General features: G+C 44.7%; 2 protein-coding genes across 2 annotated transcripts; one reads left to right on the top strand and one right to left on the bottom strand.

Annotated features, from left to right (window-relative positions):
• Positions 1 to 43,104: 43,104 nt before the first annotated feature.
• Positions 43,105 to 48,002, top strand: LOC109780188 (cyclin-T1-3). Its single transcript, XM_020338767.4, has 7 exons — positions 43,105 to 43,421; positions 44,252 to 44,520; positions 45,284 to 45,365; positions 45,797 to 45,931; positions 46,190 to 46,365; positions 46,451 to 46,602; positions 47,215 to 48,002. Exons 2-7 carry the CDS (start codon positions 44,282 to 44,284, stop codon positions 47,871 to 47,873), a joined length of 1,443 nt encoding a protein of 480 aa, XP_020194356.1. The 5' UTR covers positions 43,105 to 43,421; positions 44,252 to 44,281; the 3' UTR covers positions 47,874 to 48,002.
• Positions 48,003 to 49,899: 1,897 nt separating this feature from the next.
• On the bottom strand, positions 49,900 to 53,159 carry LOC109780189 (pentatricopeptide repeat-containing protein At3g26782, mitochondrial). The gene has a single exon (XM_020338768.3). It carries the CDS (start codon positions 53,047 to 53,049, stop codon positions 51,040 to 51,042), a length of 2,010 nt encoding a protein of 669 aa, XP_020194357.1. The 5' UTR covers positions 53,050 to 53,159; the 3' UTR covers positions 49,900 to 51,039.
• Between the last annotated feature and the right edge of the window lie 18,930 nt (positions 53,160 to 72,089).

The raw sequence follows: 72,089 nt of genomic DNA, 5'->3' as shown, positions 1-72,089 counted from the left end.
ATAGACACAACAATTGATCGTTTTTTTGAAATTACTACGTTCCTCAACAGTGGCATCCGAGCCAGGTTTTATGTGTAGATGTTATATGCACAAGTAGAACACAAGTGAGTTGTGGGCGATACAAGTCATACTGCTTACCAGCATGTCATACTTTGGTTCGGCGGTATTGTTGGATGAAGCGGCCCGAACCGACATTACGCGTACGCTTACGCGAGACTGGTTCTTCCGACGTGCTTTGCACAGAGGTGGCTGGCGGGTGTCAGTTTCTCCAACTTTAGTTGAACCGAGTGTGGCTATGCCCGGTCCTTGCGAAGGTTAAAACAACACCAACTTGACAAACTATCGTTGTGGTTTTGATGCGTAGGTAAGAACGGTTCTTGCTAAGCCCGTAGCAGCCACCTAAAACTTGCAACAACAAAGTAGAGGACGTCTAACTTGTTTTTGCAGGGCATGTTGTGATGTGATATGGTCAAGGCATGATGCTAAATTTTATTGTATGAGATGATCATGTTTTGTAACCGAGTTATCGGCAACTGGCAGGAGCCATATGGTTGTCGCTTTATTGTATGCAATGCAATCGCCATGTAATTGTTTTACTTTATCACTAAGCGGTAGCGATAGTCGTAGAAGCAATAGTTGGCGAGACGACAACGATGCTACGATGGAGATCAAGGTGTCGCGCCGGTGATGATGGGGATTATGACGGTGCTTCGGAGATGGAGATCACAAGCACAAGATGATGATGGCCATATCATATCACTTATATTGATTGCATGTGATGTTTATCTTTTTATGCATCTTATCTTGCTTTGATTGACGGTAGCATTATAAGATGATCCCTCACTAAATTATCAAAGTATAAGTGTTCTCCCTGAGTATGCACTGTTGCGAAAGTTCTTCGTGCTGAGACACCACATGATGATCGGGTGTGATAGGCTCTACGTTCAAATACAACGGGTGCAAAATAGTTGCACACGTGGAATACTCAGGTTAAACTTGACGAGCCTAGCATATAACAGATATGGCCTCGGAACACGGAGACCGAAAGGTCGAGCATGAATCATATAGTAGATATGATCAACATAGTGATGTTCACCGTTGAAACTACTCCATCTCACGTGATGATCGGACATGGTTTAGTTGATATGGATCACGTGATCACTTAGAGGATTAGAGGGATGTCTATCCAAGTGGGAGTTCTTAAGTAATATGATTAATTGAACTTAAATTTATCATGAACTTAGTCCTGATAGTATTTTGCAAATTATGTTGTAGATCAATAGCTCGCGTAGTTGCTTCCCTGTGTTTATTTTTGATATTTTCCTAGAGAAAAATTATGTTGAAAGATGTTAGTAGCAAAGATGCGGATTGGATTCGTGATCTGAGGATTATCCTCATTGCTGCACAGAAGAATTATGTCGTTGATGCACCGCTAGGTGACAGACCTATTGCAGGAGCAGATGCAAACGTTATGAACGTTTGGCTAGCTCAATATGATGACTACTTGATAGTTTAGTGATAAGCTCTACGTTCACATACAACGGGTGCAAGCCAGTTTTGCACACGTGGAATACTCGGGTTAAACTTGACGAGACTAGCATATGCAGATCTGGCCTCGGAACACTGGAGACCAAAAGGTCGAGCGTGAATCATATAGTAGATATGATCAACATAGTGATGTTCACCATTGAAAACTACTCCATCTCACGTGATGATCGGACATGGTTTAGTTGATTTGGATCACGTGATCATTTAGATGACTAGAGGGATGTCTATCTAAGTGGGAGTTCTTAAGTAATATGATTAATTGAACTTTAATTTATCATGAACTTTGTCCTGATAGTATTTGCATAACTATGTTGTAGAGCAATAGCTCGCGATGTAGCTCCCCGTTTCTTTTTGATATGTTCCTAGAGAAAAACTATGTTGAAAGATGTTAGTAGCAATGATGCGGTCTTGGTCCATGATCTGAGGATTATCCTCATTGCTGCACAGAAGAATTATGTCCTTGATGCACTGCTAAGTGAAAGACCTATTGCAGGAGCAGATGCAGACGTTATGAACGTTTGACAAGCTCGGTATGATGACTACTTGATAGTTTAGTGCACCATGCTTAAGGGCTTAGAATCGGGACTTCAAAGACGTTTTGAACGTCATGGACCATATGAGATTTTCCAGGAGTTGAAGTTAATATTTCAAGCAAATACCCAAGTTGAGAGATATGAAGTCTCCAACAAGTTCTATAGCTAAAAGATGGAGGAGAATAGCTCAAGCAGTGAGCATGTGCTCAGATTGTCTGGGTACTACAATCGCTTGAATCAAGTGGGAGTTAATCTTCCAGATAAAATAGTGATTGACAGAATTCTCTAGTCACCGTCACCAAGTTAGTAGAACTTCGTGATGAACTATAGTATGTAAGGGATGACAAAAGTAATTCCCGAGCTCTTCGCGATGCTGAAATCGATGAAGGTAGAAATCAAGAAAGAGCATTAAGTGTTGATGGTTAACAAGACCACTAGTTTCAAGAAAAGGGCAAAGGGATAGAAGGGGAAATTCAAGAAGAACGGCAAGCAAGTTGCTACTCAAGTGAAGAAGCCCAAGTCTGTACCTAAGCCTGAGACTAAGTGCTTCTACTGCAAAGGGACTGGTCACTGGAAGTGGAACTGCCCCAAGTATTTGGCGGATAAGAAGGATGGCAAAGTGAACATAGGTATATTTGATATACAGATTATTGATGTGTATTTTACTAGTGTTCGTAGCAACCCCTCGGTATTTGATACTGGTTCAGTTGCTAAGAGTAGTAACTCGAAACGGGAGTTGCAGAATGAACAGAGACTAGTTAAGGGTAAAGTAACGATGTGTGTTGGAAGTGGTTCCAAGATTGATATGATCATCATCGCACGCTCCCTACACTTTCGGGATTAGTGTTGAACCTAAATAAGTGTTATTTGGTGTTTGCGTTGAGCATGAATATGATTAGATCATGTTTATTGCAATACGGTTATTCATTTAAGTTAGAGAATAATTGTTGTTCTGTTTACATGAATAAACCTTATATGGTTACACACCCAATGAAAATTGTTCGTTGGATCTCGATCATAGTGATACACATATTCATAATATTGAAGCCAAAAGATGCAAAATTAATAATGATAGTGCAACTTATTTGTGGCACTGCCGTTTAGGTTATATTGGTGTAAAGCGCATGAAGAAACTCCATGCTGATGGGCTTTTGGAATCACTTGATTATGAATCACTTGATACTTGCGAACCATGCCTTATGGGCAAAATGACTAAGACTCCGTTCTCCGGAACAATGGAGCGAGCAACTGACTTATTGGAAATAATACATGCTGATGTATGCGACCCGATGAGTGTTGAGGCTCGCGGCGGGTATCGTTATTTTCTGACCCTCACAGATGATTTGAGCATATATGGGTATATCTACTTGATGAAACATAAGTCTGAAACATTTGAAAAGTTCAAGGAATTTCAGAGTGAAGTGGAAAATCATCGTGACAAGAAAATAAGGTTTCTATGATCTGATCGCGGAGACAAATATTTGAGTTACGAGTTTGGTCTTCAATTAAAACAAAGTGGAATAGCTTCACAAATTCGTGCCACCTGGAACACCACAGCATAATGGTGTGTCCAAACGTCATAACCGTACTTTATTGGATATAGTGCAATCAATGATGTTTCTTACCGATTTACCACTATAGTTTTGGGGTTATGCATTAGAGACAGCTGCTTTCGCGTAAAAAAAAGGGCACCATCTAAATCCGTTTGAGACGACACCGTATGAACTGTGGTTTGGCAAGAAATCAAAGTTGTCTCTTCTTAAAGTTTGGGGTTGTGATGCTTATATGAAAAAGTTTCATTCTGATAAGCTCAAACCCAAATCGGAGAAATATGTCTTCATAGGATACCCAAAGGAGACTGTTGGGTACACCTTCTATCACAGATCCGAAGGCAAGACATTCGTTGCTGAGAATGGATCCTTTCTAGAGAAGGAGTTTCTCTCGAAAGAAGTGAGTGGGAGGAAAGTAGAACTTGATGAGGTAACTGTACCTGCTCCCTTATTGGAAAGTACTTCATCACAGAAATCTGTTCCTGTGACTACTACACCAATTAGTGAGGAAGCTAATGATGATGATCATGTAACTTTAGATCAAGTTACTACCGAACCTCGTAGGTAAACCAGAGTGAGATCCGCACCAGAGTGGTACGATAATCCTGTTCTGGAAGTTATGTTACTAGACCATGACAAACCTACGAACTATGAAGAAGAGATGGTGAGCCCAGATTCCGCAAAATGGCTTGAGGCCATGAAATCTGGGATGAGATCCATGTATGAGAACAAAGTGTGGACTTTGGTTGACTTTCCCGGTGATCGGCAAGCCATAGAAAATAAATGGATCTTCAAGAGGAAGATGGACGTTGATAGTAGTGTTACTATCTACAAAGCTAGAATTGCCGCAAAAAGGTTTTCGACAAGTTCAAGGTGTTGACTACGATGAGAGTTTCTCACTCGTATCTATGATTAAGTCTGTCCGAATCATGTTAGCAATTTCCGCATTTTATGAAATCTGGCAAATGGATAAACAAAACTGCATTCCTTAATGGATTTATTAAAGAAGAGTTGTATATGATGCAACCAGAAGGTTTTGTCAATCCTAAAGGTGCTAACAAAATATGCAAGCTCCAGCGATCCATCTATGGACTGGTGCAAGCATCTCGGAGTTGGAATATACGCTTTGATAAGTTGGTCAAAGGATATAGTTTTATACAGACTTGCGGTGAAGCCTGTATTTACAAGAAAGTGAGTGGGAGCACTATAACATTTCTGATAAGTATATGTGAATAACATATTGTTGATCAGAAATAATGTAGAATTATTCTGCAAAGCATAAAGGAGTGTTTGAAAGGAGTTTTTCAAAGAAAGACCTCGGTGAAGCTGCTTACATATTGAGCATCAAGATCTATAGAGATAGATCAAGATGCTTGATAAGTTTTTTCAATGAGTACATACCTTAACAAGATTTTGAAGTAGTTCAAAATGGAACAGTCAAAGAAAGAGTTCTTGCCTATGTTACAAGGTGTGAAATTGAGTAAGACTCAAAGCCCGACCACGGCAGAAGATAGAAAGAGAATGAAAGTCATTCCCTATGCCTCGGCCATAGGTTCTATAAAGTATGCCATGCTGTGTACCAGATCTATTGTATACCCTACACTGATTTTGGCAAGGGAGTACAATAGTGATCTAGGAGTAGATCACTGGACAGCGGTCAAAATTATCCTTTGTGGAATAAGGATATGTTTCTCGATTATGGAAGTGACAAAAGGTTCGTCGTAAAGGGTTACGTCGATGCAAGTTTTGACACTAATCTAGATGACTCTAAGTCTTGGTCTAGATACATATTGAAAGTGGGAGCAATTAGCTAGAGTAGCTCCGTGCAGAGCATTGTAGACATAGAAATTTGCAAAATACTTACGGATCTGAATGTGACAGACCCGTTGACTAAAATTATCTCACAAGCAAAACATGATCACACCTTAGTACTCTTTGGGTGTTAATCACATTGTGATGTGAACTAGATTATTGACTCTAGTAAACCCTTTGGGTGTTGGTCACATGACGATGTGAACTATGGGTGTTAATCACATGGTGATGTGAACTATTGATGTTAAATCACATGGCGATGTGAACTAGATTATTGACTCTAGTGCAAGTGGGAGACTGAAGGAAATATGCCCTAGAGGCAATAATAAAGTTATTATTTATTTCCTTATATCATGATAAATGTTTATTATTCATGCTAGAATTGTATTAACCGGAAACCTGATACATGTGTGAATACATAGACAAACAGAGTGTCACTAGTATGCCTCTACTTGACTAGCTCATTGATCAAAGATGGTTATGTTTCCTAGCCATTGACATGAGTTGTCATTTGACTAACGGGATCACATCATTAGGAGAATGATGTGATTGACTTGACCCAGTCCGTTAGCTTAGCACTTGATCGTTTAGTATTCTGCTATTGCTTTCTTCATGACTTATACATGTTCCTATGACTATGAGATTATGCAACTCCCGTTTACCGGAGGAACACTTTGGGTGCTACCAAACATCACAACGTAACTGGGTGATTATAAAGGTGCTCTATAGGTGTCTCCGAAGGTACTTGTTGGGTTAGCGTATTTCGAGATTAGGATTTGTCACTCCGATTGTCGGAGAGGTATCTCTGGGCCCACTCGGTAATGCACATCACTATAAGCCTTGCAAGCATTGTAACTAATGAGTTAATTGCGGGATGATGTATTACGGAATGAGTAAAGAGACTTGCCAGTAACGAGATTGAACTAGGTATTGAGATACCGACGATCGAATCTCGGGCAAGTAACATACCGATGACAAAGGGAACAACGTATGTTGTTATGCGGTTTGACCGATACAGATCTTTGTAGAATATGTGGGAGCCAATATGAGCATCCAGGTTCCGCTATTGGTTATTGACCGGAGACGTGTCTCGGTCATGTCTACATAGTTCTCGAACCCGTAGGGTCCACACGCTTAAAGTTCGATGACGGTTATATTATGAGTTTATGTATTTTGATGTACCGAAGGTTGTACGGAGTCCTGAATGTGATCACGGACATGACGAGGAGTCTCGAAATGGCCGAGACGTAAAGATCGATATATTGGACGACTATGTTCGGACACCGGAATAGTTTCGGGGAGTTTCGGGCATATACCGGAGTACCGGGGAGTTACCGGAACCCCCCGGGGAGACTAATGGGCCTATTGGGCCCTAGTGGAGAAGAGGAGGGGCGGCCAAGGGCAGCCACGCGCCCCCTTCCCCCCAGTCCGAATTGGACAAGGAGGGGGGCGGTGCCCCCCTTTCCTTTCCCCCTCTCTCTCCTTCCATCTCCTCTCCTACTCCCACTTGGAAGGGGGAGTCCTCCCGGTGGGAGTAGGACACCTCATGGGGCGCACCTAGGGTGGCCGGGCCCCTCCCCCTCCTCCACTCCTTTATATACGGGGAGGGAGGCACCCCTTGGAGACACAACAATTGATCTCTTGGATCTCTTAGCCATGTGCTGTGCCCCCCTCCACCATAATCCACCTTGATAATATCGTAGCGGTGCTTAGGTGAAGCCCTGCGTCGGTAGAACATCATCATCATCACCACGCCGTCGTGCTGACGGAACTCTCCCTCAAAGCTCGGCTGGATCGGAGTTCGAGGGACGTCATCGAGTTGAACGTGTGCAGAACTCGGAGGTGCCGTGCGTTTGGTACTTGATCGGTCGGATCGTGAAGACGTACGACTACATCAACCGCGTTGTGCTAACGCTTCCGCTTTTGGTCTACGAGGGTACGTGGACACACTCTCCCCTCTCGTTGCTATGCATCACCATGATCTTGCGTGTGCGTAGGATTTTTTTTGAAATTACTACGTTCCTCAACAGTGGCATCCGAGCCAGGTTTTATGTGTAGATGTTATATGCACAAGTAGAACACAAGTGAGTTGTGGGCGATACAAGTCATACTGCTTACCAGCATGTCATACTTTGGTTCGGCGGTATTGTTGGATGAAGCGGCCCGGACCGGCATTACGCGTATGCTTACGCGAGACTAGTTCTACCGACGTGCTTTGCACATAGGTGGCTGGCGGGTGTCAGTTTCTCCAACTTTGGTTGAACCGAGTGTGGCTACGCCCGGTCCTTGAGAAGGTTAAAACAACACTAACTTGACGAACTATCGTTGTGGTTTTGATGCGTAGGTAAGAACGGTTCTTGCTCAGCCCGTAGCAGCCACGTAAAACTTGCAACAACAAAGTAGAGGACGTCTAACTTGTTTTTGCAGGGCATGTTGTGATGTGATATGGTCAAGGCATGATGCTAAATTTTATTGTATGAGATGATCATGTTTTGTAACCGAGTTATCGGCAACTGGCAGGAGCCATATGGTTGTCGCTTTATTGTATGCAATGAATCGCCCTGTAATGCTTTACTTTATCACTAAGCGGTAGCGATAGTCGTAGAAGCATAAGTTGGCGAGACGACAACGATGCTACGATGGAGATCAAGGTGTCGCGCCGGTGACGATGGTGATCATGACGGTGCTTCGGAGATGGAGATCACAAGCACAAGAAGATGATGGCCATATCATATCACTTATATTGATTGCATGTGATGTTTATCTTTTATGCATCTTATCTTGCTTTGATTGACGGTAGCATTATAAGATGATCTCTCACTAAATTTCAAGGTATAAGTGTTCTCCCTGAGTATGCACCGTTGTGAAAGTTCTTCGTGCTGAGACACCACGTGATGATCGGGTGTGATAGGCTCTACGTTCAAATACAACGGGTGCAAAAAAATTGCACACGTGGAATACTCAGGTTAAACTTGACGAGCCTAGCATATGCAGATATGGCCTCGGAACACTGAGACCGAAAGGTCGAGCGTGAATCACATAGTAGATATGATCAACATAGTGATGTTCACCTTTAAAGTACTCCATCTCACGTGATGATCGGACATGGTTTAGTTGATTTGGATCACGTGATCACTTAGAGGATTAGAGGGATGTCTATCTAAGTGGGAGTTCTTAAGTAATATGATTAATTGAACTTAAATTTATCATGAACTTAGTACGTGATAGTATTTTGCTTGTCTATGTTGATTGTAGATAGATGGCCCGTGTTGTTGTTCCGTTGAATTTTAATGCGCTCCTTGAGAAAGCAAAGTTGAAAGATGATGGTAGCAATTACACGGACTGGATCCGTAACTTGAGGATTATCCTCATTGCTGCACAGAAGAATTACGTCCTGGAAGCACCGCTAGGTGCCAGACCTGCTGCAGGAGCAACACCAGCTGTTATGAACGTCTGGCAGAGCAAAGCTGATGACTACTCAATAGTTTAGTGTGCCATGCTTTACGGCTTAGAGGCGAGACTTCAATGACGTTTTGAACGTCATGGAGCATATGAGATGTTCCAGGAGTTGAAGTTAATATTTCAAGCAAATGCCCGGATTGAGAGATATGAAGTATCCAATAAGTTCTACAGCTGCAAGATGGAGGAGAATAGTTCTGTCAGTGAGCATATAGTCAGAATGTCTGGGTATAACAATCACTTGATTCAACTGGGAGTTAATCTTCCGGATGATTGCGTCATTGACAGAATTCTTCAATCACTGCCACCAAGCTACAAGAGCTTCGTGATGAACTATAACATGCAAGGGATGGATAAGACGATTCCCGAGCTCTTCGCAATGCTAAAGGCTGCGGAGGTAGAAATCAAAAAGGAGCATCAAGTGTTGATGTTCAACAAGACCACTAGTTTCAAGAAAAAGGGCAAAGGGAAGAAGAAGGGGAACTTCAAGAAGAACAACATACAAGTTGCTGCTCAGGAGAAGAAACCCAAGTCTGGACCTAAGCCTGAGACTGAGTGCTTCTACTGCAAATGGACTGGTCACTGGAAGCGGAACTGCCCCAAGTATTTGAATGAAATATGCCCTAGAGGCAATAATAAAGTTGTTATTTATTTCCTTATATCATGATAAATGTTTATTATTCATGCTAGAATTGTATTAACCGGAAACCTGATACATGTGTGAATACATAGACAAACAGAGTGTCACTAGTATGCCTCTACTTGACTAGCTCGTTGATCAAAGATGGTTATGTTTCCTAGCCATTGACATGAGTTGTGATTTGATTAACGGGATCACATCATTAGGAGAATGATGTGATTGACTTGACCCATTCCGTTAGCTTAGCACTTGATCGTTTAGTATGTTGCTATTGCTTTCTTCATGACTTATACATGTTCCTATGACTATGAGATTATGCAACTCCCGTTTACCAGAGGAACACTTTGTGTGCTACCAAACGTCACAACGTAACTGGGTGATTATAAAGGTGCTCTACAGGTGTCTCCGAAGGTACTTGTTGGGTTGGCGTATTTCAAGATTAGGATTTGTCACTCCGATTGTCGGAGAGGTATCTCTGGGCCCACTCGGTAATGCACATCACTATAAGACTTGCCAGCATTGTAACTAATGAGTTTGTTGCGAGATGATGTATTACAGAACGAGTAAAGAGACTTGCCGGTAACGAGATTGAACTAGGTATTGAGATACCAACGATCGAATCTCGGGCAAGTAACATACCGATGACAAAGGGAACAACGTATGTTGTTATGTGGTTTGACCGATAAAGATCTTCGTACAATATGTGGGAGCCAATATGAGCATCCAGGTTCCGCTATTGGTTATTGACCGGAGACGTGTCTCGGTCATGTCTACATAGTTCTCGAACCCGTAGGGTCCACACACTTAAAGTTCGATGACGGTTATATTATGAGTTTATGTATTTTGATGTACCAAAGGTTGTTCGGAGTCCCGGATGTGATCACGGACATGACAAGGAGTCTCGAAATGGTCGAGACGTAAAGATCGATATATTGGACGACTATGTTTGGACACCGGAATAGTTTCGGGGAGTTTCGGGCATATACCGGAGTACCGGGGGGTTACCGAAACCCCCGGGGAGACTAATGGGCCTATTGGGCCCTAGTGGAGAAGAGGAGGGGCGGCCAAGGGCAGCCGCGCGCCCCCTTCCCCCCCAGTCCGAATTGGACAAGGAGGGGGGCGGCGCCCCCCTTTCCTTTCCCCCCCTCTCTCCTTCCATCTCCTCTCCTACTCCCACTTGGAAGGGGGGAGTCCTACTCCCGGTGGAATACCCCATTGTCACCACGGGTATCCCACGCAAGACATACATCAAGTGTTCTCAAATCCTTAACTCATTCCGATAAGATAACTTTGAAGGGAAAAATCAATCCATTACAAGAGAGTAGAGGGGGAGAAACATCATAAGATTCAACTATAATAGCAAAGCTCGCGGTACATCAAGATCGTGCCAAATCAAGAACACGCGAGAGAGAGATCAAACACATAGCTACTGGTACATACCCTCAGCCCCGAGGGTGAACTACAACCTCCTGGTGGCTACAGAGGCTTGCGACGGCGGAACTCCCGGTCTAGGTTTCTTTCTGGGGGTTTCTGTATTTATAGGAATTTTTGGCGTCGGTCTCACGTTAGGGGGGTCTTCGAGTCATCCACGAGATAGGGGGGTGCGCCCAGGGGGGTAGGGCGCGCCCTCCACCCTCATGGATGGCTCGGGACTCTTCTGGCCCAACTCTTTTACTCCGGGGGCTTCTTTTGGTCCATAAAAAATCATCAAAAATTGGCACGTCAATTGGACTCCATTTGGTATTCCTTTTCTGTAAACTCAAAAACAAGGAAAAAACAGAAACTGGCACTGGACTCTAGGTTAATAGGTTAGTCCCAAAAATCATATAAAACAGCATATAAATGCATATAAAACATCCAAGATGGATAATATAATAGCATGGAACAATCAAAAATTATAGATACGTTGGAGACGTATCAAGCATCCCCAAGCTTAATTCCTGCTCGTCCTCGAGTAGGTAAATGATAAAAACAAAAAATTTGATGTGGAATGCTACCTAACATATTTATCAATGTAATCTTCTTTGTTGTGGCAAGAATATTCAGATCCATAAGGTTCAAAACAAAAGTTTAATATTGACATAAAAACAATAATACTTCAAGCATACTAACAAAGCAATCATGTCTTCTCAAAATAGCATGGCCAAAGCAAGCTATCCCTACAAAATCATATAGTCTGGCTATGCTCTATCTTCATCACACAAAATATTTAAATCATGCACAACCCCGATGACAAGCCAAGCAATTGTTTCGTACTTTTGATGTTCTCAAACTTTTTCAACTTTCACGCAATACATGAGCAAGAGTCATGGATATATCACTATAGGTGGAATAGAATGGTGGTTGTGGAGAAGATAAAAAGTAGAAGATAGTCTCACATCAACTAGGCGTATTAACGGGTTATGGAGATGCCCATCAATAGATATCAATGTCAGTGAGTAGGGATTGCCATGCAACGGATGCACTAGAGCTATAAGTATATGAAAGCTCACAAAGAAACTAAGTGGGTGTGCATCCAACTCGCTTGCTCACGAAGACCTAGGGAATTTTGAGGAAGCCACTCATTGAAATATACAAGCCAAGTTCTATAATGAAAGATTCCCACTAGTATATGAAAGTGACAACATAGGAGACTCTGTATCATGAAGATCATGGTGCTACATTGAAGCACAAGTGTGGTAAAAAGATAGTAGCATTGCCCCTTCTCTCTTTTTCTCTAATTTTTTTGGGCCTTCTCTTTTTTTATGGCCTCTTTTTTTATTTTTCGTCCGGAGTCTCATCCCGACTAGTGGGGGAATCATAGTCTCCATTATCCTTTCCTCACTGAGACAATGCTCTTATAATGAAGATCATCACACTTTTATTTACTTACAACTCAAGAATTACAACTCAATACTTAGAACAAAATATGACTCTATATGAATGCCTCCGGCGGTGTACCGGGATGTGCAATGAATCAAGAGTGACATGTATGAAAGAATTATGAAGGTGGCTTTGCCACAAATATGATGTCAACTACATGATCATGCAAAGAAATATGACAATGACGAAGCGTGTCATAATAAACGGAACGGTGGAAAGTTGCATGGCAATATATCTCGGAATGGCTATGGAAATGCCATAATAGGTAGGTATGGTGGCTGTTTTGAGGAAGGTATATGGTGGGTGTATGGTACCGGCGAAAGTTGCGCGGCACAAGAGAGGCTAGCAATGGTGGAAGGGTGAGAGTGTGTATAATCCATGGACTCAACATTAGTCATAAAGAACTCACATACTTATTGCAAAAATCTATTAGTTATCGAAATGAAGTACTATGCGCATGCTCCTAGGGGGATAGATTGGTAGGAAAAGACCATCGCTCATCCCCGACCGCCACTCATCAGGAAGACAATCGAAAAATAAATCATGCTCTGACTTCATCACATAACGGTTCACCATACATGCATGCTACGGGAATCACAAACTTTAACACAAGTATCTCTCAAATTCACAACTACTCAACTAGCATGACTCTAATATGACCATCTTCGTATCTCAAAACAATCATAAGGAATCAAACTTCTCATAGTATTCAATGCACTTTATATGAAAGTTTTTATTATATCCCTCTTGGATACCCATCATATTAGGACTAGTTTTATAACCCAAGCAAATTACCATGTTGTTTAAGACTCTCAAAATAATATAATTGAAGCACTAGAGCAAATGACAAACTACTCCAAAAGATATAAGTGAAGATCAATGAGTAGTCGAATAATTATGTAACTATGTGAAGACTCTCTAACATTTAAGAATTTAAGATCTTGGGATTTTATTTAAACAGCAAGCAAAACAAAATAAAATAAAATGACGCTCCAAGCAAAACACATATCATGTGGTGAATAAAAATATAGCTCCAAGTAAGGTTACCGATGAACGAAGACGAAAGAGGGGATGCATCCGGGGCATCCCCAAGCTTAGGCTCTTGGTTGTCCTTGAATATTACCTTGGGGTGCCTTGGGCATCCCCAAGCTTAGGCTCTTGCCACTCCTTATTCCATAGTCCATCGAATCTTTACCCAAAACATGAAAACTTCACAACACAAAACTTAACAGAAAAATCATAAGCTCCGTTAGTATAAGGAAATAAATCACCACTTAGGTACTGTTGTGAACTCATTCTAAATTCATATTGGTGTAATATCTACTGTATTCTAACTTCTATATGGTTCATACCCTCCGATACTACTCATAGATTCATCAAAATAAGCAAACAACACATAGAAAACAGAATCTGTCAAAAACAGAACAGTCTGTAGTAATCTGTAACTCTCGAATACTTCTGTAACTCCAAAAATCCATACAAATTAGGAAAACCTGAGCAATTTGTGTACCAATTCATAGCAAAAAGAATCAGATCAAAAGCACGTTTTTGTGAATTATTAAAACTAATTTACTGAGCACAGAAGTTTCTGATTTTCAGCAGGATCAACACAACTATCACCGTAAGCTATCCTAAAGGTCTTACTTCGCACTTTATTGAAACAAAAGCTATAAAACATGATTACTACAGTAGCTTAATCATGTGAACACACAAAAACAGTAAGGGTGAATATTGGGTTGTCTCCCAACAAGCGCTTTTCTTTAATGCCTTTTTAGCTAGGCATGATGATTTCAATGATGCTCGTATAAAAGATAAGAATTGAAACATAGTGGGAGCGTCATGAAGAATATGACTAGCACATTTAAGTCTAACCCGCTTCCTATGCATAGGGATTTTGTGAGCAAACAACTTATGGGAACAATAATCAACTAGCATAGGAAGGCAAAACAAGCATAACTTCAAGATTTTCAACACATAGAGAGGAAACTTGATATTATTGCAATTCCTACAAGCATATATTCCTCCCTCATAATAATTTTTAGTAGCATCATGGATGAATTCAACAATATAACTTTCACATAAAGCATTCTTTTCATGATCTACAAGCATAGAAATTTTATTACTCTCCACATAAGCAAATTTCTTCTCATGAATAGTAGTGGGAGCAAACTCAGCAAAATAACTATCATGTGAGGCATAATGCAATTGAAAATTAAAATCAAGATGACAAGTTTCATGGTTATCATTTTATAGCATACATGTCATCACAATAATCATCATAGATAGCAACTTTGTTCTCATAATCAATTGGAACCTCTTCCGAAATAGTGGAATCATCACTAAATAAAGTCATGACCTCTCCAAATCCACTTTCATAATTATCACAAATAGGAGGCATGCTATCATCATAATATATTTTCTCATCAAAACTTGGGGGACTAAAAATATCATCTTCATCAAACATAGCATCCCCAAGCTTGTGGCTTTGCATATCATTAGCATCATGGATATTCAAGGAATACATACTAATAACATTGCAATCATGCTCATCATTCAAAGATTTAGTGCCAAGCATTTTAATGCATTCTTCTTCTAGCACTTGGGCACAATTTTCCTTTCCATGATTTTCATGAAAGACATTAGAAAGATGAAGCATATGAGGCAACCTCAATTCCATTTTTTGTAGTTATCTTTTATAGACTAAACTAGTGATAAAACAAGAAACAAAAAGATTCGATTGCAAGATCTAAAGATATACCTTCAAGCACTAACCTCCCCGGCAACGGCGCCAGAAAAGAGATTGATGTCTACTACACAACCTTCTTCTTGTAGACGTTGTTGGGCCTCCAAGTGCAGAGGTTTGTAGGACAGTAGCAAATTTCCTTCAAGTGGATGACCTAAGGTTTATCAATCCGTGGGAGGCGTAGGATGGAGATGGTCTGTCTCAAGCAACCCTGCAACCAAATAACAAAGAGTCTCTTGTGTCCCCAACACACCCAATATAATGGTAAATTGTATAGGTGCACTAGTTCGGCGAAGAGATGGTGATACAAGTGCAATATGGATGGTAGATATAGGTTTTTGTAATATGAAAATATAAAAACATCAAGGTAGCAAGCGATAAAAATGAGCAGAAACGGTATTGCAATGCTTCAAAACAAGGCCTAGGGTTCATACTTTCACTAGTGCAAGTTCTCTCAAAAATGATAACATAATTAGATCATATAACAATCCCTCAACATGCAACAAAGAGTCACTCCAAAGTCACTAATAGCGGAGAAGAAACGAAGAGATTATTGTAGGGTACGAAACCACCTCAAAGTTATTCTTTCCGATCAATCCATTGGGCTATTCATATAAGTGTCACAAACAGCTCTAGAGTTCGTAGTAAAATAACACCTTAAGACACATATCAACCAAAACCCTAATGTCACCTAGATACTCCAATGTCACCTCAAGTATCCGTGAGTATGATTATACGATATGCATCACACAATCTCAGATTCATCTATTCAACCAACACAAAGAACTTCAAAGAGTGCCCCAAAGTTTCTACCAGAGAGTCAAGACGAAAACGTGTGCCAACCCCTATGCATAGATTCCCAAGGTCACGGAACCCGCAAGTTGATCACCAAAACATACATCAAGTGAATCAATAGAATACCCCATTGTCACGACGGGTATCCCACGCAAGACATACATCAAGTGTTCTCAAATCCTTAACTCAATCCGATAAGATAACTTCGAAGGGAAAACTCAATCCATTACAAGAGATTAGAGGGGGAGAAACATCATAAGATCCAACTATAATAGCAAAGCTCGTGGTACATCAAGATCGTGCCGAATCAAGAACACGAGAGAGAGAGAGAGAGAGAGAGATCAAACACATAGCTACTGGTAGATACCGTCAGCCCCGAGGGTGAACTACTCCCTCCTCATCATGGAGAGCGCCGGGATGATGAAGATGGCCACCGGTGATGGTTCCCCTCCTCTGGCAGGGTGCCGGAATAGGGTCCCGATTGGTTTTTGGTGGCTACAGAGCCTTGCGGTGGTGGAACTCCCGATCTAGGTTTCTTTTTGGGGGTTTCTGTATTTATAGGAATTTTTGGCGTCGGTCTCACGTCAGGGGGGGTCTCCGAGTCATCCACGAGATAGGGGAGCGCGCCCTCCACCCTCGTGGATGGCTCGGGACTCTTCTAGCCCAACTCTTTTACTCCGGGGGCTTCTTTTGGTCCATAGAAAATCATCAAAAATTGGCATGTCAATTGGACTCCGTTTGGTATTCCTTTTCTATAAAACTCAAAAACAAGGAAAAAACAGAAATTGACACTGGGCTATAGGTTAATAGGTTAGTCCCAAAATCATATAAAACAGCATATAAATGCATATAAAACATCCAAGATGGATATATAATAGCACGGAACAATCAAAAATTATAGATACGTTGGAGACATATCAAGCTCCATGGAGGCCTTTATTCTTGAAAAATTCAAATTCAAACTTTTATGGTTCAAAAAATTCTGAAAAAAATATGCGTGTATGTAAGGATGTAACCCACATGTGTGTAAAAACTCATGATGAAATACCTTGAGTTGCAACCTATACAAAAAAGATAAATTCACGGCATGGGAAGATGAATAGTATCATGTCTTAAATAGCCTCAGATTTGTCTTTTTTGCACAGCCCTTATTTCAATGTATTTTGAACTGAAAATTTACACGCATGTGTGTTATACCTTCATGTATATCTATATTTTTCTTTACAATTTTTTGAAATGTAAAAATATGTATTTCAATGAAATTTCAATTTTGAATTTGGAGGCCTCACCGGAGGCTGAGCTCCAAAAGGGATTTCCGGAAACTATGTTCAAATACGACTCCAATGATATAATCTTTGGCGACATGCATTCGTATTTTATTAGTTAAATCCTACTTATAAACCAGGATGGGGGTATAGTAGGTAACTAAATCGCAAAATTTTTTATTAACCGTATGTATACGTGTCCTTTCGTCCTCCTCTCGTATGTCTTGTCACCCCGCTGCCGCAGACGGCTTATAACGCAAGCTTGCGCAGCACGCGGGGGCGTTCTTTTGGCCAAATGGCAGCGCCAATGAATCGTCGGTGAGCCTATTCCCGCGCAACCTCGCAGGTTCCCACGCAAGCTTCCCGCCCGACTCGGTGAAATCCCCCAAAATCCCTGAAAGATCGTGGATGTCGCCTAGAGGGGGGGTGAATAGGCGCTTTAAAATAATTACGGTTTAGGCTTGAACAAATGCGGAATAAACCTAGCGCTTAATTTGTCAAGCACAAAACCTACAACAACTAGGCTCACCTATGTGCACCAACAACTTATGCTAAGCAAGATAAACTACTAGGTGATAGCAAGATATATGACAAGAAGCAATATGGCTATCACAAAGTAAAGTGCATAAGTAAAGAGCTCGGATAAGAGATAACCGAGGCACGCGGAGACGACGATGTATCCCGAAGTTCACACCCTTGCGGATGCTAATCTCCGTTTGGAGCGGTGTGGAGGCACAATGCTCCCCAAGAAGCCACTAGGGCCACCGTAATCTCCTCACGCCCTTGCACAATGCAAGATGCCGTGATTCCACTAAGGGACCCTTGAGGGCGGTCACCGAACCCGTACAAATGGCAACCCTTGGGGGCGGTCACCGAACCCGTACACTTTGGCAACCCTTGGGGGCGGTCACCGGTACCCGTCAAATTGCTCGGGGCGATCTCCACAACCTAATTGGAGACCCCGACGCTTGCCCGGAGCTTTACACCACAATGATTGAGCTCCGAACACCACCAACCGTCTAGGGCGCCCAAGCACCCAAGAGGAACAAGCTTAAGGGCACCAAGCACCCTAGAGTAATAAGCTTCTCAACTTGTAACTTCCACGTATCACCGTGGAGAACTCAAACCGATGCACCAAATGCAATGGCAAGGGCACACGGAGTGCCCAAGTCCTTCTCTCTCAAATCCCACCGAAGCAACTAATGCTAGGGAAGAAAAAGAGAGGAAGAACAAGAAGGAGAACACCAAGAACTCCAAGATCTAGATCCAAGGGGTTCCCCTCACATAGAGGAGAAAGTGATTGGTGGTAATGTGGATCTAGATCTCCTCTCTCTTTTCCCTCAAAAACTAGCAAGAATCCATGGAGGGATTGAGAGTTAGCAAGCTCGAAGAAGGTCAACAATGGGGGAAGAACACGAGCTCAAAGGATAAGGTTCATCGGGGAAGAAGACCTCCTTATATAGTGGGGGGAACAATCCAACCGTTACCCCCACTTCAGCCCCGCAGAGAGCGGTACTACCGCTTGGCCAGCGGTACTACCGCTTCCCCTATAAGCGGTACTACCGCTCCCCCTCGCGGTACTGCCGCTGGGCCCAGAGCGGTACTACCGCGGTGGCAGGGCAGTACTACCGCAAACGAGCGGTACTACGGCCCCCACTGCCGCGGCTAGTACCGTAGAACCCGACACGAAAAAAGACCCCTCGAATCGAGGCGGTACTAGTACGAGACCGCAGCGGTACTATGGCTGGGGGCTACCAGCGGTACTACCGCTCTGGAGCGGTACTACCGCTTGTAGCACCCAAGCGGTACTACCGCTCCGGCCCGCGGTACTACCGCTAGGAAACCAAAACTGCCATAACTTCTGCAAATGAGCTCCGAATTGAGCAAACTCAAGCTTGTTGGATAGAGGAAGACGAGTAGCATCAAAACAGCGACTTGGTTATAGTGAGAAGAGGCAGGGGAGGTATGCCAACAAATAGAGGAGTGAAACCTCCAACCGAGAAGAACCGGCATAACCTCCAACATCGAAAACATCATAGAAGGTGCGAGTGAACTCCGTTTTCGATGAACTCGAGCTTGTCATCAAGATGACCATAAGCTCCAAAACTCACGAAGAGAAGAACCAAACAAGAACCAATAAAGATGATGCAAGGATGCAATGGTTTGAGCTCTCTACGAATGATACGATCAAGCTACTCATCGAGAGCCCCCCTTGATAGTACGGCAATCGATCCTATAACCCGGTCTCCCAACTACCAGCATGAGACCGGTAAAATAGAAAACCTATCAAGGGCAAACCTTTGCCTTGCACATGGTCCACTTGAGCTATATGATGACGATCTTGACTCCCGCAAGTTGGACCACCTTTCTTGGTTGCGTTGGCTCGATGAAGACTAGTTGATTGCTCCCCCATGCTCCACTATGGGTGAGCCATTCTTCCGCACATCTTCACAAGTCCATTGTCACCACAATGGACGGCAAGCTTCAAGCATTTGATCTCTTCATGATGCTTCACTTGAACTTGCACACCGCAACATCTTCACAAGTCCATTGTCACCACAATGGAAGGCAAGCTTCAAGCATTTGATCTCTTCATGATGCTTCACTTGAACTTGCACACCACAACATCTTCACAAGTCCATTGTCACCACAATGGACGGCAAGCTTCAAGCATTTGATCTCTTCATGATGCTTCACTTGAACTTGCACACCGCAACCTAACCCCACAAAGAACTCTCACAAAGATCATGGGTTAGTACACAAAGCGTAATTGACAATGCTTACCACACCATGGGATCGCTTGATCCCTCTCGGTACATCTTCTACGCTTTGTGAGTTGATCAAGTTGATTCACTCTTGACTTAGTCTTGATCAACCATGAATCTTTTCAACTCTCTTCATTTGGATGATGTCTTGAAGATATACATGAATGATCACACAATCTTCTTCTCCAAGACATGCTTGCAATAAGCTCAACTCTCACATGACCAATCTTTGGATAATTCCTTAATAACACCTTGGTCACCACATAAACTCCTTGAAACCAACACATGAACTTCAAGAAATGCCTATGGACAAATCCTTCAAATATAACTCAAGGCAACCATTAGTCCATAGAGATTGTCATCAATTACCAAAACCAAACATGGGGGCACCGCATGTTCTTTCAATCCCAATGCTTACCGGCCTGCTATAAAAACCCTCACGGCCGGTGAGTCCTGCGTCGCATTTTCCCCTCCCTCCATGTAGCTTATCTCGTCTGCTTCTATCACAATCGCCAATGGCACCGGTCCGTCGTCGTCGCTCAGCCACTCTGCCGCCATCAGAGGACAGCTCCAGCTGGGAGGCTACACCGCGGCGGCGGCGTAGTCCCCGGCGTAGTGTAGTGCGCGTGGCGTCCCTGTTGGGTGTGCGCAGAACACCCACCACGCGCTCCGCCGCCGTTGCCCGTCGGCAGCTGTTGCCGGCTACCGTTGCCGCCACATAACCGTTGAAAGCCAGGGCCATCTCCCGCTCCGCCGCCGCGGCCCGAAGGCGGGAAGTGGCTGCCACCTCACTGCCGGCCACCGTGGCCATCACCCGCTCCGCCACCGCGGCCCGAAGGCGGGAGGTGGTGGCCGTGGCCGCCACCCCATCATCGGCCGCCATGGCCGCCAGCCCACCGTCGACCGCCGGGATTATCACCCGCTCCGCCTCCGTGGCCCGAAGGCGGGAGGTGGAGGTGGAGGCCCGCACGTGCGTCAGCGACCTTGCACGCTACATTGAGTTCCTGCGGGAGGAGGAGCACCTCGTCGAGCATGCAAAGAGCCTTACCGCAGTCGTGGCCCGCAGCACACCCCAACGCAGAGGCGAGGAATCAGGAGATCTACGAGCAGTCCAGCTGCTTCACGAGGGATCGTCTGGAGCGGCAGTGGGCGTTCGAGCTGGCGAGCGTCGCTGAACGTGCAGTAGCGGCAGCACCGCATTGCATTTGTCCAGCTCGTCGGTAGGCTCCTCCTCCTCCTCTGGCTCTTACTGAGCGCTCTCGGCAGTGGAGAGGCTGCCGGAAGTAGCACAAAGCCCCTTCGTGGTAGTAGTAGTATTTAGGGGCTATTTTGTTCATTTCATCTGACTATAGATGTGTGGTCGAATTATATAACGTACTTAAAATTAGCTAGTATATATAGTTGAACTAGCTATTTCAGTATGTGGTTGGCAACAATTGGGGAGAAGTTTGGCCGGTTCAGCTGTCGAGTTGAACTGTTTGTATAAATTAAGAACAACTGCTTAATCTATGCTTAATTACTGGATTTTAGTTGCAAAAATTAGATGGTGCTAGTGATTTCTAGCTGCATATTTTGACAAATCGCAGTGTTACAAGGATTGACAAATGGCAACGTTACTAGATCAACAAATGTAAATCTTTCCAGTTTGACAAATGGCAACATACCCAATATGACAGATGCAAATCTTACCAAATTGTTTGTACATGGTTGCACACGGGTCATCCAAAACAACCGTTTGCGTTGAAGGGATGCACAAATCATGCGTTGCTCTCACGTTGCATACGGGTGTTCTATCTAAAACGTTTGCGATCAAGAGCTGCAGAAATCCTGCTCGGCACATTTTCTCTTGGCTTCCTGGGGAAGCTGTCGGTTTTGCATACGGGTGTTCTAACTAAAACGTTTGCGATGAGTGTTTTATATTTAAAAACCGAATTAAACTGTGGCTTGGGCGCCATTAATGGAGAGGATGCGAGCAAGACGAGCGGCCATGGAAGTCAAAGGGCTTGCTTCCCAGTGAGCCTGCGCAGCGTACAACTCGCATGCTTCCCGGTGAGCCTGTGCACTCGAGGACAGCTTGCACGCCTCTCGGTCAGCCTGCGCACCAGACGACACTCGCACGCCTCCCGTTCAGTCAAGGTCAAGCAGCTATCCGCACGGCACCTCCTACAGCCATTAAAACCAAGACATGTGGCGTCACGTGAATGGTTAACAGAACACACACGGTTTGAATTATACAAACGTTTGAGATATTAAAGTGGCAGCTATTTTTTCAAAATGCCATTATTGGCTGTCATTATTCGAGTGCGCCTTCTCTCAAAATGGACACGAAAAATACCACAGCATGTCGGGTGCCATTCCATGATAGAATGCCAAGTTTCATGAATTTCAGACGAGTTTTGGATTTACTAGAATTTAAGAATAAAGTATCTCAACGTTTTGCCGGCAATCAACAGTGCCCTGGTGTTTGAAATTCATTCCCATTTCTTGCATGAGACCTAAGCATGCACCCAAGGACACAGATTTGATTTTTCAACCAATTTATATGCACTGGAGCATGTGCATGTAGTTCAAATTTGAATTATGCACATAAATGCATTGAAAACTCAGTTAATGCATAAAAATGTCCAAACGAACCCCGAAAAATCAAAAAAATTAACACAACACTCCTATTGTTCTATGTTGACACGAGAAAAAATTTGAAAGCAATAAGAGGCAATGGATATCGTTTCATCCCCAAAGGTGGCACGTTCCCTACGGAAACCATCATGCTTGTTGTGAGAAGCTCTGGTTTGTGAGAAGCTGTTGGAAATATGCCCTAGAGGCAATAATAAATGGTTATTATTATATTTCTTTGTTCATGGTAATTGTCTATTGTTCATGCTATAATTGTGTTATCCGGAAATCGTAATACATGTGTGAATACATAGACCACAACGTGTCCCTAGTAAGCCTCTAGTTGACTAGCTCGTTGATCAACAGATAGTCATGGTTTCCTGACTATGGACATTGGATGTCATTGATAACGGGATCACATCATTAGGAGAATGATGTGATGGACAAGACCCAATCCTAAACATAGCTCAAAGATTGTGTAGTTCGTTTGCCAGAGCTTTTCCAATGTCAAGTATCTTCTCCTTAGACCATGAGATCGTGCAACTCCCGGATACCGTAGGAGTACTTTGGGTGTGCCAAACGTCACAACGTAAATGGGTGACTATAAAGGTACACTGCGGGTATCTCCGAAAGTGTCTGTTGGGTTGGCACGGATCGAGACTGGGATTTGTCACTCCGTATGACGGAGAGGTATCTCTGGGCCCACTCGGTAATGCATCATCATAATGAGCTCAATGTGACTAAGGCGTTAGTCACGGGATCATGCATTGCGGTACGAGTAAAGAGACTTGCCGGTAACGAGATTGAACAAGGTATTGGGATACCGACGATCCAATCTCGGGCAAGTAACATACCGATTGACAAAGGGAATTGTATACGGGATTGATTGAATCCTCGACATCGTGGTTCATCTGATGAGATCATCGTGGAACATGTGGGAGCCAACATGGGTATCCAGATCCTGCTGTTGGTTATTGACCGGAGAGGCGTCTCGGTCATGTCTGCATGTCTCCCGAACCCGTAGGGTCTACACACTTAAGGTTCGGTGACACTAGGGTTGTAGAGATATGAGTATGCGGAAACCCGAAAGTTGTTCGGAGTCCCGGATGAGATCCCGGACGTCACGAGGAGTTCCGGAATGGTCCGGAGGTGAAGAATTATATATAGGAAGTCAAGTTTCGGCCACCGGGAAAGTTTCGGGGGTCACCGGTATTGTACCGGGACCACCGGAAGGGTCCCGGGGGTCCACCGGGTGGGGCCACCTATCCCGGAGGGCCCCATGGGCTGAAGTGGGAAGGGAACCAGCCCTTAGTGGGCTGGGGCGCCCCCCATGGGCCTCCCCCCTGCGCCTAGGGTTGGAAACCCTAGGGTGGGGGGGCGCCCCACTTGCCTTGGGGGGCAAGTCTCCCCCCTGGCCGCCGCCCCCCCATGTAGATGGGTTCCTGGCCGGCGCCCCCCCTCCCAGGGGGCCTATATAAAGGGGGGAGGGCAGTAGTATTACAGCCTTGGGCGCCTCCCTCCTCCCCTGCTACACCTCTCCCTCTCGCAGAAGCTCGGCGAAGCCCTGCCGAGATCCCGCTACATCCACCACCACGCCGTCGTGCTGCTGGATCTCCATCAACCTCTCCTTCCCCCTTGCTGGATCAAGAAGGAGGAGACGTCGCTGCACCGTACGTGTGTTGAACGCGGAGGTGCCGTCCGTTCGGCACTCGGTCATCGGTGATTTGGATCACGGCGAGTACGACTCCATCAACCACGTTCATTGGAACGCTTCCGCTCGCGATCTACAAGGGTATGTAGATGCACTCCTTTCCCCTCGTTGCTAGTATACTCCATAGATGGATCTTGGTGAGCGTAGGAAAATTTTAAAATTCTGCTACGATCCCCATCAGTGGCATCATGAGCGAGGCCTATGCGTAGTTACTATGCACGAGTAGAACACAAAGCAGTTGTGGGCGTTGATGTTGCCAATTCTTCTTGCCGTTACTAGTCTTATCTTGTTTCGGCGGTATTGTGGGATGAAGCGGCCCGGACCGACCTTACACGTACGCTTACGTGAGACAGGTTCCACCGACTGACATGCACTAGTTGCATAAGGTGGCTAGCGGGTGTCTGTCTCTCCTACTTTAGTCAGAACGGATTCGATGAAAAGGGTCCTTATGAAGGGTAAATAGAAATTGGCAAATCACGTTGTGGTTTTACGTAGGTGAGAAAGTTCTTGCTAGAAACCTATACAAGCCACGTAAAAACTTGCAACAACAATTAGAGGACGTCTAACTTGTTTTTGCAGCATGTGCTATGTGATGTGATATGGCCAGAAGATGTGATGAATGATATATGTGATGTATGAGATTGATCATATTCTTGTAATAGGAATCACGACTTGCATGTCGATGAGTATGACAACCGGCAGGAGCCATAGGAGTTGTCTTTATTATTTTGTATGACCTGCGTGTCATTGAATAACGCCATGTAAATTACTTTACTTTATTGCTAAACGCGTTAGCCATAGAAGTAGAAGTAATCGTTGGCGTGACAACTTCATGAAGACACAATGATGGAGATCATGGTGTCATGCCGGTGACGAAGATGATCATGGTGCCCCGAAGATGGAGATCAAAGGAGCAAATGATATTGTCCATATCATGTCACTATTTGATTGCATGTGATGTTAATCATGTTTTGCATCTTATTTGCTTAGAACGATGGTAGTAAGTAAGAAGATCCCTTATAATAATTTCAATAAAGTGTTCCCCCTAACTGTGCACCGTTGCGAAGGTTCGTTGTTTCGAAGCACCACGTGATGATCGGGTGTGATAGATTCTAACGTTCGCATACAACGGGTGTTGACGAGCCTAGCATGTACAGACATGGCCTCGGAACACACGCAATACACTTAGGTTGACTTGACGAGCCTAGCATGTACAGACATGGCCTCAGAACACGGAGGACCGAAAGGTCGAGCATGATTCGTATAGAAGATACGATCAACATGGAGATGTTCACCGATCTTGACTAGTCCGTCTCACGTGATGATCGGACACGGCCTAGTTAACTCGGATCATGTTTCACTTAGATGACTAGAGGGATGTCTATCTGAGTGGGAGTTCATTGAGTAATTTGATTAGATGAACTTAATTATCATGAACTTAGTCTAAAATCTTTACACTATGTCTTGTAGATCAAATGTCCCACGTTGTCCTCAACTTCAACGCGTTCCTAGAGAAAACCAAGCTGAAAGATGATGGCAGTAACTATACGGACTAGGTCCGGAACCTGAGGATCATCCTCATAGCTGCCAAGAAAGATTATGTCTTAGAAGCACCGCTAGGTGAAGCACCAATCCCAGAGAACCAAGACGTTATGAACGCTTGGCAGCAGCGTGCTGATGATTACTCCCTCGTTCAGTGCGGCATGCTTTACAGCTTAGAACCGGGTCTTCAAAAGCGTTTTGAGAAACATGGAGCATATGAGATATTCGAGGAGCTGAAAATGGTTTTCCAAGCTCATGCCCGGGTCGAGAGATATGAAGTCTCCGACAAGTTCTTCAGCTGTAAAATGGAGGGAAATAGTTCTGTTAGTGAGCACATACTCAGAATGTCCGGGTTGCATAACCGCTTGTCTCAACTGGGAGTCAATCTCCCGGATGACGCAGTCATTGACAGAATCCTCCAGTCGCTTCCACCGAGCTACAAGAGCTTTGTGATGAACTTCAATATGCAAGGGATGGAAAAGACCATTCCTGAGGTATATTCAATGCTGAAATCGGCGGAGGTGGAGATCAGAAAAGAACATCAAGTGTTGATGGTGAATAAAACCACTAAGTTCAAGAAGGGCAAGGGTAAGAAGAACTTCAAGAAGGACGGCAAGGGAGTTGCCGTGCCCGGTAAGCCAGTTGCCGGGAAGAAGTCGAAGAATGGACCCAAGCCTGAGACTGAGTGCTTTTATTGCAAGGGAAGTGGTCACTGGAAGCGGAACTGCCCCAAATACTTAGCGGACAAGAAGGCCGGCAACACCAAAGGTATATGTGATATACATGTAATTGATGTGTACCTTACCAGTACTCGTAGTAGCTCCTGGGTATTTGATACCGGTGCGGTTGCTCATATTTGTAACTCAAAACAGGAACTGCGGAATAAACGGAGACTGGCAAAGGACGAGGTGACGATGCACGTCGGGAATGGTTCCAAGGTCGATGTGATCGCCGTCGGCACGCTACCTCTGCATCTACCTACGGGATTAGTTTTAAACCTCAATAATTGTTATTTAGTGCCAGCTTTGAGCATGAACATTGTATCTGGATCTCGTTTAATTCGAGATGGCTACCCATTTAAATCTGAGAATAATGGTTGTTCTATTTATATGAGAGATATGTTTTATGGTCATGCCCCGCTGGTCAATGGTTTATTCTTGATGAATCTCGAACGTGATGTTACACATATTCATAGTGTGAATACCAAAAGATGTAAAGTTGATAATGATAGTCCCACATACTTGTGGCACTGCCGCCTTGGTCACATTGGTGTCAAGCGCATGAAGAAGCTCCATGCAGATGGACTTTTGGAGTCTCTTGATTACGAATCATTTGACACGTGCGAACCATGCCTCATGGGTAAGATGACCAAGACTCCGTTCTCCGGAACAATGGAGCGAGCAACCAACTTATTGGAAATCATACATACCGATGTGTGCGGTCCAATGAGTGTTGAGGCTCGCAGAGGATATCGTTATGTTCTCACTCTCACTGATGACTTAAGTAGATATGGGTATGTCTACCTAATGAAACACAAGTATGAAACCTTTGAAAAGTTCAAGGAATTTTAGAGTGAGGTTGAGAATCAACGTGACAGAAAATAAAGTTCTTACGATCAGATCGTGGTGGAGAATATTTAAGTCACGAATTTGGTGCGCACTTAAGGAAATGTGGAATCGTTTCACAACTCACGCCGCCTGGAACACTCAGCGAAACGGTGTGTCCGAACGTCGTAATCGCACTCTATTGGATATGGTGTGATCTATGATGTCTCTTACCGATTTACCGCTCTCATTTTGGGGCTATGCTTTAGAGACTGCCGCATTCACTTTAAATAGGGCTCCGTCGAAATCCGTTGAGATGACACCGTATGAATTATGGTTTGGGAAGAAACCTAAGCTATCGTTTCTAAAAGTTTGGGGATGCGATGCTTATGTCAAGAAACTTCAACCTGAAAAGCTCGAACCCAAGTCGGAAAAATGCGTCTTCATAGGATACCCTAAGGAAACTATTGGGTATACCTTCTACCTCAAATCCGAAGGCAAGATCTTCGTTGCCAAGAACGGGTCCTTTCTGGAGAAAGAGTTTCTCTCGAAAGAATTGAGTGGGAGGAAAGTGGAACTTGATGAGGTGATAGTCACCCCTTCCGAACAGGAAAGTAGCGCAGCGCGGGAAGATGTTCCTGTGGTGCCTACACCGACTGGGGAGGAAGTTAATGATGATGATCATGAAGCTTCGGATCAAGTTACTACTGAACTTCGTAGGTCCACAAGGACACGTTCCGCACCAGAGTGGTACGGCAACCCTGTCCTAGAAATCATGTTGTTAGACAACGGTGAACCTTCAAACTATGAAGAAGCGATGGCGGGCCCGGATTCTGACAAATGGCTAGAAGCCATGAAATCCGAGATAGGATCCATGTATGAAAACGAAGTATGGACTTTGACTGACTTGCCCGATGATCGGCGAACCATAGAAAACAAATGGATCTTTAAGAAGAAGAAGACAGACGCGGATGGTGACCATCTATAAGGCTCGACTTGTCGCTAAGGGTTATCGCCAAGTTCAAGGGGTTGACTACGATGAGACTTTCTCACCCGTAGCGAAGCTGAAGTCCGTCCGAATCATGTTAGCAATTGCCGCATACTATGATTATGAGATATGGCAGATGGACGTCAAAACGGCATTCCTTAAGGAAGAATTGTATATGATGCAGCCGAAAGGTTTTGTCGATCCTAAGAATGCTAACAAAGTATGCAAGCTCCAGCGCTCAATCTATGGGCTGGTGCAAGCATCTCGGAGTTGGAACATTCGCTTTGATGAGATGATGAAAGCGTTTGGGTTTACACAGACTTATGGTGAAGCCTGTGTTTACAAGAAAGTGAGTGGGAGCTCTGTAGCATTTCTCATATTATATGTGGATGACATACTATTGATGGGAAATGATATAGAATTCTTGGAAAGTATAAAGGCCTATTTGAATAAGTGTTTTTCAATGAAGGACCTTGGAGAAGCTGCTTATATATTAGGCATCAAGATCTATAGAGATAGATCAAGACGCCTCATTGGTCTTTCACAGAGTACATACCTTGACAAGATATTGAAGAAGTTCAATATGGATCAGTCCAAGAAGGGGTTCTTGCCTGTATTGCAAGGTGTGCAATTGAGCACGGCTCAATGCCCGACCACGGCAGAAGATAGAGAAAAGATGAGTGTCATCCCCTATGCCTCGGCCATAGGGTCTATTATGTATGCCATGCTGTGTACCAGACCTGATGTAAACCTTGCCGTAAGTTTGGTAGGAAGGTACCAAAGTAATCCCGGCATGGAACACTGGACAGCGGTCAAGAATATCCTGAAGTACCTGAAGAGGACTAAGGATATGTTTCTCGTTTATGGAGGTGACGAAGAGCTCGTCGTAAAGGGTTACGTCGACGCAAGCTTCGACACAGATCTGGATGACTCGAAGTCACAAACTGGATACGTGTATATTTTGAATGGAGGAGCAGTAAGCTGGTGCAGTTGCAAGCAAAGCGTCATGGCGGGATCTACATGTGAAGCGGAGTACATGGCAGCCTCGGAGGCAGCAGAGGAAGCAGTCTGGATAAAGGAGTTCATTACCGACCTAGGGGTGATTCCCAATGCGTCGGGCCCGATGACTCTCTTCTGTGACAACACTGGAGCTATTGCCCTTGCGAAGGAGCCCAGATTTCACAGGAAGACCAGGCATATCAAGCGTCGCTTCAACTCCATTCGTGAAAGTGTTCAAAATGGAGACATAGATATTTGTAAAGTACATACGGACCTGAATGTAGCAGATCCGTTGACTAAACCTCTCTCTAGAGCAAAACATGATCAACACCAGGACGCAATGGGTGTTCGATTCATCACAATGTAACTAGATTATTGACTCTAGTGCAAGTGGGAGACTGTTGGAAATATGCCCTAGAGGCAATAATAAATGGTTATTATTATATTTCTTTGTTCATGGTAATTGTCTATTGTTCATGCTATAATTGTGTTATCCGGAAATCGTAATACATGTGTAAATACATAGACCACAACGTGTCCCTAGTAAGCCTCTAGTTGACTAGCTCGTTGATCAACAGATAGTCATGGTTTCCTGACTATGGACATTGGATGTCATTGATAACGGGATCACATCATTAGGAGAATGATGTGATGGACAAGACCCAATCCTAAGCATAGCTCAAAGATTGTGTAGTTCGTTTGCCAGAGCTTTTCCAATGTCAAGTATCTTCTCCTTAGACCATGAGATCGTGCAACTCCCGGATACCGTAGGAGTACTTTGGGTGTGCCAAACGTCACAACGTAAATGGGTGACTATAAAGGTACACTGCGGGTATCTCCGAAAGTGTCTGTTGGGTTGGCACGGATCGAGACTGGGATTTGTCACTCCGTATGACGGAGAGGTATCTCTGGGCCCACTCGGTAATGCATCATCATAATGAGCTCAATGTGACTAAGGCGTTAGTCACGGGATCATGCATTGCGGTACGAGTAAAGAGACTTGCCGGTAACGAGATTGAACAAGGTATTGGGATACCGACGATCCAATCTCGGGCAAGTAACATACCGATTGACAAAGGGAATTGTATACGGGATTGATTGAATCCTCGACATCGTGGTTCATCCGATGAGATCATCGTGGAACATGTGGGAGCCAACATGGGTATCCAGATCCCGCTGTTGGTTATTGACCGGAGAGGCGTCTCGGTCATGTCTGCATGTCTCCCGAACCCGTAGGGTCTACACACTTAAGGTTCGGTGACACTAGGGTTGTAGAGATATGAGTATGCGGAAACCCGAAAGTTGTTCGGAGTCCCGGATGAGATCCCGGACGTCACGAGGAGTTCCGGAATGGTCCGGAGGTGAAGAATTATAGGAAGTCAAGTTTCGGCCACCGGGAAAGTTTCGGGGGTCACCGGTATTGTACCGGGACCACCGGAAGGGTCCCGGGGGTCCACCGGGTGGGGCCACCTATCCCGGAGGGCCCCATGGGCTGAAGTGGGAAGGGAACCAGCCCTTAGTGGGCTGGGGCGCCCCCCATGGGCCTCCCCCTGCGCCTAGGGTTGGAAACCCTAGGGTGGGGGGGCGCCCCACTTGCCTTGGGGGGCAAGTCTCCCCCCTGGCCGCCGCCCCCCCATGTAGATGGGTTCCTGGCCGGCGCCCCCCCTCCCAGGGGGCCTATATAAAGGGGGGAGGGCAGTAGTATTACAGCCTTGGGCGCCTCCCTCCTCCCCTGCTACACCTCTCCCTCTCGCAGAAGCTCGGCGAAGCCCTGCCGAGATCCCGCTACATCCACCACCACGCCGTCGTGCTGCTGGATCTCCATCAACCTCTCCTTCCCCCTTGCTGGATCAAGAAGGAGGAGACGTCGCTGCACCGTACGTGTGTTGAACGCGGAGGTGCCGTACGTTCGGCACTCGGTCATCGGTGATTTGGATCACGGCGAGTACGACTCCATCAACCACGTTCATTGGAACGCTTCCGCTCGCGATCTACAAGGGTATGTAGATGCACTCCTTTCCCCTCGTTGCTAGTATACTCCATAGATGGATCTTGGTGAGCATAGGAAAATTTTAAACTTCTGCTACGATCCCCATCAGAAGCATATACCCAAACCTGCCCCAAATGGGACAAAAAATTTACCACGGCATGTTGATGCCGCTCCATGATAGCATACCAAGTTTCATGAATTTCAGACGAGTTTTGGATTTACTAGAATTTTAAAAAAAAGTATCTCAACGTTTTGCCGGCAATCAACAGTGCCCTGGTGTTTGAAATTCATTCACATTTCTTGCATGGGACCTAAGCATGCCCCGAAGGACACAGATTTGATTTTTCAACCAATTTATATGCACTGGAGCTTGTGCATGTAGTTCAAATTTGAATTATGCACATGAAATGCCTAGAAAACCCAGTTAATGTATAAAAATGTCAAAACGAACCCCGAAAAATTCCAAAATTGAACACAACACTCCTGTTGTTCTATGTTGACACTCGAATTTTTTTGAAAGCAATAAGAGGCAACAGATATCATTTCGTCCCCAAAGGTGGCACGTTCCCTACCGAAATCATCACACGTGTTGTGAGAAGCTCTAGTTTGTGAGAAGCTTATACCCAAACCTGCCCCTAATGGGACAAACAAATTACCACGGCATGTTGATGTCGCTCCATGATAGCATGCCAAGTTTCATGAATTTCATACGAGTTTTGGATTTACTAGAATTTAAAAACCAGGTATCTCAATGTTTGCGGCCGAGTGACGGTGGCAGGATGTTCCAAATTCATTCCCATTTCTTGCATGGGACCTAAGCATGCAGCCAAGGACACATATTTGATTTTTCAACTAGTTTATATGCACTGGAGCGTGTGCATGTAGTTCAAATTTGAATTATGCGCATAAAATGCCTGGGAAACCCAGTTAATTTATAAAAATGTCCAAACGAACCCCGAAAAAATCCAAAATTGAACACAACACTCCTGTTGTTCTATGTTGACACTCAAAAAAAATTGAAAGCAATAAGAGGCAATGGATATCGTTTCGTCCCCAAAGGTGGCACGTTCCCTACCGAAACCATCACGCTTGTTGTGAGAAGCTCTGGTTTGTGATTAGCTTATACCCAAACCTGCCCCTAATGGGACAATTTTTTTACCATGGCATGTTGATGTCGCTCCATGATAGCATGCCAAGTTTCATGAATTTCAGACGAGTTTTGGATTTACTAGAATTTAAAAACCAGGTATCTAAATGTTTGCGGCCGAGTGACGGTGGCAGGGTGTTTGAAATTCATTCCCATTTCTTGCATGGGACCTAAGCATGCAACCAAGGACACATATTTGATTTTTCAACCAGTTTATATGCACCGGAGCATGTGCATGTAGTTCAAATTTGAATTATGCGCATAAAATGCCTGGGAAACCCAGTTAATGTATAAAAATGTCCAAATGAACCCCAAAAAATTCCAAAATTGAACACAACACTCTTGTTGTTTTATGTTGACACTCGAATTTTTTTGAAAGCAATAACAGGCAACAGATATCGTTTCATCCCCAAAGGTGGCACGTTCCCTACCGAAACCGTCACGCTTGTTGTGAGAACCTCTGGTTTGTGAGAAGCTTATACCCAAACCTGCCCTAATGGGACAAAAAATTTACCACGGCATGTTGATGCCGCTCCATGATAGCATGTCAAGTTTCATGAATTTTAGACGAGTTTTGGATTTACTAGAATTTAAAAACCAGGTATCTCAATGTTTGCGGCCGAGTGACAGTGGCAGGGTGTTTGAAATTCATTCCCATTTCTTGCATGGGACCTAAGCATGCAACCAAGGACACATATTTGATTTTTCAGCCAGTTTATATGCACTGGAGCATGTGCATGTAGTTCAAATTTGAATTATCTGCATAAAATGCCTGGGAAACCCAGTTAATGTATAAAAATGTCCAAACGAACCCCGAAAAATTCCAAAATTGAACACAACACTCCTGTTGTTCTATGTTGACACTCGATTTTTTTTGAAAGCAATAAGAGGCAACGAATATCGTTTTGTCCCCAAAGGTGGCACGTTCCCTACCGAAACCATCACGCTTGTTGTGAGAAGCTCTGGTTTGTGAGAAGCTTATACCCAAACCTGCCCCAAATGGGACAAATTTTTTACCACGGCATGTTAATGCCGCTCCATGATAGCATGCCAAGTTTCATGAATTTCAAACGTGTTTTGGATTTACTAGAATTTAAAAACCAGGTATCTCAATGTTTGCGGCCGAGTGACGGTGGCAGGGTGTGTGACATTCATTCCCATTTCTTGCATGAGACCTAAGCATGCAACCAAGGACACATATTTGATTTTTCAACCCGTTTATATGCACTCGAGCATGTGCATGTAGTTGAAATTAGAATCATGCACCTGAAATTCCTACAAAACCAAGTTAATGTATAAAAACGTCCAAACGAACCCTGAATAATTCCAATTTTTTTGACGACACACCTATAGTTGCATGTTCACTATCGATAAAAGTTCTAACAATTCAAACACCATCCTTTGTAGCTGTGACCCCATTACGTAATTCAAATCAAGATGATAAATCAAGTAGATCGCACACAGTTTATTATCACCAACCGTGTGAGACGCAACACAAAATATCTTGGAGCACCGTCGGTGTATAGTACGCCCATGGCTTACGAGAGAAGGTGCATCGGCTACAGTCCACAGCCGGCGTGTCAAGCACACTAGCTCACTCCCCAAATATCATTTCACTGTTTATTTGTCGCCGGTGAAAGATGGGGATGTGGACCCACGTCGTGAGGGCAACTTCGGTGGCCCACTCCGGCGAGAGCGCGGCCGCAGCCACCAGGCGCATGCTAACAAGCTTCGTGAGGGCGACCGCAGTCTGCGTCCGGGCAGCCAAGGCAGCCCAAACGGCCGCTGTTGCTTCTCAGGCGGCGGCAGCAACATCTGCCTCGGGGATAGCAACTGGCGAGAGCGGCACAACAGTTGTCCGTTCTGCAGCGGCGGACTTAGCCCTGCTGGAGGCCGCCCACTACCATGTCGAGGCCGCCACGCCCAACTCATGGCGGTCACCACACAAATCGAATGAAACTTCTCCGACAACGGTCGACAACCCATGGCCGAAGAGTTGGCAATCGCCGAGAGAGTTCGAGCAGCCGTCCGTTCCTGCACAGCATACCTTGCCATGACGGAGCCCACCAGAGCCTAGATCGCGGCCGCCCACGCCCAGCTCGTGGCAGCCTATGCCAAAGAGATGGCGGACGCGGATGGCGAGATGCTTGCCGAGTATGGTGCGATGGATGCCATGGAGCCCTTTCCCCGGGAGACCGTCAGGCGCGAGCTGGACATGAAGGCGGCGGCGGAGATCGACGAGCACCAGCCGTAGTAGTACTCTTTGTTTTGTTTAATTAAGAGAGCCGGTCTTTAATTTGTTAGAGTAATTTTTAGGTCAGCTAGCTCTGTTTAATTGCTGAACTTGCTCGATTAAGAAGTTAGTCTCCTTTGTGTACCCAAATTATGCAATGACGTGGATGACCACTGTAACCAGGGAAATTCGAACCAATATTTTTGACATTCAAACTCAACACACACGGGTTAAGCTATCCGAATCATTTGTGATGTTCACATATCGTACACAATTCTGAATAAGGGACCGTGTCTGATGACACTTTGCGCGCCAGTTTTTTCGCTGAAGCGATTCCAAATTTTCGGCTTCCGCGGAAATATCTACCTCCCCGCCCCCTCCCCCTTATCAAAAGCCACATTTCCCCTGTTTCCGCCTTCCTTTCCAAGTTGAAACCTTCACTCCTTGCTTGCAGCACCGCCTCCTTGCTGGCGGCCCTCCTTCATGCTGCTCGGCCTCGCCTATCCAGGCAGGTAATCCACACCCGACCCCCATCCTCCTCCTCCTTCCACATCCCACATGCCCCGACTGCCGGCGCGAGCGCGACACCTTCCACCCAAATCACCGACCCTTCCACCAAATAAGCGCCACCCTAAGCCATGGTGCACGCAGTATAGCCAGGATCTCAAGGTGCATTTGACAGCGAAGAAGCAAATCGCGGCCGCACGCGCGGATGAGGTCACGATGGCTGCCATTCGTGCCGACCCCCAGATCTTGGAGGAGCACCTCGCCGTCGAGGCCACCGTTGACGCCTCGCGCGCCGACGCCGCGACGTGGTTGGCTGCTTTGAACGACAGTTCGTGGCGTTTTCTCGAGGCCATTGTTTGCTAGCTACTGCCTTTCCTTAACAAATTATAGTGAATTGTGCTATCTACTTTTACCATGAAATCTTCTGCTATAGTGTATATGTTCTATATGTCGTGCAATGTGGTGTTCAGTTAACTACTTGGTTCAATTCTGCAAATGTGATGTTCAATTCTTCAGTGTGCAATATTTCCAAATTGTAAAGCATGCTTGGTTTGGTTAACTGTCTGATCTTCTATTACGAGTATGTTATATTGTGCAATGTGGTGCTCAGTTAGCATTTGGTTCATTTGTTGTGGTGTTTAGTTAACTGCTTGGTTCAATTCTGCAATGGATGTTCAATTGTTGTGGCTGCATTCTGTTATCGTATACCACGTGAGGAATAAATCGAATTTGGTTGTACTAAATACATGAGAAACAAATACAATTGCTATATTTCCAAGTTGTTAAGCATGCTTGGTTTGGTTAACTGTTTGATCTTCTATTAGGAGTATGTTATATTGTGCAATGTGGTGCTCAGTTAATGTTTGGTTCATTTGTTGTGGTGTTTAGCTAACTGCTTGGTTCAATTCTACACTATGATGTCCAATTGTCGTGGGTAAAATTTTGTATTGTTGTGCATGTGAGGAATAAATCGAATTTGGCTGCACTTAATACATGAGAAACATATACAAGTGCTATATTTCCTAGTTCTTAATCATGCTTGGTTTGGATAAATGGGTTTTCCATGTGGCTTGAATTAATTTGATGAATCTGCAATGTGCTTATTTTTTATCAATATATTTTACTGATAGCATGCGAACCCTTACTTAACCTGATGACTAACAACCTTATATGTGTTGCAGGGAAACAATGGGAAGCACTGAGGTTTACAATCGAGGTTAGCACGTGCATGGTCCGTTGCCTAATAGCACATTATTCTGCAATTACAGGAACCATTCTAATATTTAGGTTTTTAACAATTTGGTCTTGCACATGTAGGTCCTGCTGTCAGAGGTTTTGACCCACTGTTCGACCCTTTTTGCATATGGGGAAATGAGTTGTCCATGAATATCAGTCCAGTCAAGAAACTCAGAATGATTGTTAGGATAAAGAAATTAGCGACAAAAAACAACAAGATCTTTGTCTGCACAATGAAGAAGACATCAGTTCACTAAAGGATGGTACTAACTATTATACCTTGCCTTTTTAATTCCTTTGCCCCATTTCCAATATAGAGAAGATATTTATGCACATCCTTGTTTTCAGGCCTTTCCAAAGCAGTTCACTAATGATTACCTCTCAAACCACCTGTATGGTCAGGAGGCGAGGAAGGTATTCATACAACACCCACGGTTCAATATTGAAGTGTTCCCGAAGAGGACGAAGGATGGATGATCAATCATCCACAGGCACTGGCCTAAAGTTATAAAGACCTTCAACATCAATGAAGGCTCAATATTCGCATTCTGCTTCAGTAGTTTTCCAGATGAGATACATCTATCTATGTACCGTCTATGATGCTAATTTCGAAAGGTTATAGATGTTGCATGTGAAACTTGGTCCTAGTGTAGTTGTGTAATGGGGTAGCTGAGTGCTGAAGCTATATGATGTTTTACTCTGATGTATTTCAATTATGAAAATGAAATATATTGTGTGCTTAATATGAAATGTCAATTAGATTAATAAATGGATTATGAATAATTGGATAATTAGCATGCTAATTGGGGTTTTCTATTGCAAACGGTTATTGAGAAAACACCATGTGCGACGCATTCAATAACGCACACAGTTTCTAGGAATAAACCGTGTTAGATTAATGAACAATCACACACGACATCCTCTTGAAAACTGTTTGTGTTAGGCCACCTGGCGCAAATGTTTACCACATAAAAACTGCGTGTGATGGACAGCCCTTGACACACAGTTTCTTCTAGGCATCATGTGTGATGAATTCAATAACACAAATGATAAAATTGTTAATACCGTGTGCAATGGAAACGCTATCACAAATTATTTAACCGGGAAAATTGTGTGTGATGTACTTGCGAACAGAAACGTTTTCCTTGGAGCGACTGTGTGGGATGTATATACGAACGGAAACGTTTAGCGCTGGCTGACTGTGTGGGATGTACTTACGACCGGAAATGATTTCGCATGTATAATTGTATTTTTTGAGCACTACTGTACGTATTTCTGTATTTGAGTGCTCGCCGGTCGCACATGACCTCATTTTGCCGAGCGTGTGTGCCAGGAGGGCATATCCCCGACAGTTTCTGGATCGTGTGGGAAGGACCCCCTATCGCCCACACTCACTTGGAGACGGTTCCAAAGGCCGTCGCGGAAAGGGGTTAAAAACCGTTTGTTTAGCAGCTCGCTGTACTAGTGTTGGTTTGAGTTGTATATTTTATTTTGTTGCTGTCCTATGGTGCCCTCTATGTCGCGCAAACGTGATGGATCCCCGCTGTAGGGTGTTGCAATACGTTCATGATTTGCTTATGGTGGGTGGCTAGAGTGACAGAAGCTTACGCCCGAGCAGGTGGGTTGTTGCGCATGGGAGTAAAGATAACTTGACAGTTAATGATATGGTCGGGTTTTACCTTAATGATCTCTGGTAGTTGCGGATGTTTGTTAGAGTTCCAATCATAAGTGCATATGATCCAAGTACGAAAAGTATGTTAGCTCATGCCTCTCATATAAAATTGCAATAATGATTACCGGTATAGTAACCGACTGTCTAGGGACAAATCTTTCTCTTGTGTTACAAAAAGCTATTTACTTTTATTATCTTGCAATTTACTCGTAGTTTTATTCTCGCAAAGTACTTCTAGTTTTATTCTTGTTCTAGGTAAAGCAAATGTTAAGTGTGCGTAGAGTTGTATCGGTGGTCGATAGAACTTGAGGGAATATTTATTCTACCTTTAGCTCCTCGTTGGGTTCGACACTCTTATTTATCGAAAAAGGCTACAAACGATCCCCTATACTTGTGGGTTATCAAGACCTTTTTCTGGCGCCGTTGCAGGGGAGCAATAGCGTGGGGTGAATATTCTCGTGTGTGCTTGTTTGCTTTATCACTAAGTAGCTTTTATTTTCTGTTCTAAATTGTTCCCTATCTTTAGTTATAGATATGGAACACGAAATACCAAAAAAAAAAGTTGTACTTGCTACTCATGGAGATGGGGAACCTCCTAAAACTCTCGATGCTCGTTATGTGGAAAACATTAAACACTACTTTGATAATCTTGAGAAAACCCCGTTCAACTTTATAATGGGAGACACGTTGGATCAACATGAATAATTTGGGGATTATCACTTGACACAGAAAGGGAAACTCTTATGGGATCAAATTGATTATTTGCAATGGTATGCTTGGAATTTATGCTTGAGATATGATTGTACTTGTTGCTCTAGGATGAAGGATAAACACCTTCCCTTTTCATGAGAATTTAATGATAATGAAACCTTGGATTCTTATGCTAATGGTAGATATGATTACTATGTTGTGGAACAAATAGAAGAATTTGTTTCTTTTAAGGGTGCTTATGAAATTGAATCTCTGTTTGAAAAGTATGAAGATTATGATGATACTGTTTATAGACCTGAAATTTTTTCTATACTTCAATATTGCTATGAGAATTATAAGTACAATTCCGATATTGATGTATTTATTGAGAAAGTCTCTGCTTTCCAAAAAGAGATTAATATTTTGCAGGAATCTATGGAAGAAGAAATTGATGAAACTGTGAGCTCATTGGATGAAAAAGATGATGAGGAGAGCGAAGAACAAAAGGAGGAAGAGCGGATTGATCACCCGTGCCCACCTTCTAATGAGAGTAACTCTTCAACTCATACATTGTTTAATTTTCCTTCGTGCTTACCGAAGGATGAATGCTATGATAATTGCTATGATCCTATTGAGTCATTTGAAATATCCCTTTTTGATGAACTTGATGCTTGCTATGCTTGTTTCCAAGTTGCCAATATGAATTATGCTTATGGAGATGAATTTGCTATAGTTCCTTATGTTAATAATGAAATTGTTGCTATTGCACCCACACATGATAGTCCTACTTATTTTTGAATTCTCCCAACTACACTATATCGGAGAAGTTTGCTCTTATTAAGGACTATATTGATGGGTTGCCTTTGGCTATTACACATGATGATTTTGATGAATATAATATGCATGTACTTGCTGCTCCTACTTGCAATTATTATGAGAGAGGAACTACATCTCCACCTCTCTATGTTTTCAACACGATAAAATTGCAAGAAACTGTTTATGCTATGCATTGGCCTTTACTTAATGTGCATGAATTGTTCTTTTATGACATGCCGATGCATAGGAAGTATGGTCAATGTTCAGATTACTACAGACTGTACTGTTTTTGACAGATTCTATTTTTGATGCATTGTTTTACTTTTTTTAATGGAAATATGGATTGTATCGATGGTATAAGCCATGAAGAAGTTAGAATACAGTAGCTATAATGCAAAAACAAAATATGAATGGGTTTGCAGCAGTACTTAAAGTAGTGATTTGCATTACTAACGGATCTCACGAATTTTCTGTTAAATTTTGTGTGGATGAAGTGTTCGAAGATCGAGGAAGTCTCGATATGAGGAGAAGTAGGAGAGGCAAGAGTTCAAGCTTGGGGATGCCCAAGGCACCCCAAGTAAATATTCAAGGAGACTCAAGCGTCTAAGCTTGGGGATGCCCCGAAAGGCATCATATCTTTCTTCGGCAAGTATCAATATGTTTCGGTTTTCGTTTTGTTCACATGATATGTGTAAATCTTGGAGCGTCGTGTGCTTTTTATTTTTCTTTTAATAATGCACCATGCTGGTATGAGATAGTCCTTGGTTGATTTATAGAATGCTCTTTGCACTTCCCTTATGTCTTTTGAGTATGGCTTTATAGAATGCTTCACGTGCTTCACTTATATCATTTGAAGTTTGGATTGCCTGTTTCTCTTCAGATGAAAAACCGTTATTTGTAGAATGCTCTTTCGCTTCACTTATATTTTTTAGAGCATGGTATTTTGTAGAATGAATTAAACTCTCTTGCTTCACTTATATATATATATATAGATAGTCAACGGGAATTGGTCATTCACATGGTTAGTCATAAAAGTGTTGTTGCGTATGTGAGTAAAGAGGACTTGATACTTAATGCTATGGTTGGGTTTTATCTTAATGATCTCTGGTAGTTGCGGATGCTTGCTAGAGTTCCAATCATATGTGCATATGATCCAAGTACGGAAAGTATGTTAGCTCGTGCCTCTCCCTCATATAAAATTGCAATAATGAATACCTGTTTAGTTATCGACTGCCTAGGGACAAATATTTCTCTTGTGTTACAAAAAGTTATTTTTTATTATCTTGCAATTTACTCGTAGTTTTATTATCGTAAAGTACTTCTAGTTTTATTCTTGTTCTAGGTAAAGCAAACGTTAAGTGTGCATAGAGTTGTATCGGTGGTCGATAGAACTTGAGGAAATATTTGTTATACCTTTAGCTCCTTTTGTTGGGTTCGACACTCTTATTTATCGAAAAAAGGCTACAAACGATCCCCTATACTTGTGGGTTATCATGTATCTATCTCATAAACAAGTGGTACCCCTATTTTAGACAAGGGGGCCTACTCTTCATAAACATGACCAATGTTCAAATCAGCTGGTGTTGGAGCATCACTTCTCAAAAGTGTAATATTAACCACATTCTTTCCTTTACTAGCTATGTCGTCCAACATTGCATCCACCTTGTCATCATCAGTCAATTCTTCCATTCCTGACACCTCGACACCTAGATCTTTGACATAATACATAAAATCTCTGGAAATATAGCCTTTTAACTTTGTTAGTGCAATCAGATTCCAGTATGTTATGTCATGATAAGCTAATAGTTCTTTCCAAATTATCTATGTCCAAGAAATGAAATCTCACTTCCCGGACTTCATCATCCAATCTACAATAAATTACAACTTAAGATAAAAGTTCAATTAAATAGTTCAGTTCAATGTTCAGTTAAAACTTCCAGTCATAATTCGGTTAAAATGTACAGTTAAAAAGTTCATTTAAACAATTTAGTTCAAAGTTTAGTTAAAACCTCTGTCAAATGTCTGGCTAAAAATCCAGTTAAAACTTTTGTCAAAAGTTCAGTTCAAACTTCGGTCAAAAGTTCAGTAGCACAAATTACAACAATTACCATAAAGTAATTTAATTAATTGGAAGTCACAGTGGCACAAATTGACCGAATTTAATTGAAGTCACAGTCACAGCTCCACAATCTAATTACAACAAATAACCAATGCCAATATAACAACTAAAGTGCTATAATCCTAACCCTAAAGCCAAACCCTGAAACATATAACAGTGGAACCCTAACCCTAGAACAGTAGAACCCTAACCCCAGAATCCCAATCGGGGAAAAGAGAGAATAGGGATGGATAACTTACACCATGCCGCCGAAGGAGGAGGCAAAGTTGTAGTTGCTCATCGGATTTGCCTTCATGGCCTGGGCGAAGGCAGTAGCCTCCACGTACTCAAGTGATTTCTCCAGTGCCGACGATTGGGGAGGAGGCGACGGTTGAGAAGGATTCAAGCTCTCGCACGCCTCGAGTGGATCTTCATAACCACCATCTGGAGCATCGCTTAGTGGAAGCGCCGCTGCCGCTAGATTTTGTCGCCGCCATCTGTGGGAGCCCGCGGGAGAGGAGCGGCGAGAAAGAGTGACGCGGTCGGTCTATCCGACGCGAGCCGGCCACATCGTTTTGAGGAAACGGCGCCGTCCGCGCGACCGTTAAGACACTTCATCTATTTCGGGCCCCAGCTATCGAAAACGCCCTCAAATGCTGCAAAGCATGTGACCAGTCCTCCTTGCAAAAAGTTTACTAGATACGCAGTAGCTTTTGCAAATAATTAGGGACCACGTAGTTTTCCACAAACGAAGCCCCAAATGCGGTGGTTTCGTGCAATTAACTCATCCGTGGAACGGGGGGGGGGGGGAGCAGTCCAAGGACACTGATGCGGGCGTCGGCCATCCAACTGTAGCCGCATACCTTTCGAACTGGATTTTAACTAATCAGATGCATTAGGAGGAGGGCGTTGAGCGCAGCTTACCGGCAGAGGAGGTGGGCGGCGGCTTGCAGTAGCGCGGGAGACGACCAGAGGCCGGGTCGACTCGCGGCGATGGGGAAGGAAGCACACGGGAGGAGAGGAAGGAAGGTGGGGCCGTGCAAGTTGCTGCGGATCCGTTTTTCTGGCATGATTTCCGGTGGAGTCAATCCGGAAATCTAGGAATTGTCGGCGGGGTTGCGGGGATCGGCGACGCTGAGGGCTACGAGGATTGGCAGACTACCGCGTCTGTTTGGCAGAACATCCAATCTGAGACGTTGATCTGGGTGATAGACTATTGATGCAATATGAATGGTAGGATGTATTTAAGTTAATTTAATCCAAGGGTCTTGGTAATTCCGTGTATAATTTACTGTGTGGCTTTAGGGGGATTGATGTTTGCTTTTTAAATAGTAGTATAGATATAGATGGCGGGGCAAATCGGGAGCCGGAAGGTGATCCGACGGTTCAGTAGGGCCCACGCTCGACCGATCCGACGGCGTATCCAGGTGCACGCTGCACGCACAATCTCAAAACAGGCTAGCCAGGGTTCGCTCCAAGCGCCTCGCAGGCTCCCCAATCCCCGATACCTCCGCCACCGCCGTCGCCGTCGCCGCCTCGCCATCACGCCCCCCTCTACGCCGCATCGCCGTTGCTGGCTGCAGCTCTCCGCAGGCGACGACTAACCCGCCCCGTGACGCCCGCCCGGTCGGTCCCCGTGCTAGATTACGTCTTGATCTCTCAGGTTCTGATCTGATCCGATTTGTTTATCTTCCGAGATCTTCTTCTTTTTCTTGTTCAAATTGCTTCTGCGGCTCTCGGTTTGTGCGATTGTGCCTGCTAACTGAGAGCTCCAATGCTCGAAAGCACACTTCCTAGATTATTACTATGCTATGCGATTTGGTTCGTGGTTGCTGGAGCTAAATTTACTCGCTTTAATCATGACGGACTTATTAAAATGATAAAATCGTAACCGCGTGCTCAATTTTGGGGTCATTATATGTGTTTTTTGTGACCGGAGGATTAGATGTAGCCAAATTTCAAGAGGAATTCATAGTGGCCACTTGTAATATCGAGTTTTAGAGTATTTCAACGATTGCTTGAAAAATGTCCAGCTTTGTTTGGTGAACTGCGTTACTCCTGTGTCAAGGTGGAGTGAGGTTTGTGTTGGTGCTGGCTAACTGTTTCATGAATGATCTGCATGTCGCTAACTCGTTATCCTTGTAAATGGAGGTGCCTGCATTGACATGTTGTATTTGAGAAAACCCTTTTATTTGTTATATTATCATCCATGTGTCACGCATTCCTGGCTTCCATGATGGGCAGGCAGTTCACCAAAGATTCAGAGCTATATGGACATTTGCCTATTTCCCTTCATCGTTATAATCTGGGACTGATCCGGAATCCTTTGCATGCCAAGTTATCTTGTCCACAGAAAAGGCTTCTTTTAGATTTATAACGTTGTGAATAATGTATATGCATTTATTTGTACACGCATAGCTGCGCCCCCTTACTTTTATGCATGCTTATGATGTTAAGTTTGCAGAGGTGACAATATATATCTCACTTCGTCAGGTTCTTTAGAAGAAAAGAGGAAAATCATACATGGATATCATGCAGACAAGTGACTCTTCACATCATGGAATTGTAGAAAACAGCCCTTACAGAACTCCCTATGGTAGACATGTGGAAAGTGGCAACCTTGGTGGTTCATGGTATTTTAGTAGAAAAGAAATCGAGGAGAATTCCCTTTCAAGGAAAGATGGCATTGATCTGAAGAAGGAGTCTTATCTTCGGAAGTCATACTGCACCTTTCTTCAAGATTTTGGGATGAGACTTAAAGTGTAAGAATATATTGTCATTACTTGTTTTTCTGGGAAATAGAATAGCTGTTTAATAGCATTATGGAATCCTACCTATTGTTTTCATGTTTGTGTAGACTACCTGTCATTTTCTGATAGCTTGATTTCTTTTAAGCAGCATTTGTTTCTTTCTCATTTGCCCGCTCGCAGTATTCAAAACCCTTCATGATTGCTTCATGCTCATTTTATTTTGCAAGTCGAAGGAAAGTCTAGTGGACATCTAAAACATAAATGATTGCATTCGGTTGATGACAGTGTTGTACTCTAGTTGTACATGACTACATTCTGTACCCTAGGTTGCACCTTTAGAGACAAAATGTTTAGGCCTTAGCCCCAGTGTTGTACATTGATACGTTACTTTAGGGGCCACTCATGCTTGTCAGACATACAACGGGGGGTGCAACCTAGGGTACATCCTTGATTGGGTAGAACAGAAAAGATCAAACTCTGTTTAGTATATATATTTAGGCTTTTGTGTCCTTCAAGTACTTGCACCATGAATGTTTATGAATCGCTAAATGTCCCTATATACTCCCTCCGTCCCAAAATTCTTGTCTTAGATTCGTCTAGATACGGATGTATCTAATACTAAAACGTGACTTGATACATCCGTATTTAGACAAATCTAAGACAAGAATTTTGGGATGGAGGGAGTATCAGTTACTGCATAAATTATGCTCTTTGGCATGGTTGATAGTTATATATATTTCATGTTTTCCTTATGGTGAATGGCTTTAAAATGTAGGCCTCAAGTGACAATTGCTACAGCTATAGTATTCTGTCATCGTTTTTTCCTTCGTCAATCTCATGCCAAAAATGATAGACTGGTAAGCCTTACTGAAATTTGTATGTGCTTGTACATGTTTGCTGTCGGACAATATATTTTCGACTTTACATGTGAATGGTAGGCAGTATTCTAATATGGGTTCAATCATGAATGCTTGCCACCGATTTGTGAAAGACATAAGAAATAGTTGACTGACACTTGTAAATCATATTCCCTCCGTTCCTAAATATAAGCCTTTTTAGAGATTCCAAATATGGACTACATACGTAGCGAAATGAGTGAATCTACACTCTAAAATACATCTATATACATCCTACTAATTTCATCATATTTTATTGGATTCCATGATATGGTGAATTTTCTTTTGCTTTGCAGAAGAGATATGCAGTCTTTTTTGTTGTGTGTATAGCCTACAGCATAGATCTTGCTGCTCGTTGTAAGTTCTCAATGTTTGTTCGTTGTAACCTACAGACAATAGCCACAGTTTGCATGTTCTTGGCGGGTAAAGTTGAAGAAACTCCCAGACCCCTTAAGGATGTCGTACTAATTTCTTATGAGATCATCCACAAGAAGGATCCTGCCGCAGTTGCTCGAATTAAGCAAAAGGTGACATATTTAATTGCAAGTATTGTCTTGATATTTCTCATGTAGTTGCCTGTGCTATCCTTGTTTCCCCACACTTCTACTTCCTCCTTCCCATATATAAGAGCGTTTTTGACACTAGTGCGCTCTTATATTATGGGATGGAGGGAAATTATTCTGCCAATCTGCAAAAAAAAAAATCTTTACATTCGTTATATTTTAATCCCCTGATTCCTATGACAAGAATGACTGTTGAGGATATTTTTGTGCTGTTTTGTGCAGGAGGTTTATGAACAACAGAAGGAGCTTATTTTAATCGGGGAGCGTGCTGTGCTTATAACACTTGGTTTTGACCTGAATGTGCACCACCCGTACAAGCCCTTGGTCGAAGCAATAAAAAAATTCAAAGTTGCTCAAAATGCGCTTGCTCAAGTTGCGTGGAATTTTGTCAATGATGGGTATGCTGAAATTACACTTATCCTTACAAACATAGTAACCCCCAATTATGCCTATTTAATTACTGCGCCTTAAAGGGGTGTACAGGCTACGTACTTCGCTTTGTCTCCAATTTAAACCCAATCATATTACGGCCGGCGCAATCTTCCTTGCTGCGAAGTTCCTCAAAGTCAAGCTTCCATCAGATGGTGAGAAGGTCTGGTGGCAAGAGTTTGATGTAACCCCGCGGCAGTTGGAAGGTTGGTCTCTAGATTTAATTCAGTAGTGCATGTTTGCACTATTGTACTATTCAATCTCCCAAGAATAGTATTTCACATCCTCACAGGTAGCAGCAGCTGTTGACATGCTTTAACTTTCTAGGAGCCTGTGTGGATTGGATTATCAAAATTCATCATTGGTTCAAAACTGATAAGTGTAGGTTGCCTAGGTCAACCAAGACACATGCTGTTGCTTGATGTGCTCTAAGGAATCTTATAATTATTAGTGTTCTGGGATACGCTAGGGAATGTCAAAACAGGAGCATACCATGTGAACCCGGCCTCTCGTGTGGAACCTGAAAGATTTGGGTTTGTCTATTTTTTAGTGTATTGGTAGACCTTATCACTTCTGTTATACATATATTAGCTTAGTAGCATCCCAAAGAGATGTAAATGAAAAAAATACAATCTAACATGAGGATGACACCTCTATTTTGGTGATTTTGCAATGCTAGTAAGCACTACTTTCTGTTAATTATATCCATTATTACTAGAAGTGATGCTCCTTTCTCTGCCACTGTTACTTTTGATGCTCTTTGTTGTGAAGTACTCCAGTAACATACACACACTAACCACCCGTGCTATTCTTTTCAGAGGTCAGCAACCAAATGTTGGAGCTCTACGAGCAAAACCGCGTGGTGCCACCACCGTCCCAAGGGAATGATACCGAAGGCAGTTCTGCAAGTGTGGTTAATCCACGTGCTGTGGGGAAGGCTCCTGGAGCTGCTGACGAGCGTCATGCTCATGGAAATTATCAAGCACCTAAACAGTTGAGCATGGTAGACCCCCCTGAGAAGCAAAACTCAAACCAGAGGATACCCAAGGTGGAAGCAAAGGATGGTATTGCCAGCAGCAACGAAGGCCCCAATATGTCATCCTCAATGGATGCAATGAAGAAGATAGACAAGGATAAAGTGAAAGCTGCGCTTGAGAAACGGAGGAAATCAAAAGGTGATGCCGGTAGAAAGGTTGACGTCATGGATGATGATGACCTGATTGAGAGGGAGCTGGAGCATGGAGTGGAGATGGCTGTAAAGGATGAGAAGAAACACGACAGAAGGCAGAGCTGGCCCCAGCCCCCGCACCAGAACGCTACTCGGACGGCAGAGAACGCCGAGGAGGGCGAGCTCTCCATGGACAGTCAAGAGTACCTTTCCACCGTGACTGAGCTCGACGACCGGAAGAGGAAGGATGTGTATGACCACAGGAGCTATGATCACGGCGAGAGGGGCCTTAAAAGGGCGAGATCATGAAATTAAGTATTCATCCCCGCCCCCCTCCCCTGCGTAGAACAATCGGCAGACTGTAATTTGATATGTTGGGAGATTTGAACTGTCATGTACTCCTACTATATAATTGAGAAAAAGAATTTCCCCTGGGTAGGCGTGCATTTTCAAGTGATGATGTTATCCAACATTGGGCAGCAGGTCCATGCTGCGAAAATTGTGTGAAATGGAGACTCTGGATGAATTTTATGCATCCATGGAAGTTCGTCCATGTGTAGGGAGAGATGCTATCTTTTGTGCGATCAGATGGTGTACATTCTGTTAGACGGATCATGCTGGTCGATCCGGTCACTGGAAGACTCGAGCCATGATGGAACAAGATTACAGAACTCGCACTGCAGTTCATGCACTATCCATCCAGTCTATGCTGTTTTTTTGTTTGAACCAATTGAATCAAAATCCATTGTCATAATCATTACATATAATTTGTCTGGACCAGAACAACACCCACTATTGCATTTACTAATGAAATACGAAAACATTAACACCCGCACGTGTGGGCGTTTGGCAACTCGCCCACACGCATGGATCCTCGTCCAACCAATTCTGCACGAATCTTGGCGCGTTCTAGCAGTTTTTGTGAGCCACGTAGGACAAAACTGGTGTGTGGGCATTCATCCGGTCGCCCACACGTCCTTTTTCACCACACGGGGGCTGGTGTGTGGGCGTTTAGCAATTCGCCCACACACCAGTTTTCACGCACACAGAGGGGGCTGGTGTGTGGGTGTTTATCACTTCGCCCACACGCTCGTCTCCTCGCCCACACCCAAAGCTGGCAGTTGCCATGTGGTTCTGCAGGGTACATGGCAACTGCCCTAGTTTTGTTTGTAAGCAGACGGCAACTCTCTTTTCCCCGAGTTGCCATGTGTTTTTGCATGGTACATGGCAACTGCCCTAGCGTGCATGTAAGCAGATGGCAACCCTTTCTTTTACATGGCAACTGCCCTAGCGTGCTTGTGAGCACATGGCAACTCTCTCTTTTACCCGAACATGTTTTTTTTTGCCATGCTTTTTTTGTAGTGCTACATGGCAACTGTCTAGTGTTAGTGGGTGGCAACTCCTAAAATTTTGAAATCATGGCAACTGCAGTAGACCAGACCATACATGGCAACTGCAGTTGAGCAACCATGGCAACTGTAGTTATCCGACATGGCAACCGAAGTTCGGCGACATGGCAACTGCAGTTAAACGAACATGGACGAGGGTCTGGACCATGGCAACTGCGGGCGCGCGGTGACTGTCACGCGGGGCATGCGGTACCACGAGGTACGAGGCCTGACGTACGGGGCGTGTGGGCGTTATCTATTTCGCCCACACACGCGTGTGAGAGGGACCGGGAGGAGAAAAAAAGGTGTGTGAGCATTATTTGTTTTGCCCACACGTAAGTGTATGGGCTGTTCCTTTTATACACCACACAAAATATGTGAGCAGACTCTCAAACGCCCACACGTGTGGCACTTATCGGCGTCCATGAAATATCCTTCACCATCGACTAAAAATGGAACGCAAGAGGATGTCAGGATCAGGCTCCTTGAATGCAAAAGGGTTTTTGTGCCTCAGCCAAAGAGTTTTTGCCGGTAATCTTCTCCCTAACGGAGGAGCCTTGCTTTGGTGCTGGTGGACAGAACGCAACAGAGGCAATCATGAAGAAAGAAGACTTTAGGTCGAAGCTTTTCGATACACTGACGAATGGAGGGAGTTTCTAGTCTAGGGCCAAAACCCACTGTACCCGTCGTGCAGCAGTGTAGAGGGAGAAGCCACCGAGTCATATGGTGAAGATCAATACCCACGCGGCGTTTTCAGAGCGGTCTAGAGCAGGTGGTTGAGGACTCATCTGCATGATGATACACTGGATATTTGGTTTGCAGCTGCTTGAGCAATCAGATCGGATTGTTCCTCAATTGGAAGGAGATGTTTTGAGCGATCACTTGACAAACAGTTTCTTTTGGGGAAGCCACTTGGTGGACTTCAGTCGATCAGGTCGCAGTACACGTTTATCATTCGATAAAACATAGCTAAGGGGTTCATCATCCCAATACACAGGAGAATTAGAATTAAACATGATCACTTAAATACCTTGACCAAACAAACCATTGCATGCTTGAATCACTTCCAGGCAGTCAGGCTCGACGATGATGGTGTTACATCCCAAGTTTTCAACCAGTTCCGGGCCCTTCTGGATAGCGGTCGCCTCCACCGTGGCCGAGTCCAACATGTGATCAAGAGCCCAGTGACCGGTTCACCATGATCATTGCGGAGGACCGCAGCTGCTGCCCCTGTTCCATTTTCAAAGTATGATGATGCATCCACATTCAGTTTATAAGAATTCCATGGAGGCTTCCCTCATCGTATCAGGGCTGGTTGTGAACTGCTCAGAGCTTTTGCATAGTTCCCGCTAATAGCCTGAATTGCAAACACAGTTGACTTAGCAGGTTCCACCTTTCCTCCATTAACAACCTCCTGTCGCTGCCACAAGATATACCATGCCCCTACAGCAATCGTCTTCTGTACACCGTACAGACCCATAACCGCTGAATCTTTGACAGTACTCAAAATTTCCTCAAGCATCACTGACCCGTGATCGATCAATCTGCGTTGCTTGTTTGATGAACACCTCAAGTCCCTGCGCTTGCCAAACCTTCCTCGCATGCCACGCCGCCCGTGAACATCAGGTGCTTTATATCCTTGGCTCCCCAGCAGCAGATGGGACATTGGGGTGAGGTCTTGATAAGCCTACCTGCAAGAACAATCATCCCCGGTATCACACTGTGAAGAGCCCTCCATAGGAAAAAATACCTTGCTGGGGACATGTAAGTTCCATAGGGGATCTCCCATACTGGGTTCAGCCTCAAGCTGCCTTGTCCATCCGATCGACGTCTCCTTGAACCAACTTGTTGTGCCATTCATTATAGTATGCAGATCTTACAGAAAAGGCGTAAGTTTTTGATTTATGCCAAGCTATAAAATCTTCTAAGTTCCCAGTGTTCAGGGCAGCAAGGCAATGTCATTAGCCTAATCGAGATGAGGTGTAACAAAATATGTCTTGGAAATAAATCGACCTGTACATAATACCACGGTGGTATGACGGACAACGAAGATGGTATCACGACCTCAGCCCTCTTGCACGACCCTATCACCAATAATCTCCACAAGAGCATGATCCATCCTTGAAATGATGAAAGCGCTGTAAATCTCTAACAATAATTTCTCGTTCAGCGGACTTGGAAATAAACTTGATTACTGCATGGCAATCAGTACAGACCCGGAGATTCTTTATCACATGGATTACTGAACCCGGGATAGAGTTCATCAGAGCAAAAGCAACGGCAAGCTTTTCACTATGGATGCGCAACGCAGATTCTTTCTCCTCTTCATCCAAATCATGATGAACAGAGCCCGTGTTTGGTACATAGCCTGCCTTTTGCGCTATGTCAAGCAGTTTCCCCAAATAAGAATAGATCTCCTTGTGCTGAGGATGACTCGTGTCGCCAACATAAAACACATGGGTTTTACCTTTCAATTCAACTGAGCTATACCCTGGAGGCTTTTCTATTCCTCTTGTTTTAACCAGAACTCTCATTCTCTCCACATCTTTCCACATTCCAGCTTCTGCATATATATTGGACAATAAAACATAGTACCCACTGTTGGTTGCATCCAACTCAAACAATCTTTTCGCAGAAATTTCTGCCAGCTCAACATTTTTATGGACTCGACATGCACTAAGAAGAGCTCCCCAGATAGCAGCATCAGGTTTAACCTTCATTTCTTTAATGAGGCCATAAGCCTCATCAAGACAACCGGCGCGGCCAAGAAGATCCACCATGCATCCGTAGTGTTCCACTCCAGGTTCAACCCCAAACTTATTCTTCATGGTTTTGTACCAATAACGGCCCATATCTAAAAGACCAGCATGACTGCAAGCAGCTAAAACCGAGATAAAAGTTATGTAGTTAGGGTTTTGCCCCGATCTGCACATCTCATTGAAAACTTCAAGGGCGTCTTGTCCATGACCGTGCATACCATAACCAGTAATCATGGCAGACCATGAAAGGACATTCTTCTCCTTAATTTTGCCGAAAGCTTTTCTTGCCATTTCCACTCTTCCGCACTTGCTGTACATATCAACTACAGAAGTTCCAACATAGGTATTTTCCTCCAAACCCATTCTTACCACCTGATTATGAACACGCTTTCCAGTCTGTATCGTCCCAGCATGCGCGCAAGCCAGTAACACAGCAGAGAACGTCACAGCATTGTACCTAATGCCTCCACCAACATTCAGCATCTTGCAATACAGCTCGAGGGCCTCCGCCGACAACCCATTCTGAGCATACAGCGCAATCATCGTATTCCAGGACACGACATCCTTCTCCATGGTATCAAACACCTTCCTCGCAGCCGGCAGGTCACGACCACCGCCTTTGGCATAAGCGTCTAACATCGTGTTGACCACCCCAGCATCCACGTCCAGGCCAATCTTCACAATAAGCGCATGAAGGCTAGCAGTAATTCCGCGGACAGGGACACGGGCCGACGAGGAGAACGCCACGAGTGCAGCCGCCTCGTCCACCGCCATGGCAGAACCAGATGTGAGCAAGTCGCGGAAGAGAGCGAGCGAGGGGTAGACTAGATTGTTTCGCAGGTAGCCAGAGCACATGGCTGTGATAATGACAGGGTTGGGGCTGGGAATTTCATCGAACGCCTTGCGGGCGTCGAGGGGGCGGCAGCAGTGGTGGTACATGTGGAGAAGAGCGGAGGCGGAGAAGGGATCGGAGGGAAAGAGACCGGAACGGAGGGCAAGGAGGTGTAGCTGGCGGCCGGCGACGAGCGAGGTGGCGGCGGCAGCTGCGCGGAAGGCGGGGGGAAGGGCCGGGAGGAGCGCGGCCGGGTTAGCGCGGAGAGCGGCGGCAAAGGTGGCCAGAGCGGCGACGGCGTCTCCGGAAGCAAGAAGGTCGGCGACGGCGGCGGACCAGGAGGCAGGACGGGAGGGGTCCACGGCGCGGAGGAACAGCGCGCGGACGGAAGGGGTGGAAGTATGGAGGGGCGTGCTCTGTAGGCTTTGAGTGTTGGAGGTGGGGACTGCCGTGGAAGGCGACGCCGCTCGTGGGTTGAGCGGAGGCTGCACTCTTGCTGCCGCCATTGCTGAGATGCCGGTGGTGGCAACAACGCAGCCAGGAGCGGAGGTTGATGAGCGCTTTCGTGAGAGAGGTTCCGAGGGAGAAGGAAGACGTAGGGTGTGTTTGGTTTATGCCAAGGTTGCCCCACCAAACTCGATGGATCACGAATTTTCCCGCTGATGTAATCCGTGGAGTGCTGGCGATCTTGCCACGTCCACAGGTTAATGAAATGCAAGGTGTTTCAGATAAAAAAAGCATTAGCTAGCCAAAATTTTGATTGTTCATGATTTGGCCAGCATTGTCAAGAAAAATGAACTAGAATTGGCTCGAGTTCATTGGCATGCCAAAAAATTGGCAACTATCCAAATAAAGACTAATTTTTCGCTCATGACCAAAATTTTGGTAGGATGCACTTTGGCGACAATCTAAACACACTCGTAATAAAAGGGCATGTGTAAGCCACAATAAACAAATCTTCCCCTCAAAGGTGTGTGCGGACGTAGTGCGCGTGTTATTTTATTTATTTATTTCAGACTTCTGGTGTCGGTGTACACAAACAGGGGTATTTGTTTCCCCTTGACTAGTGCACAGGCTTGCGGGGCCTCCCGGGCAAACTGCCCTTGCCAAGCATGACTAGACTTAAGAGAAGCAAGTCAACAAGAGACCACCTCAGGGAAGCCTCCCTTGCCGGCCAGGAGAGCCTGGCCGGGTCAAGGCAGCACCAGAGGAGCGAGACCAGTTTGCCCCGGCAAGCTTTCCGGGGCCGCCAAGACGACAACTCGCTAGGCTCCTTGCCGGCAGGCTTTTACCAAAACACCATAGCACCCTAGTCATTAATCAGTGCGTTGTCAAGCTATCAGACAACCAGGTGGATCCTATCAAGCACGTGGCGGCGTGGTAAGAAATAGATTAGCTTTATTGACACCCGTCCGAAGGACGTGTCACACTAACAAGAAGAAGCAGATAAGCGGCGCGACAGGCTTGCCGGGCTTCAACCTCAGCACGACACCTAGCAGTGCATTTAATACACTTTGTCCTAACTGCCAGAGTTAGGTATGATAGCACCATTAGCTATCTAATCACCTTGAAATGACTGTTTTGCCACAGTGGTCGCCCCTTAACCTATAAAAGGAGGCCCGAGACAACCTGGCAAAGGGTTCAAACATTTGATCCCTCAACACTTGTATGCACACGATGTTCTCCCCGAGGCAACCTTGCCGGGCTAGAGCACGTCGTGCATTCATGTTCCTCCAGATCAATCCACCATAGCAGGAGTGGGGTTTTACGCTGCAAAGTGGCCCGAACCTGGGTAAAAGAGAGATGTCATCGCCGTGCTGCCCCCTGCTGCTTCTGCTCTTTGTGCAATGTAACTGTCCCCTTGCCGAACCACAAAGGGGCACCCCTGCCCCATAGGTGATCGGGCTTCCACGCCGACATCTGGTGATGTTTGTTTGATGAGAGGAGATGTTTTCGTCGACTGCGGGGTGTTTACGGTGACTTCATAAAATCTTTCGGAGGTGTTCATGGGACAGGGTGTGCGTGTGTACATTCACAGGGATGAGTGTCGTGTACGTGAGCAACTTTAATTATACTATATTAAGAAAAGGTGTGTGCGAACGTGCCCGATCAGTGTGGCATGTCCGGATTGACCCCCATTTCCTCTTCCCACCTCTCCCTCCCGAATTTAACTGAGATGGCCTCTTCCTCCCTCTATTACCGACCATAATCCTCCACAATAGCTTGTTTGTAAAAAAAGCAAGCTTTTGTAGATGTAGCATTACTCTTTTTCCCTGGACTTAGCTACAATCCCTATTTTGATCTTCCAACCATCCCCTCGACACACACACTTTTCAGGCATTTCAACGAATATACCGTGTGCGACACCATCATAGCAGTGCCAAGCACGCTGATGTTGTCGTTCGTGCTGAGACGAGGAGAAGGTGTCGTCCATGAGCAGCAGCGACCAGCCCGCATGGTTTCACGCACGACGACACCCCAAGGCCGCGCCCGCGTCGACAAACATGCAACTTTGCACGCACGCCAGCACGCCAAGCCTGCGTACACGACGACCAGCACGCCGTGTGATACGTCTCCAACGTATCTACAATTTTTGGTTGTTCCATGTTGTTATATTATCATTTTTGGATGTTTTACAATCATTTTATAGCAACTTTATATCATTTTTTGGGACTAACCTATTGACATAGTGCCCAGTGCCAGTTGCTGTTTCTTGCTTGTTTTTTACTTCATAGAATATCAGTACGAAATGGAGTCCAAATGCAGCGAAACTTTTTGGAGAATTTTTCTCGGCCAGAAGACACCTAATGGGCAAAAGAAGTACCAGGTGGGTTGTGCCCACCTCGGGGGCCTCCCGCAACGCCTCTTCGCCCTATAAATACCCAAATATTTTAGAAACCCTAGGGAAGTCGACGAAAAACAATTCCAGCCGCCACAAGTTCTAGAACCACGAGATCCAATCTAGACACCATCACGGAGGGGTTCATCATCCTCATTGGTGCCTATCCGATGATGCGTGAGTAGTTCAACATAGACCTACGGGTCCGTAGTTAGTAGCTAGATGGCTTCCTCTCTCTCTTTTGATTCTCAATACAATGGTCTCTTGGAGATCTATTTGATGTAACTTCTTTTTGCGATGTGTTTGTTGGGATCCGATGAACTTTGAGTTTATGATCAGATCTATATCCATGAATATTATTTGAGTCTTCTTTTGATCTCTTATATGCATGATTATTTATAGCCTCATATTTCTTCTTCGAATCTTTGGTTTAGTTAGGCCAACTAGATCGATTTTTCTTACCTTGGAAAGAGGTGCTTTGTGATGGGTTCGATCGTGCGGTGTTCTTTCCCAGTGACAGAACGGACAACAAGACACACATGTATCGTTGCTATTAAGGATAACAAGATGGGGCTATTCCTACATGAATAGATCTCGTCTACATCATGTCATCGTTCTTATTGCATTACTCCATTTCTCCATGAACTTAATACACTAAATGCATGCTGGATAACGGTTGATGTGTGGAGTAATAGTAGTAGATGCAGGCAGGAGTCGGTCTACTAATCTTGGACATGATGCCTATATATTGATCATTGCCTTGGATATCGTCATAATTATTCGATTTTCTATCAATTGCCCAACAGTAATTTGTTTACCCACCGTATGCTATTTTCTTGAGAGAAGCCACTAGTGAAATCTATGGCCTCCGGGTCTATTCTTTATCATATTTGCTTCGAGATCTATTTTTATTCTCTTTTATTTTCAGATCTATTATTCCAAAAAACCAAAAATACCTTGCTGCACTTTTTTTGTTATTTATTTTATTTCGCGCTTTATCGAGATCTATTTATCCAATCTACATTTTTATCGCGTCCACTTGACAATCTCTAGCGCCGTTACCCGAAAAAGGGATTGACAACCCTTATAAGCGTCGGGTTGCAAGTATTTGTTCTTTGTGTGCAGGTACCGTTTACATAGTGTTGCTTGGTTCTCCTACTGGATTGATACCTTGGTTTCATAACTGAGGAAAATACCTACCGTAGTTGTGCTGCATCATCACTTCCTCTTTAGAGAAATACCGACGTAGTTCAAGCGACATCACCGTGTCGGCCCGCACGCACGGCAGCACGAAGCATCTGTGTCCACACCGGTCAGCACGCACGACAACAGGTAGTTTCTGCATGCATCGATCGACGGGTTGGCGAGCCCCGACGTAGCTATGTGCGAGCTCTGGTCCCGGTCTGCAACACAGCAAGGCCTCGATAGCGTCTGTCAGGGGAGTGAAGACGGACAGGTGGGCGAGCCCCGGCGCCATGCATGCGCGAGCCCCAACTCCGATGCGGGCGAACGAGCCCCGATGCGGCTTGGGCGGGGCGATCTCCCTGATGGGAAATGACCATTTTGGACACGCGGTTCAGCCAATGCCCAATCGGCACATTTTCAAAGGTCAGATTTTGGAAGAACGATAACATTACTTAAGGAATGATGCGGCTTGAACTACGTCGGTATTTCCCCAAAGAGGAAGGGATGATGCAGCACAGCTACGGTAGGTATTTCACTCGGTGACGAGACCAAGATTATCGAATCAGTAGGAGAACCACGCAACACTATGTAAACGGTACCTTCACACAAAGAACAAATACTTGCAACCCGACGTAAAAGAGGGGTTGTCAATCCCTCCCGGGTAAAAAGATAGATAAAATTGTAGTAGATTGGATAAATAGATCTCGCCGGAACACGAGATAAAATAAATAACAATAAATTGCAGCAAGGTATTTTTTGGATTTTGGATTAGTAGATCTGAAAACAAAAGCAAATAAAAATAGTTCTCGATGGCAAATATGATAAAGAAGAGACCCGGGGCCGTAGATTTCACTAGTGGCTTCTCTCAAGAAAAATAGCATATGGCGGGTAAACAAATTACTATTGGGCAATTGATAGAACTTCAAATAATTATGATGATATCCAAGCAATGGTCATTATATAGGCATCACGTCCAAGATTAGTAGACCGACTCCTACCTGCATCTACTACTATTACTCCACACATCGACCGCTATCCAGCATGCATCTAGTGTATTAAGTTCTTGAAAAAACGGAGTAATGCAATAAGAACGATGACATGATGTAGACAAGATCTATTCATGTAGGAATAGACCCCATATTGTTATCCTTAATAGCAACGATACATACGTGACATGTCCCCTTCTGTCACTGGGATTGAGCACCGTAAGATCGAACCCATCACAAAGCACCTCTTCCCATGGCAAGAAAAATCGATCTAGTCGGCCTAACTAAACCAAAGATTCGAAGAAGAAATACAAGGCTATAAGAAATCATGCATATAAGAGATCAAAACTCAAATAACTTTCATGGATAAAATAGATCTGATTATAAACTCAAAATTTATCAGATCCCAACAAACACATCGCAAAAAGAGTTATATCAAATAGATCTCCAAGAGACCATTGTATTGAGAATCAAAAGAGAGAGAGAGAGGAAGCCATGTAGCTACTAACTACGGACCCGTAGGTCTACAATGAACTACTCACACATCATCGAAGAGGCACAAATGAGGATGATGAACCCCTCCGTGATGGTGTCTAGATTGGATCTGTGATTTCTGGAACTTGCAGCGGCTGGAATTGTGTTTTGTCGACTCCCCTAGGGTTTTTGGATTTTCGGGGTATTTATAGAGCAAAGAGGCGGTGCGGGAGGCGGCCGAGGTGGGCACAACCCACCAGGGCGCGCCTGGGCCCCCAAGCGCGCCCAGGTGGGTTGTGCTCCCCTCGGATCCCCCTCTGGTACTTCCTTGGCCCATCGTGTGTCTTCCGGTCCAAAAAATCTCCAAAAAGTTTCATTGCGTTTGGACTCCGTTTGGTATTGATTTTCTGCGAAGTAAATAACAAGCAAAGAGCAACAACTGGCATTGAGCATTATGTCAATAGGTTAGTCCCAAAAAATGATATAATGTTGCTATAAAATGAGTGTAAAACATCCAAGAATGATAATATAACGACATGGAACAATAAAAAATTATAGATACGTTGGAGACGTATCAAGGAACAAGTAATGCTAACTCTTCGGCCTGAGACAAATCTCTCGGAGCGAAGAAGATCACAGTCTCTTGCTGGCAAGTGTTTGCTCGTAACACAAAGAGATTTCTCTCTCAACTAACATGGGATTTGGGCTTAGTTCAGAGAATCAAAGCTTTGAACACTATACCCCTCTTAATAGTACGATGGTCATGTGACTCGATAAAGAGAAAGAAGAAGAACGAAATAAATGCTACGTCTTCACTTCGTTTTTAATTTCTCGATTGGCGTTAAATTCTTCGGACGAACACCGAACCAATTGCTTTGCGTTAACAATTTTTTGGGGTCACTCTCGACAGATAATCCTCGGTGATAATCCTCGCTGCCACGCATGAGATTATCTTCAGAGTTTGTACCAAACTTCTCATGACCCCTGGGACATGTTACTCTGTCTGCACTAGCAAACACATCAATTCCTTAGTGTTTATGTCAACAATCTCCAAAACATATGGAGACAAATTATTGCACCAACAAGAAGGTGAACCAAGTGTAGATCTAGCTGGCAGTTCCTTACCTCCCCTCGTCTTAGAGGGCATGATCTTGGTCTTACTTCTTAGTGAATATAATTTGCAGGAAATATAAAATTCCAAGTGAACATAATAAATAGAGATATGCTCCCCGACAACGGCGCTAGAAATAGTCTTGATGACCCACAAGTATAGGGGGTTGCAACAGTCTTCGAGGGTAGTATTTCATCCAAATGTATTGATTCGACACAAGGGGAGCCAAAGAATATTTATAAGCCTTGTCAGTTGAGTTGTTAATTCCATCACACCTGAGAAGTCACTTCCCTATAGCAATTTATTAGTAGCACAGTAATATGATAGCAGTGATAATAGTAGTAGCAATAGTAACAGTAATGGTAACAACAGTTTTGTAGTGATTGGAATAGTAGCAGCAGTAATAGTAACTTGAGCAAAGACAATATGAGCAAAGCATAGGCATTGGATCATCAATGAATATTTGGATGAAATTCAATATGTAACAGTCACAACCTAGAGCGATACATAATATCTCCAATTCATCAATCATATGTCACTACTGCTTGATGCTGCTAACACGACACTACAATCAGAGACCCTTCAACGAAACTGTGTGCGATGCATTAATCGCAAACGGTGTTGTAAGAAAATCATAAAAAATGATACGAACCGTTTGCGATGGTGGAGACATGAACCACGATTCAGATTATAGTTGCGTGTGCGACGCGTGGCATATAGTTGAACCATATGAAGTGTTGCAATGAGGCAGAATAACAGAAACAATCAGCCATATCAAGGTGTGTGCGATAGCTGGCATACAGTTCAGTCGGATGAACTGTTTGCGATGATCGAGAATAACACAAACGATTCGGCGTAACAAGATGTGTGTGATAGCCGGCAAACAGGTCGGTAATCAGAATTGTGTGCGATAATTATAGATAGCGCATATGATTTTCTGTTATGAATTGTGTGCTCGACAGGGCACACAATTCAAGAAACCAACATGTGGGTGATAATGTAAAAGATCTCCGTCGAATACGTATTTCTAACCGTCTGCGATGAGATTGACAGGAAACATAGATAACGAATTAATATGAGCGAACAACAATAGAGATATATGCAGTCTACTTAATTTAGTCCTTCTTCTTCTTGTTGTTGTTGGATGGCCCCGCGACATCGTCTCGGCGAGGATGCTTCTTGCCGCTCACCGTTGGCTTTTCATTGCCGCCACCATCATCATCGTCTACCAAAATCCTTGTTACCGATTTTGTTCTTCTTTCTCGTTATTGTGTTCTGGCATCCCCGTGACATAGTCACCTATGTCTAGCCAGACGATGATGGATGTTGTCACACCGAGAGGGCCCTAAGAATATCTCTCCATCATCAGAGGAGCAAATCCCACTCTTGAGTTATCTGGCTACTTGTCAAACTTTCTGATGAGGCTGTAAGTTGCTGTTATGATCACCGTGTTACAAGTGACATTTGAGAAACCCCAAAGTCCACCGCACGTTAAGAAGTGACCATGATACTCTCATGGTCTAAGGAGCAAAATCACACATTAACACTTCATGTTATTACAATTGATTACAGACGATATTATCTTAATTCATAACACACAAGTTTGGGTCGATTCAATATGACCGTTCTTCCAACGTCATAATCTCAATGTTGTTTTAGTACTATCGTTACACTTAACGATATCCTAAGATCCGAAAAACATGATCACCAACAACACTTGAGCTAGTCTTAGAGGCGAGACTAGGAACCTTTATTTTATCTGTTTATCATTTCACACGTGCAGATGAGTTTTCCATTGAATCGCATATTTCAGGATCATAGCAGTATACCATGAAATATAAACACTTAATTATGAATACGGAAATGTAATAATACAATATTATTGCCTATATGACATATTTCCAACAAAAGTAACCTGGGGAGGCTAGAAATCAAGGATCAAAGGTTAGAGTGGAATCCCCTTGATTTGAACACAAGTGTAGGTGTTTCTCCCTCATAAAATGCATATGCGAAGTTATAGCTTTGAAATGGTTGCCCTCTAAGAGTTGGTGGAATGGGTGGGGGTATATATATCCATCACCAAAAATGTAACTATTACACCTTTATGCACTATTTGGTGGGACCGGGTGAGACCGACTAGTACAAAAGGTTTGAACTTTAGGATTTTCGGTGAGACTAGATGAAACAACTTGGTGGGACCGGTGGGTGATGTCCTAATCACTTTCCACACTTCGGTGAGACCGATCAAAACCACTTGAAAAATCCGAAGTGAAATCGATAGGTTCTAGAAGGTTGGCAAGTGCTCTTCGATGGGACTGAAGGGTCATCTCGGTGAGACTGAGTTGTCAGGGTTTAGGTAGGCTATGTCAAGTGTTTCTCAGTGGGTACAGATAGATGTGTTTTGGTGGGACCGAGATAAACTTTAGGGCTTTGTACATCAATAAATGTGAGAGTGTGGCTGAGGATTTTGGAGCAATATCTTGAGCAGTTAGTCCATGATCAAAACCTCATCCCCTTTTAATAGTATTAGCTTTCCTATGGACTCAATGTAATCTCAGATCACTTAACCAATGTTTGTCCTTTGCACTCTGAGGGTTCCACATTCACATCCCTTTGCCTTACCTAAGCTGAAGTTTCATGGAATATTCTTTGAGTAGGCATTAGTTCAATGATGTATATATTTTATGAATTACCAAACCCACCTAGGGATTAGTTGCACTTTCAATATATATTGCCAAAAAGATCGCATCTGATGGCTCGTATCCGCGTCAATATTTCCCCGAAGAGGAAGGGATGATGCAGTACAGCATCGGTGGGTATTTCCCTCAGTTATGAAACCAAGGTTATCGAACCAGTAGGAGAACCAAGCAACACTATGTAAACGGTACCTGCACACAAAGAACAAATACTTGCAACCCAACGCGTAAGAGGGGTTGTCAATCCCTCTCGGGTAAAAGATAGATTGGTTTGTACGATTTTGGATAAATAGATCTCGCGATAAAAAAATAAAAAAGTACAGCAAGGTATTTTCGGGTTTTTAGAATAATAGATCTGAAAACAAAAGCAAATAAAAATAGATCTCAAAGCAAATATGTAACACCCACGATGCGGCTATATCTCCCACGTGTTGAGGCACGACTTGGAGGCATAACCGCATGGTGGTTTTGTCGCAAAAAGGGTTATCTTCACACAATCCCATGTAATGATCAAGAATGGGATAAAGAGTTGGCTTACAATTGCCACTTCACACAATACATTAATTAAACATACATCATTCAGAGTACACACATAGTCCGACTACGGACAACCAAATGAAAAAGAAGATAACCCAATTGCTAGATCCCCGATCGTCCCAACTGGGCATCACTACTGATCATCGGGAAACGAAACATAGTAACGACCAAGGTCCTCATCGAACTCCCACTTGAGCTCATTTGCGTCACCTGCACTGGTATCCTCGGCACCTACAACTGTTTTGGTAGAATCTGTGAGTCACGAGGACTCAGCAATCTCAAAACCCGCGAGATCAAGACTATTTAAGCTTATGGTTAGGATGGGGTAATGAGGTGGAGTTGCAGCAAGCACTAAGCAAATATGGTGGCTAACATACACAAATAAGAGCGAGAAGAGAAGCAACGCAACGGTCGAGAAGTTAGAAGTGATCAAGAAGTGATCATGAAACTACTTACGTTCATACATAACCCAAACCGTGTTCACTTCCCGGACTCCGCCGAAAAGAGACCATCACGGCTACACACGCGGTTGATGCATTTTAATTAAGTCAAGTGTCAAGTTCTCTACAACCGGACATTAACAAATTCCCATCTGCCACATAACCGTGGGCACGGCTCTCAAAAGTTTATACCATGCAGGGGTGTCCCAACTTAGCCCATCACAAGCTCTCACGGTCAACGAAGGATATTCCTTCTCCCGGGAAGACCCGATCAGTCTCGGAATCTCGGTTACAAGACTTTTCGACAATGGTAAAACAAGACCAGCAAAGCCACCCGATGTGCCGACAAATCCCGATAGGAGTCGCACGTATCTCGTTCTCAGGGCACAGCGGATGGGCAAGACGTCGGGTTGGCATAGACCCTTGTTTCCCAGGGGGCGCCGGACATCGCCCAGGTTGGACCAACACTCGGAGGAGCACTGGCCCGGGGGTTTAAAATAAAGATGACCCTTGAGTCTGCAGAACCCAAGGGAAAAAGGCTTAGGTGGCAAATGTTAAAATCAAGGTTGGGCCTTGCTAGAGGAGTTTTATTCAAAGCGAACTGTCAAGGGGGTCCCATAATTCCCCAACCGCGTAAGGAACGCAAAATCAAGGAACATAACACCGGTATGACGGAAACTAGGGCGGCAAGAGTGGAACAAAACACCAGGCAAAAGGCCGAGCCTTCCACCCATTACCAAGTATATAGATGCATTAATTAAAATAAGAGATATTGTGATATCCCAACATAATCATGTTCCAACATGGAGCAATCTTCAACTTCACCTGCAACTAACAACGCTATAAGAGGGGCTGAGCAAAAGCGGTAACATAGCCAAACAACGGTTTGCTAGGAAGGTGGGTTAGAGGGTTGACATGACAATATGGGAGGCATGATAAACAACTGGTAGGTAGCGCGACATAACGATAGAACGAACAACTAGCAAGCAAAGATAGAAGTGATATCGAGGGTAATGGTCATCTTGCCTGCAAAGTTCTCAGAGTTGTTGAAAGCTTGCTCCTCGTTAGCGTACTCAACAGGTTCCTCGTTCACGAACTCGTCTCCCAGCTCTACCCAAAGCAAGAACACAGGCAACGGAACAACAATCAATCACGGTGCAATGCACAAGCAACATGATATAAGACATGGCATGGTATGCAATATATGATGTGCAATGCGTATGGTTACTCCGGAAGGAAAAAGATGAACGAGGCATCAAATTGGCAAACCAAGTATACCGCTGGAAAGAGGAGGTGATTTCAGTCGAAATCGATATAAGGATCACCGGAAACGGGTACACGGTTTGCAAATGACAAGCAAAACAAGATATGATGCAAACTGCTTAAAACAACAACATGGCCACTTGGATGCAAGGTTTAAATATGCTACAGCACCCAAACATGAAAACTGAATACATAGCAGTGAACTACATGTGAAGCTCTACAATACATGAACACTGAGCTACTTCTATAACTCACTCGAACAGGTCTCAAACAGCATCACAAAAATGCAAATGACAACAGTTCTAGCAGACTTGGTGAAAATGACTAGCATGGCAAAAACACAGATTCATGATAGCAACTTTGCATGCTTGTGGCACCCACCACAGTACACTAAATGACATGTAATAAATACTAGCATGGAGTAGGCATGAAAATGAAGCTAACCATGTGCCAAACAACCTCATAGCATGTTTGCAATAAATCACACAAAAATGAAAAAACAACATCATGATGTAAAATTCCATGTTCATGAACTTGCTCAAACGCAGAAACTAATGCCACCACTGGATTGGTGGGATTTTTCTAACCCAAAAACATATATAATATGTTGGGGTTGCTGTAGAAAAATCATCACAAGTGCGATAAGTCAAACACTAACTAAAATGGAAAAAGACAAAAATGGGAAAAACCTAAAATGGAAATGTCCCGATCTAGACTTGCCAGATAAGGAAAGGCCCGAATTGGAAAAGGCCCAAAATGGACAAACTACCCGATATGGCTAGAGACAGAGGTGGTGTGGCTGACAGATGGGCCCTTGGGTCCACGTGTCAAGTGAGTGTGTGTGAGTGCGCTTGAGAGGCTGGCTGGTGGGTCTGGCGGCGCGTGAGACTGGTTGTGTAGCAACCCATAGATATATTGCTCAATCTAGTAACTCTTCTCACGAATTCAGGTAGCAATTTAGGTTACAACTTGGGGATACACGAATTGGGAAAGGGGAAGGGGAAGAGAGCCGCCGCCGGGTTCGCCGTGATCCATTGGATGAGCAGAGCGTTGCCTTCTCCCTCGTACTTGTAGTCTGCAGCGCTCGATGGTCTCCCGATGGGCCAGGCCCATGTACCGGTATAGGGGCAAGCCCATGTACCAGCCAGGGGAGGGCTCATGACATCCCTCCCTTCTTGACTTCGGCTTGACCCCAAGCCGACACCATCTAGACCCGCCCGGATCCCATTTGCACTTGATGATGCTTGACTTGGTTGTCGTCACGATCGAAGCCATAGTGGACTTCAACAAAGTAGGAACAACAGTTGCGGTCGATGGGAGCCCCGCTGAAGAAGGTGTCCAGGAAGTAGTCATTTTCAGCACAGTCGTGGTCGAAGCTGAGAAAGTAGTACTCATGGTCGACAAAGCCTTGCGCGAAGACGACAGCAATGGTGATGGTACCCCTCCCTTCTTGAAAATGCCCTTGATTGTAGGAGGTAGAAGGCACTAGGTCCCTCACGGCCAACGTTGTTGTATAAGACTTGAAAGACTCACACCACCATGATCTCGTGAAACTTGTTGTACCTTGAGTCGATTGGAATCTAGGCAGTTGATGAAGTGAAATATTGCTGGCGTGGATGAGGTAGTGGACCACCAAGATGATGACACACACCGCTCCTGAGAAGACCACTCGGTGAGCCAATTCCATTGACAACCACAATACCAGTCCTCCAGGATCCCAAGAATAGCTCCGCTGGTACAGGCCCAAGTCAGATTTCATCATACAAATGTTACAGGTGAGTTGAGAAACTGAACAAAGCCAAAACAGGAAGCACATGCTGTTGTAGGCATCAAGCTGCGTGTTGGAAATGTCCAGCGGACAGGTCAGGAATAGTAGAAGCTCATATGACACATGCCGTATTGGAAGTTCACTCGTTAGACAACCATTGGCTCTAGATAGTTCATAATGAATCTCTGCTGCAAATTGTATAGCCTGAATCGCAAATAGTTTGAGAGTATCGACATACCAGCCATGATTAACCTTACTTAATATTTGTTCAGAAAGGGAACGAGGCAACATAAAAATATGTTGTGAATTTTTGTCCCACGATTGATGCTCGTCCCACTGCCATTGCATCGTGATACCAGCTGGAGCAAAATACAATAATGGCCAAAATTGCACGAATTGCAGACAGACACTACTCGGAAGTGTTGTACTTAGAGCACCCAATCGCTGCTTGTTGTGAAGGAGCTTGTCATGGCCACTGAAATCTGAATCATTTTTGTCCCGTTTCAAAATCCACGAGCATGAGAGCTGCACTGGAAGTATCCTTATGCAATTCCCAAGGAGATTGGAGCACCGTTCCCATGCATTGTTAGTGTGGAAGTTGATTGAAGCACGGCGACTGCCTTTAAATTCTTCTTGACTCAAAACAACCCAGCGCACTGACATACGCATAATATGAATTATTCCCTTAGGCAGTTCCGAACGCACTTGCACTGCTCGGCAATCGCAAGAACCAGATGGCCATGGAAGCTTCAGGTGGACATTTGTTTGATCAAATTTAGACTTCAGTTGCAGATTTGGAAAATACCTTGAGAAAGCGATACGAGAATTCAGATTATGGAAGAACTGGTTATAGCGCTCAGGTGATATAAGTTGCTGCGTACTAGCTTTCTCATGTTTCACAGGAGGTTGAGCAAATGGTAAGAGAAGAACCAGCAGCGATAGGCGCACTGTATGGATCCAGCAAACAACCTTCTTAGAGGAATATGTTTTCAGGTGCACAATTACTAGATACCTCCAGCTCCAGGATGCTCTCAGACAATTCAGATCACCAAATAAATTCTTCTTCACATAAATAACTTGTGGTGGCAGCCCTGCATGATTCAGAATCATACCTTCATGACAGCAAGCACACAATAGCCACCGCAGGGGTCGTACCTTATTTCCATCAGCGAGGTCCATCCAAAATGAGGTACCAGTAGGTGGTAGCCAAGATAATAGCAGCAGTGCCCTATGAAGATGCAGCAATGACTCACCGAATGTAGACAACAGAGACGAACGACACTCAATCCCAGTCCCCGAAGTTGATATGTGTAAACTAAAAACTGAATACTTATATCCATGTGCTAGCTCAGCCTGTGTACAATTTGCTGAACTGCTCGAAAGAATCATATCATGCAAGCACCCAGTGATATCACCTGAGCTGAGTATGGTAGTGCAGCAGAACATCCATCCTGGATCCCAAGTTCGCCAATAAAGGCATATCTTATGGTACTCCGGAAACAGCCATCCTCTAGGCCAAAACTGACTGTTGGCAAGAAGTGGTTTTCCAGACTGGACCAAGTTCAGTATCACATAATCCGTGCTTGAAAGAGTTGCATCCCGGAGGTCAACAGACTTGGACAGTTGCATGCCTTGTATTAACCCGTCATGTAGCATCATTGATTGATTGCCAAAGAGAACTGTACAGAATACACAAATAGCAGCAGATGGTCCTGACAGCTTCAGGTGAATATTGTCTTGACTGAACCTGAACAGTGGTCGTGCCTTTGTTTGGAGCTCACGGTCCGCGCCCGGTATGTCATAACCTTGTAGCTCAGTTGAAATAGATAAACTCCATTCCTGCTCAGACTGACATGGTTTCCGCTGTACAATTTGCAGATACCTCCAGGATTCCCTCGGGGGCTTTAGATCACCAGAAAAATTCTTCTCGTTTCCCTCTACAGACTCCATCCAAAATGATGGCCACGACATCGGCCGTAGCAGCAGCCCCTGATGCCTTGTGCGCGGTAAGACGTCCAGCTCATGGTCCAGGAATGGTTGCATCGCAGCTACAGCATTGGTAGCAGGATGAACGAGGTCGGCGACGAGCGCACATGTGGCTTTTGGGTGTAGTGATGCCGTCGTGACTGGAGGCGGAAGCGACTTGGCTCCGACTTGGTTCGAGCATTCTGTCGAACAGGTCCTGGGCGAGATGACGATGCAGTCAGGAGACCCGTCACAGAGGACCTCAACGACCTTGTGCTTCATCGCAGCTGGTGAATAGGTGTCGGGGAGGACTGCAGGCGCGGTGATGGTCGTCGCAGGGGTGGCGGAGCCGACGAACTTATCGTCACCACCAGAGAAGATCGCGTCGGTGGTCGATGATGGGGTCAGCGCCATGGCTGCGAGGCGGCTATGGGGCGCGATGGGAGTATCCAGTGGGGTTGGGGTAGTGGATGAAGAAGCCGAATAGAGTCCTTCCTCACCGAGCGGTGCCGAACAGGGGGCGCGCTCCTGCTGGAGAGCAGTGACATTCATGCCGTCAAGCTTGGCGTTGTTGGACCTGATGGCGTCCGTGCTGTTGCGAAGCTCGACTCGGATTTCCTCCATGCGGGAGAGGATTTTCTCAAAATAGTCCTTGATAGATGGATCCATGGCTTCAAGTTGATGTAGACCTTGCCGCAAGCTTCACGTCCGCGCCAGATCGAGCGAGGGGAAGGGTGGTGTCTGGCCTCTGATACCAGATGTAGCAACCCATAGATATATTGCTCGATCTAGTAACTCTTCTCATGAATTCAGGTAGCAATTTAGGTTACAACTTGGGGATACACGAATTGGGAAAGGGGAAGGGGAAGAGAGCCGCCGCCGGGTTCGCCGTGATCCACTGGATGAGCAGAGCGTTGCCTTCTCCCTCGTACTTGTAGTCTGCAGCGCTCGATGGTCTCCCGATGGGCCAGGTCCATGTACCAGCCAGGGGAGGGCTCCTGACAGGCTGGTGGACCCAAGCGCACGCGGCTGAAGCAGAGCAAAACAGGGGCCCTGCCGGCCGGCGACGGGCACGGCGGAGGGCCTCACCGGAGTTGTTCCGGGGACCCTACGACACGGCGGAGAGGCGCAACAGGGTCGCAAGAGGAACCCGCACACGCGCAAGGCAAGCACGGCACCGGACGATGACACGAACTACGCCGGTGACGAGGTGACAGGGACGGCTACGGCGATCACTAACGCGGCTAAACAGAGGCCTACGCGGGCGGCAGAACACGCGGATCGGACGCGCGCGACGCTAGGAATCTACTGGACATGCCTACTACGGCGGACGAGGTCGGGGTCCTCGCCGGAGACGAGACCCGGCGGCGATGAGCTCCGGCGGTCATGGCACACTGCGATAGAGCGAGCTAAAGGAGGGAAAAGGGAACGGGGATGTGCGTAAGCTCACCACGAACACGACAGGGTGCTCGGCTTAGCGTGAAGTGGACGGAGACGGCGGTGAGGGCGATCGAACAGCCGCGGTGGCCGGAGTCGAAGACGGGGAAGAAGACGATGCTGCGACGGGTTCCGGCTCCACGTAGTCGACGTTGTGGACGTAGACGACGACGGGGAAGAAGAAGGACATGGCAGGCGGGGCCGGGGTCGACGGAGAGCTCGCTGACGACGAGGCCGCGCTCTCAGATGCGTTCGGGCACGGCGGAGCACGGTGGATCTGGAGGGTTAGGTGGCCTGGCGGCGGCAGGGAGAGGGAGAGGAAACCCTAGAGGGTAGGTAGGGCAAGGGGAAAGAGCTTATAGGGCCCCAGGGCGACGGGATGAAGCTCGCACGCTCTCGTGCTCGCGGTCCGCGACTGCGAGAGGAGAGGGAAAAGGCGGGTTAGAGACTACAGTGAGGCGCTGACAGCTGGGGCCAGCTTGGCCACGTGGGCGTGAAGCAGAGGGGGGTGCGTGGGCGCGTGGGTGAGAAAGGGAGAAGGCATCATGCACGCGGGCTAGCTGGGCTGGCTGGCGCGTGGCTAGATGGACCGGCTTGGGAGGCCGAGGCCCAGGTGGGTGCTGCTGCTGCTGGGCTGCTTTGCTGCCGCTGCTGCTTCCTCTTTTCCCATTTTCTTCAGACAGAAAACAAAAGGAAAAGCACACGGGAATTGGGAAGGAGTTTGAGAAATATAACAATATTCTCAGGATCCTGAATTTGTGCAGTATTTGAAATAATTGTCCTGGACATCTTTAGAGGTAGAAAAATAAATCAAGTTTGAATTTTATTCAAACTTGAGGCATTTTTGAACCTAACCAAAACAAGCCCAAATGGGATGAAACTTGGCAGAGAGGTTTAGGACATGGCGATAGAATATTGAGGAAAAGTTGAACATTTATGGAGGCAGAAAAAATGCCACTTGCAAAACATGGGGGAAAGGAAGGAAGGGGAAGAGTTGATGCAAGAGACACACATGGGCATGCCAAAAAGCAACATGCATGACTAAGACAATGCACAACAACATGGCAATGAACATGATGCACCACATGATAACAACATGGAAGAACAAATGCAAGATGCCAAGTAATGACAAGACAATGCAAAAGGGGAAACAAGGCAAACCCAAAATGAAACCCACAAAGAGGAAAAAACACTTGGTATTGAACATGACAAGGTTGGGTACATCTCCAATTATGGAAGTTTTACATCTGGGGTGTTACAAAATATGATAAAGAATAGACGCGGGGGCCGTAGATTTCACTAGTGGCTTCTCTCGAGAGAAAATAGCATACGACGGGTAAACAAATTACTGTTGGGCAATTGATAGAACTTCAAATAATTATGACGATATCCAGACAATGATCATTATATAGGCACCACGTCCAAGAATAGTAGAACGACTCCTTCCTGCATCTACTACTATTACTCCACACATCGACCGCTATCCAGCATGCATCTAGTGTATTAAGTTCGTGGAAAAACGAAGTAATGCAATAAGAACAATGACATGATGTAGACAAGATCTATTCATGTAGGAATAGACCCCATCTTGTTATCCTTAATAGCGACGATCAATACGTGTCTTGCTGTTCCTTCTGTCACTGGGAAAGAACACCGCACGACCGAACCCATCACAAAGCACCTCTTCCCATGGCAAGACAAGTCGATCTAGTTGGCCTAATTAACCAAAGATTCGAAGAAGAAATACGAGGCTATAAGTAATCATGCATATAAGAGATCAAAAATAGACTCAAATAACTTTCATGGATAAAATAGATCTGATCATAAAATCAAAGTTCATCGGATCCCAACAAACACATCGCAAAAAGAGTTACATCAAATAGATCTCCAAGAGACAATTGTATTGAGAATAAAAAGAGAGAGAGGAAGCCATCTAGCTACTAACTACGGACCCATAGGTCTACAATGAACTACTCACGCATCATCGGAGAGGCACCAATGAGGATGATGAACCCCTCCGTGATGGTGTCTAGATTGGATCTGGTGGTTCTGGAACTTGCGGCGGCTGGAATGTGTTTCGTTGACTCCCCTAGGGTTTTTGGATTTTCGGGTATTTATAGAGCAAAGAGGCGGCGCGGCAGGTGATACGTCTCCGACGTATCTATAATTTATGAAGATTCATGCCATGTTTATAACAATTTTATATGGTTTTGGTATGATGTGATTAGAACTAACCCGGACTGATGCCGTTTTTAGCAGAATTACCATGGTGTCGTTTTTTGTGCAGAAATAAAAGTTCTCGGAATGGGCTGAAAATTTACGGAGAACATTTTTGGAAAATATAAAAAATACTGGAGCAAAAAGATACGAGAGAGGAGTCCCAGTGTAACCACAAGGGTGGGGGCGCCCCCACCCCCCTAGGGCGCGCCCCCTACCTTGTCGTCGCCTCGTGGACCCCCTTGACTTGTCCCTGACGCTAACAGATCTTATAAATCCTAAACCTAGATCAGGAGTTCCGCTGCCGTAAGCCTATGTAGCCACGAAAAACCAATCTAGGCCCTCTCTGGCACCCTGCTGGAGGGGGCCATCATCACCGGAGGCCATGGAGGAGGATCCCGGAGGGGGCCATCATCACCATGGAGGCCAAGGACCAGAGGGAGAACCTCTCCCCATCTAGGGGGGCATGGAGGAGGAAGAACAAGGGGGAGACTCTCTCCCCCTCTCTCTCGGTGGCACCGGAGTGCCATCAGGGGAACCACCGCCGTGGTGATCATCTTCGTCGACATCACCATCTTCATCTCTTTTATGCGGTCCACTCTCCCGCACCCCGCTATAATCCCCTACT

This window comes from Aegilops tauschii, chromosome 4 (genome assembly GCF_002575655.3).
Source record: "Aegilops tauschii subsp. strangulata cultivar AL8/78 chromosome 4, Aet v6.0, whole genome shotgun sequence".
NCBI classification, from domain to species: Eukaryota; Viridiplantae; Streptophyta; class Magnoliopsida; order Poales; family Poaceae; genus Aegilops; species Aegilops tauschii.
This window is presented reverse-complemented; position numbering and strand designations above follow the sequence as displayed.

Bases quoted from the DNA above. Each gene is read 5' to 3' on its own strand.
- LOC109780188 (XM_020338767.4), top strand. From the start codon at position 44,282: ATGGATATCATGCAGACAAGTGACTCTTCACATCATGGAATTGTAGAA. The intron at 44,521-45,283 runs GTAAGAATATAT...TTTAAAATGTAG, and splicing joins TTTGGGATGAGACTTAAAGT to GCCTCAAGTGACAATTGCTA. The intron at 46,366-46,450 runs GTATGCTGAAAT...AGGGGTGTACAG, and splicing joins TGGAATTTTGTCAATGATGG to GCTACGTACTTCGCTTTGTC.
- LOC109780189 (XM_020338768.3), bottom strand. From the start codon at position 53,049: ATGGCGGCAGCAAGAGTGCAGCCTCCGCTCAACCCACGAGCGGCGTCG.